Source organism: Abramis brama (genome assembly GCF_963993115.1).
Source record: "Abramis brama genome assembly, chromosome: 3".
Classification (NCBI taxonomy): domain Eukaryota; kingdom Metazoa; phylum Chordata; class Actinopteri; order Cypriniformes; family Leuciscidae; genus Abramis; species Abramis brama.
This window is the reverse complement of record NC_139965.1, coordinates 59,871,730-59,943,818: the sequence shown is the minus strand read 5'-3', so window position 1 is coordinate 59,943,818 and position 72,089 is coordinate 59,871,730. Positions and strand designations below refer to the sequence as shown.

The following is a 72,089-nucleotide window of genomic DNA, read 5'->3' as shown; positions in this document are numbered from 1 at the left end:
ATTCACCTGTATCTCATCATCTTGTTTAGTTCACCCCATATAAGCCTGGTTCACCCCTTCACTCACTGTGAAGTTTTGTATGTTGTTGCACTGCACTTCTGAGCGTTTTCCCTGGTTTTATTGTCTCTTGGGTTTTTTGGATTTCTTGCCTGTCCCGTGGATTACTCTTGTGCCTCTGACCCCTGCCTGTTTTGTTTTGTTTGTTTGTTTGTTTGTTTGTTTGGACTGTCTTCCTGTGCTTGACCCTCTGCTTGTTGGATTACGATTCTGGATAACACCTTTAATAAAAGCTGTATTTGGATCCTCTACCCTCGTGTCTCAGAGCGGTTCGTAACAGAAAATTTCGCCACACCGAGATCCAGCAGCCATGCCAACCATGTGTCCAGACGTCCAAATCATGCGTCTCCATTAGGAGAATCGGTCCATCGAAGACTACGTCGCAGATTTTATTGAACTGGCACATCTCACGCTAATGAGCACTGAGTACTTAATGATCTTTTTCCGCGGAGGATTATCTGAACCGCTCCGGTCATTGATGCCCGACCATGATCCTCACGGGACATTAGAACAATAAGATCTGGCCCTGTTGTTGAGCAGGTTCATCGTTTATTGTGGGCATGGAGGAGAAGGAGCTCCGTGAACCAGCAGTATCCCCTCAGCCTGATCTTCACGTCACGCCAACCATAAAGCCTGCCACCGGATCGGTCTATGGGCATCCAGGACTTATTTCCAACGTGACAGATCCACCGCTGATGTCAGCACGTACTGCCAAGAGGGCCGCCTGAACAGAGTCTCGTTCCACCGAGACCACCGTCCCAGGGTCTCGTCTTGCCGCGACCACCGTTCCAGGGCCATATCCTAAGATGGCCACCGTTCCTGAATCTCTTCACGTCAGCCCTGCCGAGCCAGAGCTTCACGTCAGTCCTGCTGAGCCAGAGGTTCACGTCACGTCTGCCGATCCAAAGACTGTTCACGTAACGTCTGCCGATCCAGAGACTGTTCACGTCACATCTGCCGATCCAGAGACTGTTCACGTCACTTCTGCCGATCCAGAGACTGTTCACGTCACGTCTGCCGATCCAGAGACTGTTCACGTCACGTCTGCCGATCCAGAGACTGTTCACGTCACTTCTGCCGATCCAGAGACTGTTCATGTCACGTCTGCCGATCCAGAGACTGTTCACGTCACGACCGCCGAGCCAGTGTCTCCAGACAATATGGCCGCTGCCGAGCCAGTGTCTCCGGACAAGATGGCCGCCGCCGCCGCCGAACCAGTGTCTCCGGACAAGATGGCTGCCGCCGAGCCAGTGTCTCCGGACAAGATGGCCGCCGCCGAGCCAGTGTCTCAGGACAAGATGGTCGCCGAGCCAGTGTCTCAGGACAAGATGGTCTCCGCCGAGCCAGTGTCTCTGGACAAGATGGCCGCTGCCACGTCGCCTGAGCCCTCAACAGAGATGGCCACCGACACGCCTGAACCTGAGCCATCAGCAGAGATAGCCGCTGCCACGGTGTCTGTTCCTGTTCCTGAGCTGGTGTCTGTTCCTGTTCCTGAGCTGGTGTCTGTCCCTGCTCCTGAGTCGGTGTCTGTCCCTGCTCCTGAGAGCCACCAGAGGGCACTCCACACCAGACTCTCACGTTCACTCACAGACTACATCTCCCATCATTCTTTGCCTGGACTCATCAGCACTCATTATCACATTCACCTGTATCTCATCTTCTTGTTTAGTTCACCCCATATAAGCCTGGTTCACCCCTTCACTCACTGCAAAGTTTTGTATGTTGTTGCACTGCACTTCTGAGCATTTTCCCTGGTTTTCTTGTCTCTTGGGTTTTTTGGATTTCTTGCCTGTCCCGTGGATTACAAGAAATCCTGACCCCTGCCTGTTTTGTTTTGTTTGTTTGTTTGGACTGTCTTCCTGTGCTTGACCCTCTGCTTGTTGGATTACGATTCTGGATAACCCCTTTAATAAATAGCTGCATTTGGATCCTCTACCCTCGTGTCTCAGAGCGGTTCGTAACACTAGGTCAAGAAAATATGATCATATAACACCAATGTTATTATCTCTACACTGGTTACCTATTAAGTTTCAAATCAATTACAAAGTATTGATACTGACCTATAAGGCCCTAAACGGTTTAGCTCCTGTGTATTTAACTAATTTTCTATCGCCTTACAATCCATCACGCTCTTTAAGGTCACAAAACTCTGGTCTTTTGGTAGTACCTTGAATATCTAAGTCCACTAAAGGAGAGCGTTTTCACATTTGGCTCCTAAACTCTGGAATAGCCTTCCTGATTATGTTCGGGGCTCAGACTTGCTCTCCCAGTTTAAATCTAAATTTAAAGACGCATCTCTTTAGCCTAGCATTCACGCTTTTCTAATTTCTAATTGCTTCTCTGTTTTATCTTGGGATGCCCATCCTAAGGTAACTAGAGAGTATGTCAGGTCCAGTTTGGATCCAGCCCATTATGAAGACTTAAGATGCCCAACACCTATGAAGACTTCAGATGACGCAAACTCTGAATCAACATGCACCAATGCTATTTTTTTCTAAATGTCATAATCATCTGTTTACAAACAAGTATGTATTACTTCAATGAGCTCATTGTATCTGCATTAAATTATTACATTGTTTAATACATTTTTAGGTAACTGTGACTTTGTATGTATGTACATTTCTGAAATACATAACTCAGACAGTCACCTCTGATAACAGATCACTCTACTCTAAATTGTTAAAAGGTGCCTGAGAGGGATTTACTCATGATGGTCAAAGGAACACTGTGGTGACTAGTACGGCAATAGTCTGGTGGGTTTAGTTAATTCACGATATTGTAGTGGGGAAACCCAGAGGGTCAAATTTGTGAGCAAGTTGTGAGTGCTCACCTTTTTCAATTGAGGTGAAAATTGATCGAGACGTCTAGAGTTATTTAGGTGTGCCGAGGGAAAAAACACAGAAAAGACAGACCATCATGGGAAAATCTCAGAGTATCCACTGTACGTCCGACTGACTGCACTGTATTCTTCCTTTTGATTCTAAACTGAACTCAAATGGCACTGAGAATTGGGTAAGAGAGAAACATAAACCACTTAATTGGGGAAATTGAAAGATGCAAAATAAGATTCACCGGTGTTTTGCCAGATGAGAAGTTTATTCTATGTATCATCTTTTTACTTACTTTAATTCAATGTATTCTAATTCATTCCTTTTATAACTGTTTTAATTTCCCTTGCTTTTATTTTGTGCTTATGTTCTATGCAAAACACTTTGAATTGCCATAGTGTGAAATTTTAATTCATTTCTTTGTAAAGCATTTTGAATAACTGTTTTAATTTTCCTTGTTTTTATTTTGTGATTATTTGTATTCCTTTCTATGTAAAGCACTTTAAATTGCCATAGTGTATGAAATGTGCTATGTAAAAAAACTTGTCTTGCCTGACAAGTTACAAGTTTCAAGTAAAACCAGTTACGCAGCATCCGCGTTTAGACCAATCAGCGCGCGCGCACGCGGTCAGCCGTGACACAGAGGCTGTGTCCAAATTCAGGGTCTGCATCCTCCTTAGGATCCTTCCTACCCGGTTGAAGGAGGAGGGATCCTCCGACGACCGCAAAACCCGGAAATTGGTGTTTGTGAATTTGGACAGCCTACCCTTCTTTCAGTTCCCTCCCTTACCCGTTGCTCATATCCTGTCGCCTAGCAACCGGAGCTTTATAAACACTTCTGTCTGCTCTTTCGTCCCTAGAAGCGTTAAAAACAGCTTCAATCACTAACAAATTAGCTGTGTGTAATAATTACTATAAGGGGATATTCACACAGGCAGTAAGGAAGAAGCTAGTTTACGAAAGTAATGTTTTTTTTTTACATAAACGTACAAATGTAAAAAAAAATGCTTAACGCGAAAACAAAATGCCTGACTAGACAACCACTGAAAAAATATATTTATAAATATATATAAATTTATAAATATATTTTTTTGAAAAGACAGTTTTAAAAAAACTTACATCGAAAAGCATACTCCTCTCCCACTCCGCTACCATGGCTACCACTCGCTTCGTCCGCCATTACGCTCTGCCGAAAAGAATTATGGGATAGGTAGGACGGGAAAGGATCCACCACACCCATCCTTCCAATTCGGGGAAAAGGAGGACGTATTTGTGGGCCGCATTTGAAGGATCCTACGAATTTGGACAGCCTTCGTCGCGGCGCTGTGACGTAACATCCTTCAAATGAGTACTCCGAAGGATGTAGACCCTGAATTTGGACACAGCAAGAGAGACACAATCTACAGTATATCAGAGGTGTTAACAACTTTGCATAAATCACAGTAAGTGTTTAATCACTGTTTTGGGCAGTAGTTGCATGTATTTACTCGCGCACGCGATCTGCCCTGCGGTTTCAGAGCTGACAGACAGCAAAGACCAGGGGCCTGATGTATAAACGTTGCGTACGCACAAAATGGGCATAGAAATATGCGTACGCATTTTTCCACGCACATATCGGGATTTATAAAAAATAAACTAGGCGTAGATAAGTGCGCACCGTAAGGATGCTCTTGACCGTGCGTACGCACTCTTTTAGAAGAGAATGTGTTTTGGCGACACCAACTGGCCCAAATAGCAATAACTATTTAAAATGAAAAACTTCTAAATTATCCTATTACATCACCCAATAAATCAAATTGCATCAACCCGAATTATCATTATGATATGATTATGATGGAGTTTGATGGATTCATTGATTTTAATAAAATTTGGACTCTATTTCATTATAGCTCTGCACTGGTGTCTTGCAGAAGATCACTTTTAGACAGAAAATCTAAAGAAATACAAGATAATACAAATATAATTTCGCTCACCAACCTGTCACTTGAAGCAAATATCCATCCCTTCTTAAATGTCCGCGCCAGCGAGCGTGTTGGGCCGTTTAGTGAAACTGATGCAAATAACAGTTTAAATAAATAAAATACTTCTGATATAAACTATGTTTTACTTATGATATAAACATTTAGATTAAATATGCCATTCAAATTAATAGAGAACACTTAAACATGAAATCATTACTGAGAAGTTACAACATTTTTTATATTCAAATTCAATCAATAGAAATATTTGTTGTGGATGCGATGTTTTTGAACACGTTTCCTGTAGCGTGCTGTGTTTAAATGTTTTAACCACAGAGATAATTGCTTATCATGATAATACCAGATTGTCTGAGAAAATAGTTTCGTGCAAATAATGCCCAAGGCCTATCTGTTTCCATTAAAAATATAAATCAATTAAAAATACTATTCGGCCAGTGGAAAAGATTAAATGTATTTTACACTATTTGATTTATGTATTCAAAAACAAGACAAGGATAGGCAAATACATGACTTTTATTAATGTAATGTGTCTTGTACCGTTAAACGTTATCACGTGGATGAATAATCATATGCAAATGATATGCAGATGAGGATATGCATAGTAAAACTAGGCGTTGTAAGCTCCATATATGGTTATTTCAGGGTGGAGACGCATGTGCGCACAATCTTCCGCTGACTGGGATTTATAAAGTGAATTCTGCGCAGGTTCTGGCGTACGGACGGTTTTATAAATCTGAAAACTTTTGTGCGTACGCAAATTCTGCCTTATGTGCGTACGCACACTTTAAGGATGAAATCTACGCAAAGTTTTATACATGAGGCCCCAGGGGCCTCATTTATAAAACTTTGCGTAGGATTTGCGTCAGAAGTGGCGTACGGATGAAACATAGGACGTGCGTACGCACAGAAATATTCGGATTTATAAAACCGTGCGCACGCACATTCTACGCAGTTCCCTTTCAAGGGAACTCCCGTTGCGTCGAGAATGACGCTATGGGGAACGCTTTGCGTGATGACGTCTTGAAGCACATGTAAAATCAGTCCAATGGTGTAGCGGGACGTCAGAGGCGGGTGACGTCACGTACCAGGAAGCTATAAAAGCCGGCCCGAAACAGAAAACGAAAGCTTTCTGAGTCTTCAGTAGCGCTCTGTGTTGAAATCTGTCTGTCCTATTTGGTGTTGTCTGTATATATATATATTATATTCAGTATGGCGAGCAAGCAGCAGTTTAGAGTGTGTGTCCATCCCTGCCCGCGTTATTTAACGGGAGGTGACACACACACTCTTTGTGTTGTTTGTTTGGGAGAGGAGCATGCCCAGTCAGCACTCGAGGGTGGTGACTGTGAGCATTGCTGTGCGCTTCCATTGCGTACGCTCCGATCCCGCTTGGCTCGGTTCAATCCCGACCACGTTCCCCAGGGCTTTGGTCCCGCCGCTGCCGAGGCTCGGCGTCGATCTCAGACCTGGGGTTCGCAGATGGATCTATCAGTGGATGTTGAGACGGGCTCTGCCTTATCTCAGCCTCCTTCTGATAGATCCAGTGCCTCTCATCAGGGTGTGGAAGCACGCGTTGCGGTTACTTCCCCCCCGATAGAGGCACCAATACTGCAACTATCCAGCTCTGAGGAGTTGGATGTTGTAAGTATTGATGCTGAGTCTGAGGATTCGCCACCTCAGTCTCATGCTTTTGAAGAACTGCTCGATGTGATCACGAGAGCAGTTGACAGATTGTCTATTGAGTGGCCAGAGGATAGGCAGGACGTTCGTTCAAAAAGCAAACTCGACGAACGCTTCCTGCCATCTCGTGCTCAGCCCCAGCGTAGGAGCCTGCCGTTTTTCCCCGATCTCCACACCGAGGTGTCGAGATCGTGGGGGAGACCAGTCTCTTACAGAGTTTACACACCACACACCTCTCTATATTCCACCATTTCACAATATAAAGAGCATGGTTATGGGGAGATGCCGAAGGTGGAAGAGACGCTCGCGGGCTATCTCTCTCCAGCAACAGCATCTTCCCTGAAGGCTCCTACACTTCCCTCAAAGCCAGTAAAGTTGACATCTACCCTGATTAATAAGTCGTATGCAGCCGCTGGTCAAGCTGCAGCGTGTCTGCATACGATGTCCATTTTACAAGCCTATCAGGCAGAATTATTGGGGGATTTAGAGGAGGGCGGGGGAATCGGTCCCGACACTGTGGCTGAACTGCGCAGAGCCACGGATGTTTCTCTCAGAGCCACCAAGGAGACCGCTAAATCTATCGGGCGGTCTATGGCAGCCCTGGTGGCTACTGAGAGGCATCTGTGGCTCAACCTGAGCGATATTAAGGACAAAGAAAAGCATGTTCTGTTAGACGCTCCGGTTTCCACTGCCGGGTTATTTGGGGATGCAGTAAATATTGCGGTTGCAAAATCACAAGAAGCCGCTAAACAAGCATCTGCTCTTCAAAAGCTTCTTCCCCGCCGTTCTTTCTATGAGGCTGCTGAGCGGGAGCAGCCTCACTCCTCTAAAAAGGGTGCTGAGCATCGTGCCACTCAGAAGCAGAGCGTGTCCTCCCGTGCTCCCCCACAAAAATCTCGGGGACACGGAGGGCGCGCTCAAACCCAGCAGTCTTCGAGGGGTAGAACGGATCTGCGGACCGTTATTACCGCCAAGAAGGCTGCTGGGAAGAAATCCTGACGTCCGAGGGCTCAGGATTAATGAGGGTAGTCCCCCCCGAAGCAGAGCGGTTAACACCTCTTTTTACGGTGCCCGTCTCTCTTCGGTACCCTCAGGGGACCGTTCTGCCAACCCTGACGCCATCGGTGTTACAGGGCGCAGCGGTCTCCGGCGAGCACATATCTCAAGGACCACCCGGAAACGTAGTGGCCTCGGGATGCCCGCCCCCTCCGAGGAGGGTGTTAGAGCAGTCTGTTCGGTCGCTCCCTGCCGGTGCGCCGTTACAGGGCGTCGAATTGACTGCTCAACAACAACAAAATCCAGAAACCAGTCTCGAGAGGCTGGTACCTCTAGTAGAATCTTTGACAGCGTGGAAGCTACTGTCAAATGTTTCTCGTTGGGTCCTGCAGACCGTAGAAAAAGGGTATCAGATACAATTCAAGAAACGCCCACCTCGGTTTATGGGGGTCCTACCCACAGTGGTGGGCCCCGAGCAGGTTCTGGTTATGGAACAGGAAGTAAACACTCTGTTAGAGAAAGGGGCCATAGAATATGTACCTCCCTCCGACAGGGAAACCGGGTTTTACAGCCGGTACTTCATAGTTCCAAAAAAGGACGGGGGATTGCGTCCCATTTTGGATCTTCGAGTTCTGAACGAGTCAGTCATGCAGCTCAAGTTCAAAATGTTGACATTGAGACAGATCGTGCCACAGATCAGGTCCGAGGACTGGTTTGTCACGATAGATCTCAAGGACGCATATTTCCATATTTCCATCCGTCCGTGTCATTGGAAGTTCCTGAGGTTTGCTTTCGGGGGCAAAGCATACCAATATCGTGTTCTTCCATTCGGCCTAGCTTTATCACCCCGCACTTTCACGAAATGTATGGATGCAGCTCTGGCGCCTCTGCGCCTTCAGGGGATTCGCATCATGAACTACATCGACGATTGGTTGATTTTAGCTCAGTCGCATCAGTTGGCGGTTCAACATCGAGATGTTGTTCTCGCCCACATGAAAGAGCTGGGGTTACGGCTGAACGCCAAGAAGAGTGTGCTTTCTCCACTCCAGAGAACCACTTTCCTAGGCGTGGTTTGGGACTCAGTGTCGATGCAGGCGCGCCTGTCACCGCCACGTATAGAGTCCATCCTTGCAGCTGTGAAAAGTGTAAAGCTAGGCCAGCTACTCACTGTCAAACAGTTCCAGAGACTGTTGGGTCTCATGGCAGCAGCTTCCAACGTGATACCTTTTGGACTGCTGCACATGAGGCCCCTGCAGTGGTGGCTCAGGACCAGGGGGTTTTCCCCGAGGGGCAACCCATTTCGCACAATCAAGGTCACGCGGCGATGCCTACGTGCCTTGGTTATGTGGAAGAAACCTTGGTTCCTGTCCCAGGGCCCAGTGTTGGGAGCTTCTTGTCGTCGCAGACTGCTAACGACGGATGCTTCCCTCACGGGTTGGGGAGCGATCCTGGAGGGTCGCTCAGCTCAAGGTCTGTGGGAAGACCATCATCGTTCCTGGCATATCAATCGCCTAGAGATGTTAGCTGTCTTCCGGGCTCTGAGGAGCTTTGTCACAGACCTCAGGGGACACCATGTGTTAGTGCATACGGACAGCACGTCGGTAGTCGCCTACATCAACCACCAAGGGGGTTTGCGCTCGCGCCCATTATCAAATCTGGCACGCCATATCCTCTTGTGGTCCCAGGGGAAGTTGCTGTCACTCAGAGCAGCCTACATCCCCGGGGTTCAGAATATAGGAGCAGACACTCTGTCGAGGCAGGGGCCGAGGCCCGGGGAATGGAGGCTCCACCCCGAGGTGGTGGAGCTGATATGGAGGGAGTACGGCCAAGCACAAGTGGATTTGTTTGCGTCTCGAGAGACGTCTCACTGTCCACTTTGGTTCTCCCTCACGCATCCAGCTCCTCTGGGACTGGATGCTATGGTTCAGACGTGGCCGAGGCTACGTCTGTACGCCTTTCCCCCAGTTGCTCTGCTCCCGGGAGTTCTGGAGAGAGTTCGCAGGGACCGGGTTTGCCTGCTTCTAATAGCCCCGCGTTGGCCGGGCAGAGTATGGTTTCCCGATCTGGTCTCCCTCCTCGACGGGCATCCTCTGGAGTTACCCGTCAGGAGAGACCTTCTGTCCCAGGCAGGGGGCTCAATATTTCACCCCCGCCCAGAACTGTGGAACCTGTGGGCTTGGCCTCTGAGGGGGCCCAGCTCATAGAGTCAGGTCTCTCAACTGAGGTTGTTGAGACCATTCTACAGTCCAGAGCTCCCTCCACGAGGAAACTTTATGCCCTGAAGTGGAGAGTATTCACTTCTTGGTGTAGTGACCGTCGGTTGGACCCAGTCCACTGCCCAATTGGTACAGTGCTGGAGTTCCTGCAGGACCGGTTCACTGCAGGTCTGACCCCGTCCACTTTAAAGGTCTATGTGGCGGCCATAGGTGCTTACCACATTCCTTTGGGTGGAATGTCTGTGGGGAAGGACCCTCTGGTATCTCGTTTCCTTCGTGGCACTTGGAGGCTGAGGCCTGCAGTCCGCTCTAGGGTGCCGCCATGGGACTTGTCCATTGCTCTACAAGGCCTGTCCCTGGCCCCCTTTGAGCCCATTGAGGAGGTTTCGGAAAAGTTTCTGACTTTGAAAGCTATTTTCCTTCTTGCCATTTCTTCTCTTAAGAGAATTGGGGATATTCAAGCATTGTCGGTTGCTCCGTCCTGCTTAGAGTTTGCTCCGGGTATGGTGAAAGCTTTTCTCCATCCCAGACCGGGTTATGTCCCCAAGGTCCCCACTAATGTGGCCAGACCTATTATTCTGCAGGCCTTCTGTCCTCCTCCCTTCCAGAATGCGGACCAGGAGGCTAATAATTTGCTTTGCCCAGTTCGGGCGTTAGACGCCTACGTCCACAGAGCTGCCCTGTGGCGCAGAAGTGATCAGTTGTTTGTTTGCTTTGGCTCCCCTTACAAGGGAGGGCCGGTGTCTAAGCAAAGAATGAGCAAGTGGGTGGTCGAGGCTATCTCACTTGCTTATGAGGCGGCTGGGCAGCCTTCTCCTTTGGCTGTCCGGTCGCACTCTACAAGGAGTATGGCGGCCTCTAAGGCCCTTATTTCAGGAGTTTCACTACAGGATGTCTGTGATGCGGCAGGCTGGTCCTCACCGCACACTTTCGTCAGGTTTTACTCTTTGGATCTAGACTCTGCTCCAGGGTCTCATGTTTTGTCATCCTAGTGCTGCTCTATTAGATTACACACAGGACAGACATTCGTAGCTATGGAGGCGTTGGTATAGACGTTCCCCATAGCGTCATTCTCGACGCAACGGGAGTTCCCTTGAAAGGGAACGCCTCGGTTACGACTGTAACCTCGGTTCCCTGAAGAGGGAACGAGCGTTGCGTCGCCTTGCCATATCTCCTTCATGCCTGTCAGCTCGACTTCAGACTTTTACGAAGCTTTCGTTTTCTGTTTCGGGCCGGCTTTTATAGCTTCCTGGTACGTGACGTCACCCGCCTCTGACGTCCCGCTACACCATTGGACTGATTTTACATGTGCTTCAAGACGTCATCACGCAAAGCGTTCCCCATAGCGTCATTCTCGACGCAAAGCTCGTTCCCTCTTCAGGGAACCGAGGTTACAGTCGTAACCGAGGCGTTTTCCCTTAATAACTCACAATCAATTCTAAATGTAGCGCAGCTTTTGCGGCTTCATGTCACGCCCATAGTTGCCCATAAATAGACAGTGAAACGCCCACAAGTTAATATTCATCGATTGCGAAATCATGGCAAACACAGAGGAAAACCAAGAAACGTAACTTCACTCACGCGCAAGCGTGAAGCGCATGATCAGCCATTGTGCGTCATTACGCATTGTGATGGCATCATGGCATTTTATTACCATCCATTTGATTGCATCTGACAAGCTACAGATGTGTTATGAGGATGAATTGCATAACATGCTAATATTATTGCAGAACATATTTATATCTTTTTGCAAATATGTGTTAATTTGCATTTCTGTTGTAATCTTCGTTTGATTTTGTTTGTTTTACACTGCAGATCGATCAAACGGGTGTTTGTGTAGGCTGTTAATTGTAAGACTTGCTTTGTGAAGTCTTCATGTTATTTATGAGAGGCAGTATTGCCATTTCTTTTACACAACGATCTACAGTTTCACACACTTTCACGTGTTTCTTCCATCTGCCGACGGTGTCGCCATTTCTCATTTCACCCGTTTTTGTGCGTACGCCTGGGTCAGAGCTTGCGTGAAGGACCGCACATTTTCCCGTCAAGTTTGCTTTTTATAAATACCAATTATTGCGTAGAGAGCGGCGTACGCCGCCTTTTGTGCGTACGCAACGTTTATAAATGAGGCCCCAGGGGCACGTTCAAGTTCAAAACGGTGCGCAACGTTTTGCTACGGTTTCCGGGTTGAACGTCATGTTTCCTGGAAACGGCGTGCATATGGAGCTCATAATATGACAAAACGATTTGAATTTGAATTGTGTAAATTTGAATTATTTGCAAGTGTAATCTCCCAAAATACACGTAGGCATATAGGCTAAATCAGCGTCTTCACAGCAAGGTAAATGTTTGGAATAACAAGTAGGACTGTGTGCGGCACAGCTTGCCCTTTATATTGTACAACAGACCAATTAAATTAGGCAGAATAACTTTTTATATGTTTGGTTGATTGTGTTTCATTTTGATAATGAACAGTCTGCGATATGAAGCAACGCCAGAACTGATACTATGTTGTGTGAGAGCGCGATGCGCGAGCGCCATCTCTTGGATTTGTTCCACTGCTGTTATTTATAGTCATACAGATAATATGACATCATTCGAAACAGTAAAATGTATATTTTTATTTGTGTACATTCAAAATGACTACAAAATATCATGTCGTTGAAAAATAAATAAAACAACATGATGAGCTGCTTTAGCGCGTCTCGGTCTCTTTAGATCTTTCTGGCGCTCACCAAAAATGAACCAAAATACAGAGAATAGCCTTCTTGGCGCGCCTACTTTTGAAAGTCAACATTTAGATTATTTAACGTGTTTCATGATAAAACGTGACTTAGCCTATACAGTCCGGAAAATAGGCTATAGGTTATAGCAAATTCAGACCAACTGCTGGTCTACACAGAGAAAAAGCCCTTTCTAAGCTCTTCTGTTGTACCGAGCCATTCGTTAGTCTAGTTGTTTGATGAGAAAATTAAATGTAGCCTATAGTTGCAATACACGCCTTAAGTTTTGTAAGCTCCGTGCAACTGCTGCAGCGGTCTATTATTTCTAGAATATTAGAAATCTAATACTCAAGCTGTTTTCTCATTTTTCTACTCTTAATATTAAATAAAAAACGACTGAACGAAAGATACACGGATTCTCTTGAACCACCACCGCGTTTGCGGCAGAAAACTACTGCAGTGCAGCCAAAATGCTCTGTTCCACTTATCTGAGATCCTTTACTCTTCCCTGTGGATGACCTGTGACCTACTTTCTGTAAGATCTGAATTTTTGAACTTGAATTTTTGAACTTGAATTTTAGAAAACTGAATTTGAAGTTCCGAATTTCTTCATCTTGAAAACTTGAATCTGTATTTTTTTAAACTGAATATTTGCAGTATACGAATTCAGAACAAAAAAAACTAGCTGTTTGAAAATACATGTCTATAAAATTCAGCCATAAAAACATTTCAATTTGTTAAATTTCAAATGTTCAATATTCATTTAAAAAAAAATCAAATTCAGAACTATTTAAACTACCACCTAAAATTCAATTTTGTTAGATTACACTTGCAAATAATTCAAATTTACACAATTCAAATTCAAATCGTTTTGTCATATTATGAGCTCCATACGTGCACCGGTGTGCAACGGGGTTTGAGATACGTTTTCTCTTGTTTGTTGGGTGTGTCAGAACTGCAGTCCAATCAGCAGCAACATGTATATAAAGCACGCGGTATTAAAGTGAACAATGGGTTCAAGGAAAGTAATTTACAAATGTGTTCGATGCAGCTCGGTATACGCAACAACTGAGGATATTAGATGACATGTTTGTTGTAAGTTTTATTGTAAAAATATAGGATATCAACATAATGATGTAGCCTAGTTGTTTATATTTTTAGCTTCATTGCAAGTGTATGACATTTGGTATAGAAATAAACAATGGTAATTAAGTGCTTTTCCTAAAAATGAGAAAGAAAATACAGGGTATTAAAACAGTATGAACTAGAAATAAAGTCAGTATGTGAGGTTAAATAGATGTGTTTTAGTCTGAATTAGGTAAGATGTGTGCTTCCATTTCAGTTTCAGCAATCCCTTCACTCGATTGGGATGTTCTCTTTTGTTCTGGGCGGCAAGTGCAGTAACTGTAACATCGGGTATATATTGTAGTATTAAACACATATCTATACCGACTTCATCAGGCTCCGAAAATTCTTCACAAAGAACGCTAGTGTCCCAATGTGAAGGCTGCATCCTTCGAAGGACTGAAGACTTCAAGGATGCAGCCTATGCGTCCTCCGAAGGACGCACCATGTAGCCTCCGTAGGATTTCCTAATTGTGCCGCCAGGTGTTCCCGATTACCGCTCCAGGCGCCAAGCAACGGTGCGAGAGTATGCTGCCATCCTGACAATTCATTTGATATGCTATGGAGCCAGAATTGGCTATTGTCATTTTTATGTTTTATATTTTACTGGAGGACATGGTATTAAGGATGTTTCAGGTCATACTTTCGGCTTAGCCGAAGATTCAAATGTTCATTTATATCTTACCTTGATGCGATTTTGTAGGCTAGTGTATTCTTTTTATTATGCACATAAATGGTAAATATATTTACACAGGTTTTTAACCCCATTTGAATATAAAACCCAGTTGAATATAAAAAGTCCAGTGCGAATGTCAGTCACTGTTGCTAGGCGACAAGAACAATCCTCCATAGGCTAGACCGGTCCGAGCGCTTCAGATGCGCCCTTTGAAATGGGACGCAGCTGTAGTTAGCAACAATTTGTTAATATTGTGACAATAGGCCTACATTTTGTTACTTTAAAGCTGCCGTCGGCAAATTTTTTTTGATCATATTCAGTGAAATCGACACTATAATCCGACAGAACAACATAAATAAGGTGGTTTTAGAAAAAACCCGAGCTTCTAACTCCACCTGGAGCGTGTTATTTGTTTTGCAAAAATCCACCGCTCCCGGATCATCGGGTCCAATCAGCGCAGGGGGGTGTGAGATCTGACTGTCAATCACAGGTCGTGCACACACCACAGATCCCCCTCCCTCGCGCACGTTACAATATCACATGCACACGACACGCCTGAAGTTCGCCTGAAGATTGCACGAAGCGTGATGGCGGAGAGAAAATCTACTAACAAGCTTCCAATTCCTCGGTTATTGCTATCTATGGATAGACTAGCCAGGGCAGCCTACCTCCGAGTCCATGGTGTTGATTGATGCTGAAGAGACGGACGCGTTCACAGAAAATCAGGTACACACGCACTGACGAGCACGACCTCGATGGGAGGGTGCTCGCTGGTAGTGGGGGAGGGGCAGGAGAGTCAAAATTTTGGCTAAGTCGACCCAATCTGCCAGACTTGCCGACTGCAGCTTTAATTTTCAAAATAACCAGTGTTGGTATGTAAGGAACTACATACTTAGTTAATACTCGAAGTAATTTTCCCACACGGGACAGCAACACTACAAAATTGTTATTTTACAATATGATGCATTGTTTTACATTAAACTACACAAAAGTATATAGTTTAAATGTATCAACCTTGAAAATATTCAGAAGTAAAATGCAACATGCAGTAATAGAAATGCAAAACATCATAAAAACCCTGACAAGGTTTTTTTTTCCCTGCAGAATTCCTTTACTTTTACTCTTGATACCTTAAGTACATTACAGTATGCAAGATAATGAAAAATAAAAAATAAAAAAATTGCTTAGCTAAGGTTTAAAATATATGACTAGTTTTTCGCCAATGCGATATTAGTGGTTATTAAAAGTACTTTAGTGTAATAAAGTATCTCAATTTTTATTCCATGAGTCAGCCCTGCAAACCTGTTGGTAGACAACTTAGTGGATAGTGAAAATATGCAGTCAAACACTCTGGAGAGCATCCCAGATCATGTCCCACCAGCAGGAGGCCTTACCAGGGTCTCTATTGTGGAGCACATCCCGGTCCAGCAGCTCACCAGGGTCTCCCACTCAGCTGAATAAAAGTCTACATAATTTTTCTTATTTTATGTACTGTAAATTTAAATGTTTATGTTGATTTTGATATGTTTAACGTATGTTGTAAATAGTTGGGAAAAAAAAAAAAGGTATAAAAGAATTTGTTTCATGTAGAAATTATGACTGTCATTACAAAAATAAACAATGTCCAGAGCAATGAATTCTCTTTTATTTACTTCAAATGGGTCCTACTGTATAAACTGTTTTTTTGTTTGGTTACCCATATTGTTCAAAATATATTTTGTGTTCACTGTTCAGTAGAAGAAAGAAACTCATACAGGTTTGAAACAACTTGAGGGTGAGTAGCAGATGAATGATGACAGATTTTTTTTTTTTTTTTTTTGGTGAACTATCCCTTTAACTATAAATCAAAGTCGTCAACTCGTGTGTTGTCAATAAACTCAGAATTTGTCTTCTCACTGAAGATCACCATTATTATTATTAATTAATGTCTTGTTTTTCGAGTAGATATCTGAATATATATATATATATATATATATATATACAGTGAGGAAAATAAGTATTTGAACACCCTGCTATTTTGCAAGTTCTCCCACTTGGAAATCATGGAGGGGTCTGAAATTGTCATCGTAGGTGCATGTCCACTGTGAGAGACATAATCTAAAAAAAAAAAATCCAGAAATCACAATGTATGATTTTTTAACTATTTATTTGTATGATACAGCTGCAAATAAGTATTTGAACACCTGTCTATCAGCTAGAATTCTGACCCTCAAAGACCTGTTAGTCTGCCTTTAAAATGTCCACCTCCACTCCATTTATTATCCTAAATTAGATGCACCTGTTTGAGGTCGTTAGCTGCATAAAGACACCTGTCCACCCCATACAATCAGTAAGAATCCAACTACTAACATGGCCAAGACCAAAGAGCTGTCCAAAGACACTAGAGACAAAATTGTACACCTCCACAAGGCTGGAAAGGGCTACGGGGAAATTGCCAAGCAGCTTGGTGAAAAAAGGTCCACTGTTGGAGCAATCATTAGAAAATGGAAGAAGCTAAACATGACTGTCAATCTCCCTCGGACTGGGGCTCCATGCAAGATCTCACCTCGTGGGGTCTCAATGATCCTAAGAAAGGTGAGAAATAAGCCCAGAACTACACGGGAGGAGCTGGTCAATGACCTGAAAAGAGCTGGGACCACCGTTTCCAAGGTTACTGTTGGTAATACACTAAGATGTCATGGTTTGAAATCATGCATGGCACGGAAGGTTCCCCTGCTTAAACCAGCACATGTCAAGGCCCGTCTTAAGTTTGCCAATGACCATTTGGATGATCCAGAGGAGTCATGGGAGAAAGTCATGTGGTCAGATGAGACCAAAATAGAACTTTTTGGTCATAATTCCACTAAACGTGTTTGGAGGAAGAAGAATGATGAGTACCATCCCAAGAACACCATCCCTACTGTGAAGCATGGGGGTGGTAGCATCATGCTTTGGGGGTGTTTTTCTGCACATGGGACAGGGCGACTGCACTGTATTAAGGAGAGGATGACCGGGGCCATGTATTGCGAGATTTTGGGGAACAACCTCCTTCCCTCAGTTAGAGCATTGAAGATGGGTCGAGGCTGGGTCTTCCAACATGACAATGACCCGAAGCACACAGCCAGGATAACCAAGGAGTGGCTCTGTAAGAAGCATATCAAGGTTCTGGCGTGGCCTAGCCAGTCTCCAGACCTAAACCCAATAGAGAATCTTTGGAGGGAGCTCAAACTCCGTGTTTCTCAGCGACAGCCCAGAAACCTGACTGATCTAGAGAAGATCTGTGTGGAGGAGTGGGCCAAAATCCCTCCTGCAGTGTGTGCAAACCTGGTGAAAAACTACAGGAAACGTTTGACCTCTGTAATTGCAAACAAAGGCTACTGTACCAAATATTAACATTGATTTTCTCAGGTGTTCAAATACTTATTTGCAGCTGTATCATACAAATAAATAGTTAAAAAATCATACATTGTGATTTCTGGATTTTTTTTTTTTTTTGATTATGTCTCTCACAGTGGACATGCACCTACGATGACAATTTCAGACCCCTCCATGATTTCTAAGTGGGAGAACTTGCAAAATAGCAGGGTGTTCAAATATTTATTTTCCTCACTGTATATATATATATATATATATATATATATATATATATATATATATATATATATATATATATATATATATATATAAACTGTTCTCTCTCGTTTTAGGTGCAAAAAAAACAACAAAGAACAATACATTTAAGAGGAAAAGGTAAATATTTTGAAATATGTGAAATATATCAGATATTTTTGCCATTTATTGTCCTTGTTTCTTTCCCATTTTAGCAGTTGTCCTTGCCTGTATTCACCCTCTAAAAGTCTATTATTATCATGCACAGTTTTTCTTTACAAGTAAATGTACCTTGTTTCAAGGATATTTTATAGTAAAAACAAGACAAAGATACAGATTTTTATTGAAAAAAAAAAAATCTGAATTGCAGATCTTGCATTTTCACCAGAATACTGGTGCTTTTCACTATTCTCATAGTGTAAGATTGCAGAAAAATATATATGTTTGTAATGAACATTGATGGTGCAACAGATTTTGTGTGAAAATAAATTATAAAAGTGGTTTATTTTGTTTAAAAATCGTATAAATGTATAAGGGTAGCGAGGACAGCCTTTTACCCATTTTCACCTGTATTATTCTTTATTGCACGGCTATTGCATTGACAGCTGTGTAAGACAAATATGAAATGTTTCTCAGGAATGGCAGGCAGTGAAGAGACTGAAACCTAAAGATGCTCTTCCCTTTTTGTCGGTCATCATGTGACGCTTGTTGTTCCCCTTTGTGGGACTGATTTCAGATGCATTTACACTTGAGGATCAATTTACAGTGAGCCAATGTGCCACAACCCGTCCCTGGCGTCGATCTTTTCAGCTCTGTCTGATCTTCAGCTCATTTGCATTGAAATAACTTCCCCTTGACAAACCAGTGTGTTGTTTTAGTATTACATCTAAATCTTATGTTCACTCTGGAATATATTTGACAGCTCCTAATGGAACTTTCTTGCTTTAATCAGCTGAAACTCATAATGCGAGACGGTTCCTTCCAGCAGTTTAAATATCAATATATCCACAATTAAAATGCAGCAGAGCCACTAAAAGCAAAAATGTCTTGCCTCGGATTTTTGAGACAAATGGACTTCAACATTGCATGATTATTATATGTAGCCCTGCCCTGCAAATAAAGGCTTTATAAAAAGATACAAATCTATCTAGTGCCTGGATGTGGAATTTGATCTCTTCTATGTCATAGGATCCACCAACTATTGTTTGCGTTTTGTTCCCCTTCTGGAGCGCCCAGGGTTTTTTTCTTTGTTTGTTTTTTTGAGTACCATGCGCTCTTGAATTATATATATTTTATATATTTTTTTCTATTGCATGCTTATTTCAGGCCAAAAAGGGTTTGTTTGTCCAGCAGAAACAAAAACTGTACAAAAGAATTATATATAAATGTATTTTTAATCAAATAAATGCTGGCTTGGTGAGCATTAGAGACTTATTTTAAAAACATTAAAAACTGTACCGGTTTCTGTGTGTATATGTTTATGTTTATTTAACACTGCTAAGTGTTAGTTTTATATTTCACACAGAGCTGCAAGTAAGAAAACAATTAAAAGGTGCATGACTCCCTGAAGAAGCAAAAGTACCAGAGCTGCATTCCATTGACTCGCATATTTAACTAGATTGTGTTGTGGCAAAAATTCATTAAACAATCATCAACTGCGTAAGAGACACTCTGAAATTCAAATGATCATTAAAAAGTATTTTATTCTTGCAAGAAGTCCCAGTTGCCACACAGAAGTCACCAGTACAGTCTGTGAAACAAGTGCGACGACGAGAGGGAGGGCAGATGAGTCTATACTGCTTTCAAGGTCTTCTGCTTACAGGCCCTTATCTAAACAAGGAGAGGCTTCCCTGCTAGTTTTCTGATACTGCTAAGTTTGTTCTTACAAACTCACAAGTTCTAAATTGGGCGACCTCTGACCCTAGAAGTCAGAGGTCTCTTCTCATTCTGCCGCCTCCTGACGTCCCACCTGTTACCCAGCATTAAGAGAAACACATACACGTCAGTTTTACCACGTAGACCACGTATAGAAGGTCATTTCAATGTTTTACTGAAAGTCAATGAAAATTTTCCATAACAATTGTCACCAAGATGTCTGTTCATTTGACCAATCAGTCAAACCCTTTCCTTAACCTCACAGGTTATACATTCACAGAGCCTGAAACCTGAGACGGGATCGGACACTTCTTCGCACGCGTGCGTTGGAAGGATTATAAGAGCAGCTCATTTACAAGCCCAAGACCTTTCTCTCTTCATCCTGGTGCAGAACTGAGGATTGCATGCAACGAGAAATGGGTGAGAAATCTGCACTCATATGCATTTTATTTTAGATTAGTCAGTTAGTGTTTGACCATAACTAATTCATTGTACCATTTTTGCATCATATCTGTTAAAGGTTATAGTTCACACAAAAATTCTCTCAAATAAACTTGTATGACTTTCTTCTACACGAAAGAAGACTTTTTGATGAATGCTGGAAAACAAACAGTTTTGGTGACCACTGACTTCAATTGTATTGGCAAAAAAAACATTAATTTCTTAAAATGTTTAACAAAACAAAGAAAATCACACAGGTTTGGATAGTGAGAGAAGTAACTAGGTCAGTGATAATCTCAAGTACAAGGCAAATCCCAAGTAATTAGAAAGAAAAAAATATCAAAGGAAAGTCTTTGCTTGTTAATTCCCCCCCAAGTTTTCAACATTCTTTGGCTACGTTTGGAATGAAATATTAATATCTATATTGTGCACCAATCTAAATACTGTATGACCTAAAGTCGATTTAAAAATACTATGCATTTGCCAGAATATTTTGTGTAGGATACAATGGGGCTAAAGGCACACCTTAGGAAAAATGTGCTTTTCAATATTCCCATAGTGTGTGATTGGAGAAAACAAATATATGTTTGCATTGAACATTGGTGGAGCTACAGATTTTGTGTGAAAATAAATCATAAAAGTGGTTTATTTTGTTTAAAAATCATATAAATGTATAATGGTAGTGAGTAGGTCCTTTTACCCCACAGACACACGGAGTAAAAAACACAGTATCGATACACATTCTTTAGATAAAATAATATGCTTTTAATAATTTCTAAATTAATACTTGTTCAAAACAATCACTTTAGCAAAGTTTTTACTATTTTGTTTATTCTGATAAATAAAATAATTCATTTTTGTTCAATAAATATACCTTCATTAAAATATGTTAATATAAAAATATCTTTTAAAAATACAGAAATAAAATTATTTTAAAAAGTAAAGAGCATTGAAGGAGATCCCATAATAATTTAATATTATTAATTAATTAATTAAATATATTTTCATCATATGATATGATTCATGTAGATTTTATTTTTTAAATATGATGGTTTGATTATAAATATGGTGATTATCTCTAAGCTGAAAACTCAACTTAATATATGATATTTCCCATCTGAATCTGCACTCATGTCAACAAATGGAAAAGTTAGCCAGATATTTATTAACTTGTTATTTATTGTGCCTTTTACCCCAAATACCACGCTTTTACATATTCCTCTGTTATTGAAAAACTGCTTTAGCTACTTTGAACAAAACTGAAAATCATTAAGACCTTTATCTCAAAATATATTCTTAATTTTCAATAATAATTCTCATTTGCTACTTGAATCTACAACATTTTAAAACACATCAAATATTACATCAAGTAGCGCAGAATCAACTTTGCTGCCATCAAGAATCAGCCAAAAATCCACGTGAATCTTAAAAAGCTGTTTTGGAAAGTGCCCCGGCAAGTTTTTGTGGTTTAGAGGAAAATAAAATCAAAGGCACCTTTAGCCCTGTTTTGTCTGTCTGGTCAGTGAAAACTTTTATCTCGGTTTTGCGCTGCCTGGGTCCGGGAGTTAGTTGCTATGCTAAAATCTATCAGATCTCTTTTCAGGACATCTTTATTCCTCAGTTTGAAATCGATTGTTATTGCTGTTACTGTTTTTTACTCTTGTGGAAAATCGTGTAAATCTCCACTGCCATCCTGTGGGTAAATGACCTTAAAGGAGTAGTTCACTTTAAAGTGAAAATTAGCCCATGATTTACTCACCCTCAAGTCATCATAGGTGTATATGACTTTCTTCTTTCAGACGAATGCAATCAGAGTTATATTCTAAAATCTCCTGGCCCTTCCAAGCTTTATAATGGCAGTGGATTGCAACCAACAGATTGAAGGTCATAAAAGTGCATCATTTCCATCATAAAAGTGCATCATTTCCATCATAAAAGTGCATCTATCCATCATAAAAGTGCATCATTCCATCATAAAGTGTATCTATCCATCATAAAGTGCATCTATCCATCATAAAAGTGCATCATTTCCATCATAAAAGTGCATCATTTCCATCATAAAAGTGCATCATTTCCATCATAAAAGTGCATCTATCCATCATAAAGTGCATCATTTCCATCATAAAGTGCATCTATCCATCATAAAAGTGCATCATTTCCATCATAAAAGTGCATCATTTCCATCATAAAAGTGCATCATTTCCATCATGAAAGTGCATCATTCCATCATAAAGTGTATCTATCCATCATAAAGTGCATCTATCCATCATAAAAGTGCATCATTTCCATCATAAAAGTGCATCATTTCCATCATAAAAGTGCATCTATCCATCATAAAGTGCATCATTTCCATCATAAAAGTGCATCATTTCCATCATAAAAGTGCATCATTTCCATCATAAAAGTGCATAATTTCCATCATAAAAGTGCATCTATCCATCATAAAAGTGCATCATTTCCATCATAAAAGTGCATCATTTCCATCATAAAAGTGCATCTATCCATCATAAAGTGCATCATTTCCATCATAAAAGTGCATCTATCCATCATAAAAGTGCATCTATTCATCATAAAAGTGCATCATTTCCATCATAAAAGTGCATCTATCCATCATAAAGTGCATCTATCCATCATTAAAGTGCATAATTTCCATCATAAAAATGCATCATTTCCATCATAAAAGTGCATCTGTCCATCATAAAAGTGCATCATTTCCATCATAAAAGTGCATAATTTCCATCATAAAGTGCATCTATCCATCATAAAAGTGCATCATTTCCATCATAAAAGTGCATCTATCATCATAAAAGTGCATCATTTCCATCATAAAAGTGCATCATTTCCATCATAAAAGTGCATCATTTCCATCATGAAAGTGCATCTATCCATCATAAAGTGCATCATTTCCATCATAAAGTGCATCTATCCATCATTAAAGTGCATAATTTCCATCATAAAAATGCATCATTTCCATCATAAAAGTGCATCTGTCCATCATAAAAGTGCATCATTTCCATCATAAAAGTGCATAATTTCCATCATAAAGTGCATCTATCCATCATAAAAGTGCATCATTTCCATCATAAAAGTGCATCTATCATCATAAAAGTGCATCATTTCCATCATAAAAGTGCATCTATCATCATAAAAGTGCATCATTTCCATCATAAAAGTGCATCATTTCCATCATAAAAGTGCATCATTTCCATCATGAAAGTGCATCATTCCATCATAAAGTGTATCTATCCATCATAAAGTGCATCTATCCATCATAAAAGTGCATCATTTCCATCATAAAAGTGCATCATTTCCATCATAAAAGTGCATCATTTCCATCATAAAGTGTATCTATCCATCATAAAGTGCATCTATCCATCATAAAAGTGCATCATTTCCATCATAAAAGTGCATAATTTCCATCATAAAAGTGCATCATTTCCATCATAAAAGTGCATAATTTCCATCATAAAGTGCATCTATCCATCATAAAAGTGCATAATTTCCATCATAAAAGTGCATCTATCCATCATAAAAGTGCATAATTTCCATCATAAAAGTGCATCATTTCCATCATAAAAGTGCATCTATCCATCATAAAGTGCATCATTTCCATCATAAAAGTGCATCTATCCATCATAAAAGTGCATCTATTCATCATAAAAGTGCATCATTTCCATCATAAAAGTGCATCTATCCATCATAAAGTGCATCTATCCATCATTAAAGTGCATCATTTCCATCATAAAAATGCATCATTTCCATCATAAAAGTGCATCTGTCCATCATAAAAGTGCATCATTTCCATCATAAAAGTGCATAATTTCCATCATAAAGTGCATCTATCCATCATAAAAGTGCATCATTTCCATCATAAAAGTGCATCTATCATCATAAAAGTGCATCATTTCCATTATAAAAGTGCATCTATCCATCATAAAAGTGCATCATTTCCATCATAAAAGTGCATCTATCCATCATAAAGTGCATCTATCCATCATAAAAGTGCATCATTTCCATCATAAAAGTGCATCATTTCCATCATAAAAGTGCATTTATCCATCATAAAGTGCATCTATCCATCATAAAAGTGCATCATTTCCATCATGAAAGTGCATCATTTCCATCATAAAAGTGCTCCACACTGCTCTGGGGGGTTAATAAAGGCCTTCTGAAGCGAAGTGATGAGTTTGTGTAAGAAAAATATTCACATTTAAAACTTTATAAAGTAAAATAACTAGCTTCCGGCCAAACGAACATTCGGATCTGCCTTAAGTGTAAAGCGCAATTTCTGCGAGTAATGCGACGCACTGCTGATATTTACGCTACTTCTGACGTAGTATGTTCGTTTGGCCAGAAACTAGAATTTTACTTTGTAACGTGTTCTATGAATATTTTTCTTACACAAACTCATTGATTTCGCTTCAGAAGGCCTTTATTAACGCCTGGAGCCTGTGGAGCACTTTAATGATGGACAGATGCACTTTAATGATGGACAGATGCACTTTTATGATGAATAGATGCACTTTTATGATGGATAGATGCACTTTTATGATGGATAGATGCACTTTTATGATGATAGATGCACTTTTATGATGGATAGATGCACTTATGATGAATAGATGCACTTTTATGATGGATAGATGCTCTTTTATGATGAATAGATGCACTTATGATGGATAGATGCACTTTTATGATGAATAGATGCGCTTTTATCATGGATAGATGCACTTTTATGATGGATAGATGCACTTTTATGATGATAGATGCACTTATGATGGATAGATGCACTTTTATGATGAATAGATGCGCTTTTATCATGGATAGATGCACTTTTATGATGATAGATGCACTTTTATGATGGATAGATGCACTTATGATGAATAGATGCACTTTTATGATGGATAGATGCTCTTTTATGATGAATAGATGCACTTATGATGGATAGATGCACTTTTATGATGAATAGATGCGCTTTTATCATGGATAGATGCACTTTTATGATGATAGATGCACTTTTATGATGGATAGATGCACTTATGATGAATAGATGCACTTTTATGATGGATAGATGCTCTTTTATGATTAATAGATGCACTTTTATGATGGATAGATGCTCTTTTATGATGAATAGATGAACTTCTTTGCAATTCACTGCCATTATAAAGCTTTGAAGTGTCAGGACATTTTTTTAATACAACTCCAATTGTATTCGTCTGAAAGAAGAATGTCATATACACCTAGGATGACTTGAGGGTGAGTAAATCATGGGCTAATTCTCATTTTAAAGTGAACTACTCCTTTAACTCAATCTCTCTCCCTGTGTGTGTGTGTGTGTGTGTGTGTGTGTGTGTGTGTGTGTGTGTGTGTGTGTGTGTGTGTGTGTGTGTGTGTGTGTGTGTGTGTGTTGATGTAAACAGCACAGAAGACAGCACTGATAGTTTATGCCCACCAGAGTCCTGTCTCATTCAACGCTGCTGCGCGGGACGTCGCTGTCGAGGCTTTGACGAAGCAAGGCTATAAAGTCCTGGTGTCGGATCTCTATGCTATGAGCTTTAAATCCTCAGCTACTGCAGATGATATCAAGGGTAGGAGTTTGCTGTCATGTAACATCCTCAAATATCTACTTCATGTACAAATATAAGGAAGATATAAACTGCATTTATATTAAAAAGCTACAACTAGGTTATAGGTTAAAAAGAAGCATTGAAGTTGCAATTATCAGTGAACATGTAAGGGATAATCAATGGCTAGCTGTATCTTGGTGACACACTCACACACACACACGTCACTCAAGCACGCAGACACACATACACACACGTCACATGCACACACACACTCACACATACGTCACTTGCACACACATTCACACAAACACACACATATCACTCACACACACATTCACATACACACTCACACACACGTCACTCGTGCACACACACACACACACACACACACACACGCACACACACACACACACACACACACACAGATCAGAGATCGAGCTGTGCACTCACAGAAACATCATGAGCCCTGAAACTTGATTTAAACAAATTTTGATCTTACCGCTTTTCTCTGTCTCTGTATTTGATGTAAAGCAGGCCGAATGCTAGATCTAACGAGCCGTAACTGACGGAAATAACGATAATTTTTTACCCCTCTGGTCAAATATTACGCTGCAAATATAAATAACAGCTTTAAGTTGTCAATGCTGGTAAATGACCGTGGTATAAGCAGGATAATCCACGGCTAGCTGTGCAATAAACCATTTCAATGCACTGTATACCAGCTTCCTCTTGCTCTGATTGGTTGTTTACCTGAATGTGCTCCTAAATAAATAAAATTTCATTTAATGCACAGCCAGCCGTGGATTATCCCTAACTTAATTCACACCTTCCAGCCAATCAGAATCGAGTATTCAGACAGACCATGCTATAGACGCATCTTTTTCAGCAACACTTGATCAATTAATACTAACACTTTCTCTTCTATTCTATATCCATTCACACACACACAAAAAAGTACATGTACTGTGTTAGACTAAACTGGGAAGGGTCATAGCACTTGCATATTGTTGTCCTGTTGTTAGTTTAACTGCTCTCATTTGGATAAAAGTGTCTGCTAAATGAATACATTTACATTTACATTTACATTTATGGCGTTGCAAGCGCCAACGCTCTACTGTTTGAGCTACAGGAAAGGAGCATTATATTACTGTAACTATTACAGGCGATCTGAAGAACCCTGAGCACTTTGTGTACAATGAGGAGATGATGGCGGCATGGCAGGACGGGCGATTGAGTGACGACGTTTCAGAAGAACAACACAAGCTGGAGCAAGCAGAGCTGGTGATCTTTCAGGTAATACTGCCATACTCATGTCAAAGTATAGTGTCATACATTTCACCTCCATCTCAGAACAATAACATGATTTGATTATATTCACAGTTCCCTCTCTAATGGTTCAGTGTTCCTGCCATCATGAAGGGCTGGATAGACCGAGTCTTAACTCAAGGGTTCGCCTTCACCCTGCAGAAGATGTACGACAACGGCATTTTTAAGGTCTGAAAAAGGCTTGTTTTGTGCACCTGACACTGTTGATTCCTGTTTTTGTGATTCTAATGGTGATCATATTTAGTTAAAATGTCGTGCACCATTCACACCAGGATAAGAAGGCCATACTTTCATTCACCACTGGGCATGCGACAGAGTCCATGTTTCTGGCCGAAGCCGTTCATGGAGACATCAATGTTCTCCTTTGGCCTTTACAGGTGAGATACATTTCTCATATCATGACTTTTGTTTGACCTTTCAGTTCAGTGTACTAGTTTCACAGCTTAAAACATCCCTCCCAAACAGAGCATTTATTCAAATTAAGCTGCGAAAACAAATCTTTGTGCAAATTTGTCGGCCAACCGTCCTGTAGGGGAGAGCTTTTTGACTCTCTCAGTTTGTGTAAATCAACTTGGGGTTCAGAGTATTTTTATCATTTCCCATATGTCCAGTACAATTATGTGGTTTTGTTTCATTAATACAGCGTAGGGGTGTCGCAATATACCGGTGTTGACGATAATCGTGATATTCAAAGCATGAAATATCGACATCGTGTTAATTTAGAGTGTGACAATATACCGGTATTGGCGATAATAACCACAATGTTTAAAATGAATAGGACTCTTATGATAACATGACACGTAAATACTACAGCGCCAGTACCTGGTTGACCTCTCAAGTGGCAGTATTGCACCCGCGAACACCTGTCAAGAAGACGACGCAGCGCTCGTCCGCGCCCGCGCAGCTAGAGTGAAACACTCTGACAGTGACTCTGTCCACAACCGAAAAAAGTAAGCTCGCCAGTAATAAGAAAAGAGTTCTTCGACTTCATCAAAGAAAACAGCACATTAAAGATGGTCGCACACCGGACGAGAAGCGCAGCGCCACGTATTTAAAATTAGAACACATTCTGTATGAGTGTACACCTTTTACAGTCTATGGTGTACACACACCGGCGGCGCCCAGCAACGGCTCAGGACCTTGTTCAAAATCCTGCCGCGACACAGAGCGCCATTTACATCGTTTTATATTAAATTTACATTATATTTACATTATATTTGTCTCAAATCATCCTAAATGATTTCACCCCTGTGCTGCAATATACATTTAGTTTTACATTTATTTACAGAAATCAGCTGCTTGAATGAAAATTGCTGATGTTATCGGATTTTCAGGTGATATTCTCAATGCATTCAGTTAACGGACGCTCTGAGGTAAAGTGTTCAGATGACAGACTCAGCAACTATTGTATTTAATTGTACAGTATAATCATAACATAGTACAGACATTATCTCAATTCCATAATGTCCTTAAACATAATGACATTGCTGGCCATAAACTGAGAAAGTGCGCGTCCGCTGTGCGATACCTCGAGTTGTCATAGACGCGACGCGGCTATTATTTTACTAGTCATGGAATGGGAAACGTGACATTAACTGTTAACAGGGGGTTTCTGTGTTCATATATTTAATAAAGGGTGATTATTAAAATTAAGAACCCTGTTTTCTTTACTCATCTTATATTTGTATTTGCACTTGATTTTTTTTGTTCAGATCTGTTATCTGCATGACTTTATTGGCAATAGGTTTAAGAGCTTTTCAGTTCTTCAGGAAACCTTCAGACAGTGTTTGGCTTCAGTTTAAAACCAGATAAACTTCACATGCTTGTCTTCCTTCACAAAAATTTGCCATAGATTGAGTACGCAAGAAGTAAAAATGCATGTGCCTTGTGTTTATTAGTATCCTTATGTTTGTTGGGTAAAAAAGAAAAACTATATAAACAAAGTAAAAATTAATTTGACCCCCCGCCCCATAGATTCTATAGATATCGCGATATATCGATATCGTGAAATCTTTTGGCCACAATAACCGTGGTGTGAAAAATCTAACATCGTGACAGCCCTAATACAGCGTATACTTTTTTCTTAATTTACCCTGAAAGAAGGGAAGTGAAATGTGGGATTTAAAATGTTATCTGGTCTGATCAAAAAATATACAAGACAAACTAAAATATTTTCTCAATTAATATACAATTATTAACTTTTTCATATAAAAAAAATGCCATTTATTTAATAATTAAAAATAAACACTTTTTTGGAGTTTGACAACAAACACACCGCAAAACACAGCTATACAGCATAGTTCAAAACATAATAATGATAAATAATTTCTGATCAGTCTTTATTCACCTTTTTCTCATGGTTTCTCAATAGAATTCATAAAAGTATAGAATATAATAGCGTAGTTTTAACAGGGGCTCATTGTAACGCAGTGTGACAAGATGCCCCGCCTGCACAACTGTGGCGAGTGTCTTCTCCTGGTTAGATCAGCATTAAAGAACTGTTAAATAACAGATATAAAATAATATCAGATTTGTCTAATTTTAAACAAACACAAAAAACAGAGATGATAACTTTACATAAGTAAGAATTTTACTTTTGCTATAAATTTAATCTTTAGTGATATCTTCCAAAGATTTCTGAATTTTGGTGTAATTTTGTCCTTTATATAGTGTTGATATGGCAGCTAGTAAATAGACTAGGTTTCGTCATGATAGCATGTGTGGAAGTATAAAACCAGTGTGTTACAACTGCGTGCGTTAGTTTGTGCCCCGCTCACCCCTATAATATGGGGTAATCCTGGATCAGTGTTGCATTGTGTATTAAATCCATATGGAATGTGTTTTGTCATATATTTTAGACACCCAAAAACCTGCCCTTTAAAGGCCCCCTGAAATCAAAATATAAGTTTTTTAGCTTTTAGTATGAATATGTTAGCCTTAAGGTTATGAATAAGCTGGTGTGTTCCAAAACAATGACAAAATTCGCTTTTAGGAGATATAAGCATTCAAAACGCTAAAATGGATCAGGGATTTTTATGACATCACCGCGGACTTCAGCTTCTCATCACATCTTCTGTCCAATCAAATGCTCTGTAGAATCTAAAGCTCCGCCCCCTATGCTATAAATACCACCTGACCAAAGCGAGCGCTGACGTGTCACGGAGCAATATGTGTTGGAGTGAACGCTCGAGTTTTATTCTGTTTTCCGTTGGTTGAGAATGAAATGGATAGAATTTATTCACACCTCTATTATTGAATCCAACGTATCATCAGCGCTCGGATTCGCTTTGCTGTCAAGTACGACTTGCAGTCTGTGAGGTAAACTAAACGCTATTGGCTAATTTGAAAAGAGGGAGGAGCCATTCAATATGTCCCGCCTTAGCTTCCCGTTTCAGTGGAAATTATGTCAGCGCATCATCATACAAAGCTGCGCGTTCCAAGACACTTCAGTGGGACTTGATACACTTCAAGCAAAATCGAAGAACGAATTGGTGTGACGTCATTTCGAACAAAATCAGGCCAAAATGAAGTTCGTTTCAGGAGTTTGAAACAGCCAAAGCGAATATTCCAGAAAAGTTCACTCTAGCTGGTAAACGCCTCTGAACTGCCATTGGCCTGTGGTGATGATGTAATAGGTGGGTGTGGCTCTGAGGCTCCGCCTTCTTTTATGAGTACAAATGGTTAATTTTTTTCTCTGGTTCATTTCTTCTGTTCAGTCCGTCGAGGTCAGACGCGAGTACAGCATGAACACCCTGGAGAGACGCTTTATAGTAGAAACTGAAGCTGTAATTCTAATTGAAAGAGACACTGACACCGTTTTTCATGTGTAATTACTGTAAAGCTGCTCTTTTAAATCAATCTATTGTATAAAGTGCTTTATATAATTCAGTGTGACATGACTTTACTGGAGAGACGAATTGCATAGCAAACATCCACATATCCATGATCAGATGCTTTCTGAACTGCTGTTTTCTCACCGCTGTCATTTTTGTTGTTTATTTTGTTATTGAGAGGAAAATGTGCAGCACATATTTACATATTCATCTAAACGCCGCTCTCAATGTCAGATGTTCGCTAACAGTAAACCTCTGGTCACGAAAAAGAAGATTATATCAGGGCCTTTAGCTTACGCCACTCTCAGCAAAATATCTACTTGTAAAATTAAAAGGCCACCAGGAAAATGTGACTTTTTCATAGGTGTGGTTTCAGATGTTCATATATATTTTTTGTACATTTAGAATACATTTTAGTACTAGTTATTTAATTCTAATTATAAAACAATTAGGTCCAGTCCTTGATTCTCATATAAGAAACAATACTAAAATTCAGAGTCAGTTCATTCGCATTCGGAGATCGACTATTTTTGACTGTCAAAATGCCGGCGGACACACAGATACAGCGAGTTGTTCAAAATCTTTCTTTTTAGTAAACTCTGTGTACACAAACAATGTTCTCAATGCTGGAGTTCATGTGTAGAGCCCCTGGTGATACTTCCAGCACAGTTTCATGTTGTGTCGAGCCTTCTTAGTGTTTTAAAAATAGCGATTTTGATGTTATCATAGTTGTGTCCCATTCACTCCCATTCAAAAGGCAATTTGACCGAATACGAAAATACGGTCAAACTTAAAAGTGGCGTTTCCATCCTAATTATGCTTTTAAACGAAAGTTTGCCTCGAGTAGATTCACAAAAAGACCCTAGGTTGCATTTTGGCGAGAGTTACCCTTTAAAACTGTGACATGTATTAGGGCTGGGTAAAAAATATTGATTTCTCGATTTTAATCGATTCTCATTTTTACGAACCGATATCGATTCTTAAATCCCAAGAATCGATTAGTCGTCCTGTTCTCAGTTGATGAATAAATGGAACATTGTAGCGCGAATCCCATCCAATAAATCGCAATAATCTTTGTGCTGTGTTATTATTGATAAGAAACAAAGTCTCAGATTTCAATTACGTCCATTTTCTTACGAAATTCAAAAACATAAATACTATGTTGGCGCTGTGGCGTGAGATCGCTCTGGCTCAGCTCAAGAGAAGCACATGATCTTCTCTTCTGGCTTAATAACACCAGTTACAGCGCGAAATAAACATGAATGAGCATCTGAAAGTGTGTTAAAAGACAGAGTACAACTTATCGAAGTCCGTATCATGTGACATGGAATCGCTCAATCAGTGTTTCAACCGTGGAAAGACGTTAGTAAACAATGTCATGTAACGTCACATTTACCTCAGAAAAAACATATCCAGTGACCATAAACTCGTTAGTCAGCTAGAAAAATTAACTCTAGAGAGGAGCAGTTTGCTAAATATATGCACCATATTACATATTCATTATAATTTTTAATGTTCTGGCTAATGTAATAAATCTGGCAGGTTTTTATGACAGCCACCATTTAAATGTTTATATTTCATATAACTTTATTGTTATAAAAATAAATAAGTGTAATTTAAGTGTTTGTATACAAATCAGTTAATTTTTACCTTCAATATTATAGTAGGCTAATGAAGCCTATAGGCTACCACTGACTCATATAGTATAATAGTTAAGAGATTTGTTTTCCTTGAGAAAATTTGCCATGTATTGTACCTGATATCCAAAATAATCAATATTGAATCGGAATCGGAATCGGAAGCTTGTGAATCGAAATCGAATCGAATTGTGAAAATTGTGTCAATACCCAGCCCTAACATGTTGGCGTCAGAGAATTCACTAAAATATAACGTCCACTACAGTGGATGAAAGTCTATTCCTGGGTCCCGGGAGGATGATACGACATCTTTGAGATTATTATTATTATTTTTAACATTGATTAAGAAAAATGTAAATTACAAAGAGTTTTTGTGTTTTCTTGCACACAGAATGGAGTGCTGCGCTTCTGTGGGTTTCAGGTCCTCGCTCCTCAGCTCTTCTGGTGTCCGGCGCACTCGCCAGCGAGCGTGAGAAGTCAAATGTTGGAAGCGTGGCGGGAACGGCTTCACGGCGTGTTTGCCGAAAAGCCCCTGTCCTTCGCTCCCACCGAATACTTCGACCTCAGTTTCCAAGGAGGATTTCGTCTTCGGCCGGAGGTCAGAGAGAAGTGTGTGTCTCTCACTCATGGCATCACCACAGCTCTCCCTCCAGACAACCAGACCAAAGCTAAAGAAAGCTGAAGGATCCAGCCAAACAACGCTAGTTACTCGTTCAAAGAATCGTTAGCAGAATAAAGGAAGTTTTAAGAGAAATGTGCTTGAGATTATAATATCAGTCATTTATGCTAAACAAAGCTAGTTACTCTGGAAACACTTTACAATAAGGTTCATTAGTTAACATTAGTTAATGTAGCCTATAAACTAACAAGAACTAACAATGAGCAATACATTTGTTATTGTATTTATTAATTTTTGTTAATTTTAGTTAATAAAAATACAGCCGTTCATTGTTTGTTCATGTTAGTTCAAAGTGCATTAACTAATGTTAACAAATACAACTTTTGATTTTAATAACTTAATAAATGCTGAAGAAGTATTGTTTTTTCTTAGTTCATGTTAACTAATGAACCTTATTGTAAAGTGTTACCGTTACTCTTTCAAAGGATCGTTAGCAGAATGAGGGAGTTTTAAGAGAAATGTGCTTGAGATGAGATTATAATATCAGCCTGTCATTTATGCCTTATATAGCCAACATTATACCAGCAATAAGCAACTGAATAATGTGACTAATCAATAATTCTTATGTTTACTGATATCTATTGTTATTTTAGTATTTATACTCATCTTGGTGTCTTAATGAAGTAACTTGTCAAATATAGATTATATATATATATGACTATTTTTGATTTTTTAGATATATATTTTTTTAAATATAGATATTTTATTTTTAATTAAAAATCTGGGCATTTTAATGTGTTAACGCATCTGTTGTGTTATGATAAGCTCATAATCATGTTGTTTTACATTTTGAGATTTTGACTACAAATACAAAAAAATAAATAAATATAAGAAAGTACTATTTTGTTTTGGATGTTTTTTTCCCCACAGAATCTCAAGATTTTTTATTTATTCTTTGTATAATGTATTATTTTAAAATAATTGATGTAACATTATGTTGGGTACATAGCCTAAATGAACAATAAAAAAAGGTCAACTTTAAAAAATATTACATTTTACATTTTAACTGAAAGGTTGAATTGTGTTCATAATAACAATGCTGTTTTTGATTTCTTTGTGTTTCATTATTAAAGTTAGGTAGTATTTCACGCTTCACAAAAAAAAAAATCACTGTCATTAAATCAGCTGGTTTCCACTGTGACAACATGCCCCACTAGAGCCAGTTTGTTTATTAGCTGTTTTTTGCTTGGTCAATAACGGTGGAAATGTTCAACAGCTTTTTGTATGTATGTGTCTTTAAACTGACTTTAAAAACTAAATCTACTTTTTTTTCTTTTCTTTTTTCTTTTATTGAAACAAATGACTCAAAAACCTTGATTCCAGCATACCAGTATACATCAACAATGCTTCACAAATATCACATCTTTAAACAAATTAACAAGTCATAAACATATATATATATATATATATATATATATATATATATATATATATATATATATATATTTCCTCCTTTTTCCTATTGAGACATTCAAGATTCATAGAATTTAGTAAACATAGTGGGGACGTTATAATATAAAGAATTTCTCCATAAAGTTTAACAAAATTTCATTATTTTTATTTTTAATTAACTTTAACAACTTCTTTAGCGATTCCATCTCGATTAAGAATAAATTACATTTAGGTATGCATTTTGCAAATTTTTGTTTATGGATGTAATATTTACCATGCAAGATGTAGAAGTTCATCACATATTTAGACATGTTGCTTCTGTGTGTGAAAGAACATCTTTTAGAGATAATTTATAATTCACCTTTCTTGGGGCAAAGAGAAAAGAACTAACTTCAGACCAAAATTTTAAAGATAAATCACAGTTGTAAACTAAATCTACTTTGAGATACATTTATTGACAATTTGCCACATTGTGGTGACTTTTTTCTTTTTTTGAAGGTTCAATGGGACCTTTTTTTATTGAATACAAAATCTGAATACTTACCAATACTACAAAATGGCATAAACAGTCAATATAAAGAGAAGAAAAAAAAAGGCTAAATAAAATAAAATAAAAAAATAAACATAATAATACATCAAATTAAATCATAATAATTCGAATACAAAATACAGATTCGATTATAAAATACAAACACATTACACGGTTTTCTTGGATTCTGGCATCTGAGAAGCATTTTATTTCATTTCTGACTATAATAAACAAAGGAGGAGATTTAAAGAATCTACATTTATGTATAAAGCATTTTGCCAATAATATAATGTTATTAATCAGATCAAATAAAACAACAATCTTTGGTGCCCCGGTGTGGTGACAGATCGAGTCTCCCCTACGCGCTGACGTCACAGGCTCACGCACACTGACCGCGACGCGAACACGTCATTCGGATGCGCCAGCGCGTCATTTGCTGCAACGCAATCCCAGCCATCCCACCCCAAACTCCCAGTATTCCCGGCGTCCTGTACCGTTATTCCTCCATATCTGAACTGAAGTTGAAGCGCTGATATTATGGGTGGAAGTCCAACATGAACTGAACTTTATTTATTTGCCTGTAAAGAAGCGCTGCGCGGTACGTGTTGCGTCTATTTATATACAAACTGCTTTATTTGTTTTTATAAAAATGTCTCATTCGCTGTGGATAAACAGTGTTATTGTCAGAGCTGTTGATGTCATGCACTGACAAAGCTGTAGCCATCGATGTTTTCATTTTAAAATTAGCCAGAAACAGGAATCTCTATCACAAGGTTATACTTTTATTATTGTTGTTTTATTCCCATCATGCACTAAACGAGACCTTTTACAACACAGCATTTCCCTAGATAACGGAAACGGTGCTAATGGAAAAAATGTAATAAATAAATAAATAAAAAAATCAGAATTTTAAAATGCATAAAGTTCCCATTATAATTTATTTTAATTATCCAATAACAAGACAGTATCCCAACAGTATATCTGAGAAAGATCAGACTTTTATTTAGGGAAAAAAATAATTTATCTGGGATTTGAGTATTTGTTTTAGCTCCAATCTTTCACTTTCATTCAGGGTTTTTTTCCTCAACGTTTTAAACTGATCAGTTTTCATTGAACATTTTGAATGTACTGTACAATATACTTTAAATGGCGCTGCTGTTTTTTAAAAGCACATTTTTTCATGATTATGAGGTTAAAAAAACTGCATGTATAATTATAAAGTTTCTGAAGTTTCTAATAAGCAATTGTTATTATCTATGAGTTAAATAACAGGGACAATACAACTTTATTATTATTAAGTTATTATTATTAACATTTTTAAGTTATTATGAATTATTGTACAATTATTACAATGAGTTATTATGATACTGGTATTAACTCAATTAGTTTTAATACAGGTCACCAACAATCACATTGTGAAAAATAGTTAATAGAACAAAATAAAAAAAAAAGTAACATTTAATTGTATTAAATATCTAATTGTATTTAACACTTTTATTTCCACAAACGGTAAACTGTACTGTTTCCTGTAATTACAACTTAATACTTTATTTTAGTGTCATTATTACACGTTACATTACTGTAGTAATAACTAGCCTATAAATTATACATAATTACATGATAAACACACCCTAATCCGAACCCTAACACTATATTATGTGCATGTCGTTCATTAATATTACTCATTAAGTGTAACCAAATTTTTTTTAACATATTATTCATGTTTGTGCTTTTGGATATTGATCTTTACTATCCCTAATTAGGCTTCTTATTTAGCATTTTAGGCTCATTTTGAGCACAAAGCATGTGCTTTCTGCATATGTAATTGTTTAGTTGTTTATTTTGATTTATTGTATTGGGTTGTACGTTCCCCCACTAGGTTTAATTAAGATGTGTAGCTGAAATCAAACTACACTTTGATTGACTATCTCAATCATTTTGACATTGATGAGGCAGAACAGCCTAAAAAAGTTGTAACGTTTTTTTGTCATCCTAAAAATAAACAGATCAGCATCAAGAATATCAAATATTCAGTTCAGTTCAGATTTATTTGTATAGCACTTTTCACAAAACACATGGTTTCAAAGCAGCTATACAGAAAATGCATGTTTCTACATTACAATTCAGAGTAATTTGTTATCAGATGTGACTGTGTCCAAGTAATGTCCAGAAATGTACAGTTCGAAGATAATATAAATCATGAGGTTTGCTAACATCGTGTAGGGGAGAGCGGGCACAAACTAACACTTTTTGACTTTCTTAGTTTGTGTAAATTCCCTTAGGGTTCAGAGTATTTATTTCCCCCCACATTAATTTCACACATGTCTAGTAAAATCATGTGGTTTTGATCAAAACAGTGTATACTTTTTTCTTGATTTACCCCGAAAGAGTGGAGGTGAAATGTGACAACATGCCCCATAGGTGGGTTAAATTATAACATGATCATATGACAAATTAAAATGGTATCTGATCTAATAAAAAAATACACAAGAAAAACTAAAATATTTTCTCAATAAAATACAATTATTAACTTTTTCATATAAAATAATGCCATTTTTTTAACAATTAAAAATAAAGTCATTTGGAGTTTGACAACAAACACACCGCAAAACACAGCTATACAGCAAAGTTCAAAACAATAATGATAAATCATTTCTCAACATTGACTCTCAGTCTTTATTCACCTTTTTCTCATGGTTTCTCAATAGAATTCATAAAAGTATAGAATATAATACAATATTATAGTTCTAACAGGGGCTCATTGTAACGCAGTGTGAAACCCGGCGAGTGTCTTCTGCTGGTTAGATCAGCATTAACAAACTGTTAAATTACAGATATAAAATAATATCAGATTTCTAATATCTAATTTTAAATAAACACAAAAAACAGAGATGAAAAATAAAGAAAGTAAGAAATTTACTTTTGCTATGGTTAAATAAATGTTCAGTGATATCTTCCAAATATTTTTTAATTTTGGCGCATTTTTTTCTCTATATAGTGTTGATATGGTAACTAGTAAATACACTAAGTTTCGTTATGAAGTTTTAAAACGTTTGTGTTACAACTAGTCAGCGTTAGTTTGTGCCCCGCTCACCCCTATTAACTTAGGCAGAAACAATAGACCCTTCGCAGTAAAGTGAATGAACACACACCTTTGGATTACATAATCAGAGCGTATTTGTTTTCGATTTGAATTGATTCGTTTAAAAGTAGACATTTCAAGCTTTCTATAGCCCTGTTTCTCATGTCTGTCAGGCAAGTATCCTATAAGCTGAGTTTCGGTTCATTTGTGACGCGCTCCAGTTCTTCTTGCAGTCGAGGACGGAGCAACTTTCTGGTCTTAAAGGTGCAGTGTGTGATTTTTAGCGCCATCTAGTGGTGAGGTTGCGAAGTGCAACCAACAGAAGTTACGGTGGCCGACAGGAAGTGATGTCGTTGTCTGAGACAGCAGTGAGTAGCCAGTTAAGCAATGAGGTTTCTTTACCAAGATAAATTAAGAAATAATGTTTACTTAATTATTCAGTAAAACGATATGTTATTGCAAATATTATTGTTACTTGTTCATCATTGTTTTATTCGCTGACTTTAGCTAGCTTCTTTGCACGAAGAACAACATAGTGACGAAACACGCTCTGTAGTAGTTTGTCCGTTTAGGGCTTGTCGGCGCAAAATGTATATTATATTGGATTTCCTTCAATAGATCCTCCTAAATATTACACAATGCACCTTTAAGTTTATTCCGTGCACTGTCAAGTGCTTCATCGGATTTGTCGTGTTGGCGGTCTTGGCAGCAATTATCTTGTCGCAAATATTGCATCGCGCGCTGTTGGCATCGAGCCTGGTGAAATGTAGCCACACTTTTGATCTTTTCCATCTATGGGGTTTGGGACGCTTACACTATACAGCCTCACGTGTGTGACACGTTTCTGGGTGTAAAATAGTGTTTTTCCTCGATGCCTCGCCACAGCCAATCACGCTGCATGCTCATTGGCTCACTGACATTGACGAGAACTTGTCAGGGTGCCTAAAAACTTGATACCCTACTCTTAACGGTAAAAATCCAGAATGCCGTTGCTTGTGTGAACGACATGTTTGTGTATTACCAGTCATTCTGGTCATTTTATGGTAATTGCTGTGTGAAAGGGGCTAATGATCACATTAAAGTGGTGATCATAATGATAACAATACATACAAAATTTGGCAGTTTTGTATATTGGGGGTGAGGCTTTGTTTTAACTCATGCTTGGGTCAAATATGGACAATTGCTTTACATTTTAAACCTAATGGTTGGGTTTGTCCAAATTTGACCCAAACATGGGTTAAAACAACCCAGCATTTTCTGGATTCCTGCCTTGATACTGTTGAATCAGGAAATGGAGGTAAGTTTTTCTCTTCATTCTGGTCATTTTATGGTAATTGCTGTGTGAAAGGGGCTAATGATCTCATTAAAGTGGTGATCATAATGATTACAATGTCTGCACTCTAAAAAATGCTGGGTTGTTTCAAATCATGTTTGGGTCAAATATGGACAATTGGACTATTTTTAAACCCACTGGTTGGGTTTGTACAAATTTGACCCAAACATTTTTTAGATTGCAGCCTTGAAACTGTTGAATCAGAAAGTGGAGGTATGTTTTTCTCTTCATTCTGGTCATTTTATGGTAATTGCTGTGTTAACTCTGCTAGTGATCTCAGTGGTGATCATAATGATAACAATACATAGAAAATTTGGCAGTTGTGTATATTGGGGGTGGGGCTTGTCCCGCTCAATGCTGGGTTGTTTCAACTCATGCTTGGGTCAAATATGGACAATTGCTTTACATTTTTAAACCCAATGGTTGGGTTTGTCCATATTTGACCCAAACATGGGTTGAAACAACCCATTGTTTTTTTATATTGCAGTCTTGATGCTGTTAAATCAGAAAATGGAGGTATGTTTTCTTCTTCAGGTGTGCAGCATTGCTGGACGGAGGCGTGGATGTAGCGATGGTGCTGGATCTGGGTGAGAACTGCATGGAGCAGGCTAATGGAGGAGGAGGGCTCGCAAACAATGCCTCAGAGATGTTAGAACCAGAGCCCAGCACGGAGAAACCCAAACCAGTCCGAGCCAGGACCGGCAGCATCACCCAAAGAGACAAATCGGCCCACAATGGGCCACACACGCAGCCTTGTACCTCTTGGGACGGCGGCTCCCAGGTTCAGCGAAGGCTCCAGAAGACAGACGGTGGAAATAAAGGAGAAACTGGGGAACCTTCCAAACAGCCACCGTGTCGAAGGCCTCTTAGCCTGGAAATAAAACCACAGCGAATTAGAGCAGCGCAGCCAGTTAGGAAGGTGATTCAACCACCGTGGCGAAGCGGTGGCCCTTCTCCACCCACGCGAAGCCTGACAAGTCTTAGTTTAGGGCCGGGAAACTGGCTTCGACGGAGTGAGAGCACATGTACGGTGAGCTCCACGATGCCTTTGCGTTCTGGCAGGGGTCAAATGAGACCTGCGACCTCTTTGCCACATATTGCCAGGGGTATAGGACCCCTTCCTTCGCCTTCAACACCTCGTGGGCCGTGCCTCCTTGTGGCTCTTCGTCCCACAAACCTGGAACAGGAGCGTCAGACCTTTTTTCAGTCTGACTATCAGTATGAGCCTCAGTTTGAATATGCCCCTCCAGAGCCCATCAGTGTTTTGGAGAAGTACAGAGAGGGCTCTGGTCTCTTTCTGTCCCAGGTATATATTTTAAGTCTAAATAACACTAATTGGTATCTGTTCCAAAAACTAGTGAGCCGCCTTACTGTCAACTGCCTCCGTAAGCAATTGACCCTTCGCTAAGCCCCGCCCTCCTTAGTTACTGTTGCTACGCCTGACAAGCTTTCGCGCCTGGCACGTCTATTACAGTATGAATGCACCGGTGTCAGACATTCCCAAGGAGATAATTAATAATTTTGGGCGAACAGGTGAAATATCTGAGAGAGCAAGACAAAAGGGACTGCAGTATGCGTGTGAGGGATATATCCACAACATAATATGCAACCGATTAGAGAATAATTTAATCAAAATTGAAGCTAAAGCCTATAGGTCTCAAGCGCAAGCGCTCATACGCTGACCATTCAAATGGTCACACACAAATTGAGGAACAGCTATGTTCATGCACAGCAGGGGAAGTGAAATTTGAAAATAATCTAATAATTATAAATTAAACAGCTTATCCATAAGTATTGTGGAATAAACACAGGACATTAGCCTGACCACCTTGCAATGATAACATTCTCCCGCTTATATCTCCACGTCGTGGAGCAAACATAGGTGTTTTTGTTAATCCTGCGTCCCACACTGCTTGATCCACGCCAGGCATTTCTCCCCTTGGGTTTTAAGTTTCGGGAAGGGAAAAAATTCCACCCCCCCCCATCCAAACTTTTAGGATACCGGGTATCAGATTTGCACAATTCATACGCACAGCGCTTCGCCATGTTTCCCTCGCTCGAAAGCTTGCCAGACCTCCCGCACCTAGTTACGGTTGCTAAGTCACGATAGGTCTGTGGCGGTTTTCGGACGTGGCTTAGCGAAGGGTCAATTGCCTTCTAATGCGCCATTCATTTCAATAGGAATCCATGTGTGTTTGGGAGTTTTGCGTGAAGATGAATATGTTCCCAGATTTCACTCAAGTTGGTCACACGAGTTTCATGTTTCACTAGATTCACTACACAACTTGTCGGACTGTGGACAATGGAATTATTTCAGTTTACAATACACTCTAAAAAAAAAAGGTGGATTAAAGATAAACCAATTTGGTTCATTTTGGTTACGCAGCCCTGGGTCAAAAAGGGAACCCCAAAATAGGTTGAAAATTAACTCTTTCCCCGCCAGCGGCAGCATTTTTGATCATTTTCACAAAAGTTTCATGGCCGCCAGAATATTTTGTGGTATGAATATCTGAACATGCATATATCAGAAGATAGAATAGATTCTCTACTTTTATTCTAGCTTCATGCATTCTTTTTTTATCAACATTTGAATGCAAGTTTCATGAAAAAAGTTCAGATTCAGAACGATAATCAAAACACAGATGCAGTGGATCCCAAAGCTCCTGTAGCTCGTCCTGGGTCGACATTTCATTCAGTAACATTAGGCAGTTTTGATTTATATGCTGTTTAATTTTGGTGATCTGCTTTCATATTGCTTCAAATGCACTAGACTAGCCCACAATGCATTGCCTGCAACAGTACAAAACCATAATGCATAAATAATACAGTAGTTTAGTGGTGAAAATAGGCTGTAAATTTGCGTACCGTTCAAAAAATTATTTTTTCTCAAAATTGAATTTACCGTTCAAAAGAATGCGTTTCTTCTTCTAAGCACAATTATGCCTTAAAATGTTGCATATGTTGGCAGCTTGCTAGGTTTTGGAACGCAGCCATAATGCTGGTTGAGTCTTTAAACTATTGCCATTGGTCTTACCTCATGCCTTTTTCTAGGCAGTTGGGATTATGGAGTGTGTGTTGAGGAAGTATGAGACCTATGAAAACTTCGAAGAGGTCACAGGGGGAAACTTGCTACCGAAGAGTCAAGTGTGGGCCGCCACACGCAAGTACCTACAGAAGGAGGGCTGTGTCGGTGAGGTGTGTGGATATCATTTGAGAATACGTGCTTGTGTATTAGCGTCCTGCCAAATAACAGTAATAGTAATGTCAGATTCTGTCCACAGGTGGTTGTAAGTCTCTCCGATGAGCTTCTGTCCCAGGCGGTAATGATGGTGGAGAGTTGTCGACCAACACTAACTATTAACTTGTCAGGAGCACGCCAGCACTGGCTTGAGGGCATGCTTAGACATGAGATTGGTATGAACTTTAACCTAAACTGACTGTGAAAGTCATGTACTAACCAGTCTGACTGTGACGAACAACAGGACATGTTGTCAGTCATTTCATTTTAGGTAGTCCCGACCACATCGGCTATGTTTACATTAGGGCTGCACAATATATCGAAATGATCAAAATATCACAAATGCATATCGCAACGGCTTACAATAACTGGGGTCATGAGCAAAAGACAGAGAAAATCACTCGCTGCTCTCGGCTTAATAACTTTTGTAGCTTTAATAAGAATCAGTATATATTTAATTCATACAGTGAAAACTAAGCAGTGTTTTATTTTTACATTTGATTATTCAGTTTGTGTTGTAAAATAACCCTAATGTAGGATAACCTGAACCCTGTGGTTTACACTGATGTTAAAATAACACTTCTTATGCGACAGTAAAACACTGATGTTCACTGTCAGAAGTTGTATGGATGTTTTCTTGTCACAAAAAGAATGTGAAACACATATGTAGGTTATATAACTTTAAATATATTTTAAAGATAATGTAAGTTTATTTTACACACTTCAAGCATTATCGTATCGCATTTTTTAATGAGTTATCGCATATCGCATTTTCTTTAATATCGTGCAGCCCTAGTTTACATGCATCCAAATAATCCGTTAGAAATTGGATTGACGGCTCAATTGGACTGAAAAACCTTCATGTAAACACCTTAATCGATCAGATTGAGCTCGATCCGAACGACATCTCGATCGGATTAAAAGGGGGTGGTTTATTCCTTTTCTAATCCAATCGAGAGAACATGTAAACACTTGATCGGATTGAAAACCGAAACTGAAAGGACTGCGCATGTGCAATGACGTTAAACTAGCGTAATGACGTATGATGCGCGGAACGAGCCGTTCTTCCTGTTGAATAAAGTGTCGTATTAATTAGTATCCCGTCATTCGGGAAAATTCTCATTTCCCTCAGAGACTGTGAAGTGGAGCAGGACAACGTCCCACCAGTCCTTGTTTCGGATTCTCATCCACAGACGACTGGTTTTGGGCATTTTTACTGCGTGATAAATATAAGCAGCGGCACAACGGTTCATATGCGCATTGTCTCCAAATGGATAAATATCAAGTCTGCTGTTTAAAACAAATAAAGAACCAATGTAGGAGAATAGTTATTATGCACAAACAGCAGGAAACTCTGTATATTCGTGCAGTGTGCGCATGTCAAAAAAACATATTCCGATTTGAATCTTGTGACATATAAACGCGCACATCAACCCGATCATGTTTAGCGTTCATGTAAACACTACACTATAATTAAGAGCTGCAGTGATGGTGTATATTTGTGTCGGCCATCACAGAATTTAGCATCATCTTGGTTCCCTTGACAAAATCCTAATTGGGTTTTTCGACTGGCTTTTGGATTATTGCAACAGAAAAAAAAAATCCCATCAAAAAGATTCTTACATGTTTTGTAAACAACAGGCTATAAACAAATTACACCGCGGTCGCATACCTTTAAAGCAACACTAAAGATGATTTTTTTCCTAACGGTAATGTTTCCAAAATGGGTTCATCAAGTCGTAACAGGGTGAAAGGCACTTCTGCATTCGCTTTGCGGCCCTATATCTGCTATAACCGCACTATGTAAGTTTTTGCCAGATCGGGTCGCGTTTCTGTAGTTCGAATGAGACATAAGAAAACTACAAATTTGACTTGCTTTACGGCCAGCGTTACAATAGTCATTATTTAGTTTTTCTTCGTTTATGATGTCGCAATACATCATACTTTCATAAAATCATGTAACATACATGTCTGTGGACATCGTTCATTCTAAAGGATAAACAGTGAGCGTGCGATGGTAGGCTAAATTATTTACGACAGCGGTACTTGACAATTCTGCTTCCAACCTGTAGGGGAACGAAGAGGAAAAGTTCTTTGGTCTTGCTTTAACTAGGGATGCTTACGATTAATCGGCGATTGATTCATAATTTAATTGATCAGCTTTAATAAGAATTAATCTATATGAGATGTATGCAAATAAATATGTCTGCATGAAAGAATGAATAATGTTGTATGCAAGTTGTCATAAAGAATGCATATATCATTAATTAAAAATAAGATAACAAAATAATAAATAAAACATGTTTTTTTTCTTTATGGGAAGTGGCTTTATTTAATTTTAAGATAAATAATGACGTGTTATATGTCACAGGAGTTAGGCTACAATTTAACCGAACTCGTTTGATTTTAGTCGACTAAAACTAAAGCAATTCAGATTACTAAAATATGACGAAAACTAAATCAAAATTTGCTGTCAAAATGAACCAGAAGTGCTAAAACTCAACTCATTTCCAGGTTTTGACCAACAAAAATTCTCCATAACAGCAGCAATATATAGTATATGAAATATCAGTTCTAATCGGCTTCATTTTGTCACATTGCGCAGCATTTTAGCCTTCGGTTTAGACGGACAACGCTTGTTTCTGTTGGGTCACAGCTGGTTTGGACTGACTAAAACACTTTATTTTGTTGTTGTTTTGTAATATTGTATTGACATTCTTCTAGTAGGATCTAGTTGGTAATTGATCATTTTTCAGTGTTAATCATATGTGACCCTGGATCACAAAACCAGTCACATGTCGCACGGGTATATTTGTGGCAATAGCCAACAATACATTGAATGGGTCAAAATTATCGATTTTTCTTTTATGCCAAAAATCATTACGATATTAAAGTAAAGATCATGTTCCATGAAGATATTTTGTAAATTTCCTACTGTAAATATATAAAACATTTATTTTTGTGAGTGAATGCAGCACAATCGCCAACATAAATGAACAACTTTAAAGGAGATTTTCTCAATGTTTTGATTTTTTTGCACCCTCAGATTCCAGATTTTCAAATAGTCATATCTCTGACAAATATTGTCCTAACAAACCACACATCAATGGAAAGATTATTTATTCAGCTTTCAGATGATGTATAAATCTCAATTTAAAAAAATGTACCCATGTGACTGGTTTTGTGGTCCAGCGATTGTATGCCTCTCCTTCGCAGGCACACATTACTTGCGGGGTGTGAATAACAGCTTGCAGCCGTGGGCCACTTCTGTCGGGAGAAAGCAGTTTGGACTGAAACCAGCGAATCCCACCGAAGAGGGTCTCGCGAGTCTCCACAGTGTGTTGCTACGGAAACAGCCCTTCTTGTGGCGCGCCGCGCTGCTGTACTACACTGTACATCACGCCACTAGCATGAGCTTCAGCCAACTGTTCAGACACATCGCTCGCTTCGTCCAAGATCCCGCTGTTCGCTGGGAATACTGCCTGCGCGCCAAACGAGGACAGACTGATACCTCAAAACCAGGTGAGATGATCGCCAAGAATAGAACTGAGCAGAGATGTGTGAAATGCAAGATTATTGCTCGAGAAAGCAAACATTATGATCTACTATTTAAACTTTGTATTACTATTCTGAGTCTACTGTCTATCCATCCATCTATCGGTCTGTCTATAGGTCTATCTATCTATCTATCTATTGATCTATCTATCAGTCTGTCTGTCTAACTATCTATCTATCTATCTATCTATCTATCTATCTATCTATCTATTGATCTATCTATCTATCTATCTATCTATCTATCTATCTATCTATCTATTGATCTATCTATCTATCAGTCTATCTATCTATCTATCTATCTATTGATCTATCTATCTATCAGTCTATCTATCTATCTATCTATCTATCAGTCTATCTATCTATCTATCGGTCTGTCTTTCTGACTGTGCCAATCTATCTGTCTATCTATCTATTGATCTATCTATCTATCAGTCTGTCTGTCTGTCTATAGGTCTATCTGTCTATCTATCTATCTATCCATCTATCTATCTATCAGTCTCTATCCATTGGCGTCGGAAGAAAAAAAAAAGTAGGTGGGTCCTCCCCCAGAAAAATGTTACTGGAGTAAATACCATTTCATTCTGGTGCCTTTTAATTAAGTAAACTAAACTCCACTTAACGTCGGGTGGTTCTTTGCCTCCACGTCGTGCATTAAATTCACAGCTATCCGTGGATTATCCCGCTAATACGGTAATTTGCCAGCAATGACAACTTAAAGCTGTTATTGATGTTTGCAACGCAATATTTGAATGGAAAGGTACAACGGGCGGTTACTTTCGTCAGTTGCGGCTCGTTGAGAAAAATAATGTAGCGATTCAGCGGAAATGGAGTTTAATTTATTAATTTTAATTCCTCAAGTGGAATGGATTTGACTGACGGCGCTCTGAAAAGCGAACAGACAAATGCGCTGAATTAGAGACGGTAAAAGTGAGTGGGTATAATATCATTGATCTTAAAAAGTGGGTGGGTCCTGTCCCACCCATATACAATGGTTCCGACGCCCATGTCTCTATCTATCAGTCTGTCTATTTATCTATAGGTCTGTCTATCTATCTATTGATATGTAGATAGACATCTAACATGCTAGTAACATCCTAAACCGTTATCAACATGTTAAAAACATGGTAGCAATGTAATAAACCATGCACATTTTTTTTGTGTGTGTGTGTCAAACTTTACTCTCTGGTTTCATATTGCCTCTCTATATTTGTAACTAATATGTTTTTGCATATGTGTGTGTACAGGTTGCTTTAGTAAAGATCAGGTCTACCTTGATGGAATTTTAAGGATTTTACGCCACAGGAGGAACATTGATTTTAAGATATTAACCGCTCTTGGAAAGGCAGGTCCTATAAATGCTAACTGTTTAAATGCAATATTCCAACTATCCCTTTAAGAATGTGTACTCATACCACTTTCTGTAATTCCTGTTTTTAGGTTTCCTATGAAGATGTGGAGAGACTTCGGCATTTGGCCGTACTAAAGAGAACCAGGATTCCTCACTTCATGCAGGATGAAGAGCGCTATCTTCAACACCTCGACCACATTGTCACAGTGAATGAACTGAGTGACGCGGAGCTTCAAGAGCTCATTCCATGAAGATCTTGATCGGACACCATTTACAAACCACCAAACCATTTTTTCAGGTTTTCCCAGGCCAAAAAAAAAAAAAAGTGTCTGCAAAACTGGGATTTTTAAAACGTACAATTGATATAATCTTGGATGGTTTATCATGAAAACGTAATTCATGATGATCATCCATAAAAAAGTATTACATACAGCATGGTTGTGTCCAATGATTGATGTAGTAATTTGCTACATCAAATGCCATATTACTCAGCAAGTCTGTTTACAAATACAATGATTGTCTGTTTTGTAAAAACAACATGAATCTCAGGCATGAAAGACATGTTTGGATTCTTGCAAACCGACGGTATGTTCGGAATAGCGTACTACCATACTCACTATTTTTGTAGTATACTGTGCACTAGATCTGCATGATTCTGGATAAATTGATATTCACAATTATTTGTTTAAAATAGAGATTACGATTCTCCCACGATTCTGAATAGACAACTATAAAAAACTACGTAATTTACTAGAATGCAGTTAATTATAAATACATTTTTTAATTTTTAATCAGGTTGAGTGAATGAGTCAATGACTCACTCACTTGTTTCATTTCTGGATGATTCAGTGTTTTTGAACGAATCTCTTGAATGAATGATTCAATGACAAACGCATTTTTTAACAGTCACTTGTCGCCACCTACTGGTGTAACGATGTAACGAAACAATTTTTATTTGAAGCGTCAAGTTACTGATTTTGATCGCTACCATCAGCATCAGTGTTTATATCCGACCTATAAACATTTATCTGTGATCATTTTAATTATTGTAAAACAGGAATAATGATACTGTGCGGATACCGTCAAAGGTTTAATAGACATAGCCGAATCAGGTGTTTGAATCGAGATCTTTTAACGATTAATCGTGCAGCTCTACTGTGCACAGTATGCAAATTTTCTGAATGCATGGAATACTGTACATGAAGGATGAAGTACATTATGCTAAAATGTGCAGTATACAGTCAGTACTGTAACGCAATGGGCTTGACTTGACCCGGTTTTCAGTGTTATGACGGAACCGTCGTTTCTTTCTTGATTCATTAGTTGATCAGACTGAACAGAATAGGATAATGCAACTGCTAAAAGTCCTAATTATTTCAATGGGATGTTATGTGCCGATTTAAAAACATACAATGCAGAGATCATCGGACGCAACATCTATTGCATTGCATATTGTTTTAATATACACTAGTATTCCACTCCGAACTCCGTCATACTCGTGAGAAGCTGAAAGATGGTCATGTAGCATTTTAATGGCATTTATAATGTAATGGGCATATTCCATCATGCTAGCTAGTGTTTATATTACACACAAGGCGGAACTATATCAGCACTTAATCATATAATCCACCCTGACAGTATTTATATAGGAATTCACTCGTGAACCTATGAGCACTTCATTGAGGTTCTTCTACTAGTGAATTCCTTTTTAGTTTCTCTATTATTTATGTATTTATTATTTGCTTCTTGTATTCACGTTAAGCACTGAATGTCTGTGGTATTAGCTTTACATGCATAGCAAATGCATTTTTTCAACTTAGTAGGCCTATAGACCTTATGCGCCAGAGAAACAAGATTTTTAGAATTTTGTCTTTGAACTTACGTTTTTGTGGAAATATTTCTCTGGCATCGCCGTTGAAGAGTAATTAGCTGGTGAAGTGGATTTACTTATTGTAGAGTTAAGGAAAGTTATCATGGGTATTGTAATGTTTGAAGCAGATGTCACGAATGTCAATAGAGAGGGAAGATTTAAAAAAAACGAGCGGTTCATTCATAAATTTTGTAAGATCTTACCTTCACGCTGTGGAATTACAAACTGGAAGACAACGAGCGCAGCGCTGAAAAAGGGGCGGAGCTTCATAAGGTCACCAGTTCCACAATCTCTTATGAATAAACAGGAATGGCCTCTTTTGTCACTTTTTTGTTTCTAATCAGGCCTTATGAAGTGCTACTATTGTATCTACAGATAATCAGTGTTCTTCTGAGAGCACCCTTGGTGGTCTTCATTACCCGTGCTAATGTGACGTGACACCTTCGTAGGTAACCTCAGCCTTTCGTACCTGTGTAACGCAGTCCAGCTGGCCAGCTTCCTCACTGTGCATGTTAAGATTGTGACGGACTCAGGAAGAAAAGTAGGAGGTCATGTGGATGTGCCTTATTTGGGTTCAAAACTCATGTGTCGTGTCATGTTATATGCTTGAAATTACATATCCATTTGTATTTATTATCATTGTCAGTACTGCACGAATATTGCACATTTCACAATAAGTTGCTGTTATCTTATTAAAATTATACACTGAAGACCCTAGAATCATTGAGTGCTGAATTTTAAGTACAACATATTCAGTTTTTCACTATATTAAAGATAAGCCCTTTTACAAAGTCTTGATTTAGTTTTTGAGCTCTACTGGAATAGGTATTCATGCTTGAATGTTAAAAAATATATATTTTATATATTTGACATTGTTCAGCTCTTCCCAGTAATGCTCCGGGATGCATTTCCCGTATGACGACGTAACTCGCTGCTGAATTACCATCGTACGATGCGTCATTGAAGAAATCAGCTCGATAGTCACGACTGTTTCCCAAAATCCTAGTCGTAAATTTGTCATTCAACCACGTTGGTTAATGTTGTCACGCAGGTGGTGGAGTAATTTCTGTAAGTCCCCCTGTAGTCAATTTTATCTCTTAAATCTCAAAAAAATTCTTCATGCCTTAAAATAGCTCGAATGTAACTACACCCTTGCCTCATTTAGTATACACTGTTCTATGAATATGCAAATGGGCCCCGCCTCCACTCACTCACTCAGCTCAGAGATCCACTCGTTGACGATCACACGTTGATCTGATTGGTTACAAGGTAGTTTGTGATGTTTGAGAATTAATGCATCTGAGGACTATTTCTCACTTTTTTTTCCAGTCACTTTATTTCCAGATTCAATAATATGCTTGTACTAGAGCATGTACGTATTCTTCAAAAACTGTGCTTTAAATCTCTTGACAAACTAAAATACATAAATTACATTTATATGTATTCGAAATAAATTATATATATTTTAATGAATGTCCACATGTCATGCAAACAACAAACTCTGCTTCTAACCACAGGTCGAGAGCTTTCGTTCCAATCACACAACTTGGCGATGTTGTTTGTGAATGTTCGTTGGAACAATTTTTTCAGGAAACATTGACTCGTTTTAAAAATGCTGATAATGATGGAACTTGCGACCATAGTTGGCTAACAATGCTTTCGGGAAACACACCCCTGTTTAGTTCCTCTATCAAGCCCCTCCTTCTGAAAAGCACACTGTGCTCTGATTGGTCGGCTGGATCAGTGTGTTGTGATTGGTCGAGCGCTTTGAGTGTGTTTGGGAATTGTCCCGCCCCTCACCATAACCACCAGTTTCAACACACTACTAACTTAACCAGGCCCCGCCCCTTTATTCTGCGTATTAAATATTTAAATGAGGAATATTGTGACGTGTTTGTTTCCGGAAGAAAACTCAAGACTACAATAGATGCGTTTCAGGGAGTTCAGAAACACTGACACTGAAATAGAGAATAACTGCCTTTCACGTTATCATTCACAGCTGATGATGACAAAGTTATGATGGTGGGTAAAATAAAAAACAGGTCAGACTGATTAAAAACAGTTTCATTTAATATATCTTATTTTCAATAAATTGCAGTAAAGCCTCCATACCCGACAATACTATAGTTTATAATCTGAGCTCATATCAGCAGGGCAAGTCATTGAACAACACAATCTTCCAGAACATAATGCAACCAGGATCGGGAGCCTTCATCAATCATCTACAGCCTGAGAATCATGGGGAAAGAGCAGGCATTCTTTCCCTCTCATAACATTATAGCTTAATTCAGTGTTGTTCCAAAAAAGAAATGGAGATGTCCAACTCAAAAGGGGGGGAAAATAGGGAAAAAACAAAAACACCAGTTTGGTACCTAGTTAACGATGGCAAGCAGCACTAATACAAAGTGAATGTAGGAGAAGGACTAGAGCCCATTGTGTTCATTCTGTACAAGTCTTGTGTTGCTTAATAACTTCTTGCTCCAGTAAACTGAAGCTTCACACCTGAAAGGCAGCATGTCTCTGCACGACATGTTGAGGTAAAAAGGTTTTCCTAGAAGAAAGATTCTAAATTAATGAATGATATCAGTAAAAAAAACAAAAAAAAAACATTTTAGATAAGATGTAGGGGTGTGCGATATTTATAGTGTACGATAATATCATGTTTTAACGATGAGTGATCTGATATTATCGACACTTCACAAAAACACACCTGGCGTATGCGTACACTACGTGATTTAGTCTATTAAAATGCATTTTTAATTCCCTCAATATTCAAGATAAGGATTTTAGATTTAAATAATTTAATACAGTCAATCAGTATAACACGAAGATCACAAATGTGATATTGGTTTTATACAACATTTCAATAACCAATAATTTAAAATTAAGCGACTTACTTTTTAGACACAACATTGCCTGTTTTTTTCTCCATTTTGCCAACGAAAATAGTTCCAAACAAAACCACAGGACTGATTTGCATCTCTGAGCAACACACGGCTGTTTCATTACTGAATGAACGAATCGTTTGAATGAATGATTCAATGACTCACTACAATGCTTCGTTCCTGAACGAATCAGAAGCTTGAATGAATCTCAAAAGACAATGCCACCTACTGGCAGTTTTAATTTCACATTTAAAGTATATTTCATTTCAAAATATCAATATTCAATATTTAAAATGTTTAAAACATCCAAACATTATTTATGCATGTGTAAATTAATTAATGTCCCTCTGATCTGTATTAAACTGTATGTAAATGCATCTAAATGCCACTTCAGATGCACATTCTGTGTTTCCTCTGTATTACAAAGATACATTTTGTTGATACTGATTTCATTTGATTGTAACAGCTCAATGGTGTCTTATTATTCTAATTTAATTTATTGATTAAATGTAAGAATTTGACACAAAAGATGATGCATCCATTTAATTAGGTTATAAATGGCTTTCTAAAGGTAAAAATCAATTTAAACCTATCGGAAAAGATGATTTCTGTCACTGCTATGAACTGACCACCACACAGAATATGGAGTCAGATTTCCACAGCAGTCCTAAACCTGCCAAGGTACCAACACAATAAACACACTCAGCAATATATCGTCCAATTATTAAGAAAATCTCTGAATATTTCGAGATATCATTTTGTCTCAATATCGCACACCCCTAACTGGATGTTACATCATTCTTACCTGCTTTTAGCCCATCATGTTGTGGTCGAGCTGCTTATTGCCAGAGCGCCTTCTGAGTTTGACAGAGGCTGTCCCTTCAGCACAGGATCTACAGAAGAACGTCAACATCTTTAGGAGACTACAACACTGAAACTAGGGATATATAGGTGATATACAGCGGTTGGACAATGAAAATGAAACACTGTTGGAGGTTTCATGAGATCCCTATTTTGCTTGGTCGTGTCAATGCCGAGGATTACTGAACCGTTCTGGAGAACCATGTGCAGCTTACGGTTCAAACATTGTACCCTGAAGGGAGTGTCGTGTACCAGCATGATAATGCACCAATACACAGCAAGACATGTATCAGAATGGTTTGATGAACATGAAAGTGAAGTTGAACATCTCCCATGGACTTGCACAGTCACCAGATCTGAATATTATTGAGCCGCTTTGGGGGATTTTGGAGGAGTGAGTCAGAAAACGTTCCCCCATCAGCATTACGTAATGACTTGGCTGCTGTTCTGGAAGAAGAACGGCTCAAAATCCTTCTGGCCACTGTTGAAGGACTTGTATCTGTCATTCCCAAGATGAAATGATGCTGTAAAAGGAGGCCCTACAACATACTAATAAATCATTGTGGTCTAAATCCAGATGTTTCACTTTCATTGTCCAACCCTTATATGCTGGTAGCATGTTAAAAAATGGTCTCAATATGATTAATATGACTAATAAATGCAGAAAAAACAATTTCCTAGTGGTTTTCAATGTGTGTTTTCACTTGATCCAGGATTATATACACTGACCGGCCAAAACAAAAGTGTCTGTTTGGATTTAAATAATGCTTAAGAGTCTATGATTGGATTATTATTGCAGTGATTATGTTTCTATATGTTTGGCAGCAGTTCTTCTAACCCTAATTGATGAAGTGTGTAGCTTTTCATTTCTTAAACAACCATGTATGAAGAACATCACAACCATATTCCAGGATGATAATGTCAAGATTCATCAGGCTCAAACTGTGAAAGAATGGTTGTGAGGAGCATGAAGAGTCATTTCCACACATGAATCGGCTCCTTAAATTCATTGAGAGTCTTTGGGATGTTCTGGAGGAGACTTTACAGAGTGCTGGACTCTTGCATTGACAATACAAGATCTTGAACAAAAATGTATGCACCTCTTGATGGGAAAAACATCACAGCATTTATTTCCATCAACAGGTGCATCTATATAAACACATATTAACTTCATAAATCATAGTGAAGAAAGTAAGTTGGCTCACAAAAGTAGGGGTGCTCCATGGCTTCTTGGGCAGTCAATCTCTGTTGATGATCATAACGCAGGAGTTTATCCAGCAAATCCAGAGCTTCTGGGCTCACCAAGTGCTGATTCTCGGGCTGAACAAAGTTCTCCCAGCGCTTGCGTGTCTGCCTGAAAATGTAGACGATTACAAAATTAAAACAGTCTAGCAATTAAAAGTCAATATAGAAAATATATAGCTGTGTGTATATCAATCTGCCATTGGGGATGACATCTGAAAATATTTGGCCAAATAAATGCATGGATGTGCGAAATCACGGACCAAAACGGTGACGCTTCGACAGCGTACGGGTCAAAACTAGCACACAAACATGGATAAGCTACAACTTATAACCATGTCAGCTCTATGGACACTAGGGCTCAGCTTGTCGTTTATAATCGATCTTCATTTTGATGAAGCTTGGAAGCTTGTTTCCGTCACAGAATAAAACTTATTAAAAGATAATTGAGAGTTTTTATCTCACAATTGCGAGTTAACATCTCAGAATTGCATGATATAAAGTCGCAACTGCAAGAAAAAGAAGTCAGAATTGTGAGTTTATTTCTCAGAATCGTGAGGTATAAACTCAATTGCGAGTTATAAAGTCCAATTTTCCTCAGAATTGCGAGTTCATCTCTCACAATTCTGACTTTATAACACGCAATTGCGACTTTACATCACGCAATTCTGAGATGTAAACGCGCAATTGTGAGATAAAAACTCTCAATTATCTTTTAATAGGTTTTATTCTGTATCGGAAACAAGCTTCATCAAAATGAAGATCGATTATAAATGAGAAACTGAGCCTTAGTGTCCATAGAGCTGAGAATTGAATTGCGAGATAAAAAGTCACGATTACCTTTTTTATTTTTTTTATTCTGTAGCGGAAACAAGCTTCCATAGTTTTCAGCTAATGTGTGAACAAACCTTTAAATTAAACATTATGTGTTGCTCTTAATCAAAATCTAGACTGGAGCTTTTGTGTGTAAACAGATTTTTTTCTGTTTAGTTCAGCCATCCGACTGATTACTGATCATAGCAGCTAAATGAGTGGTTATGACAGAAATCTAAATTTCTATATGTGCATCACTAACTCAAAATGTGGCCAATCTAGATAACTAACAGACTCACTGTCCAAGCAGATCTTTGAAGCGCGTGTCCAGCTCGATGCGATACTTGTTCAGGTAGCTGAACAGCTCTTCTGTTCCCAGAACCTTGGCAATTCTGACCAACTGCAGCAAAGATTATTCTGTTAGCATATTGTATATTTTAAGACTACATACTGCAATAGTATTCACAGAAGAATGATAAGTCATACCTGGTCATAGTTGTCTTGACCATGGAAAAATGGCTCTTTCTGGAAGATCATACTGGCTAACATACAGCCCAAGCTCCACATGTCCAGACTGTAGTCATACATCTGCAAATCATGGAGATTTAACTGCAACGTCTGATGGTAATGTGGGAATATATTGCATGTTGCACTTTCTCCCATTCATAGTATGAGTGAGGAGAATATGAGTGCACCATCTTTGTAATTCTTAAAGCCCCCCTGTGGTGAAAATCAAGTTTTTAATGTTGTTTATATGTCTATGTGGTGTTTTTAATATGCTTTAAGACAAACCATGTGTAAATTCATAAGTCGACACCATTGCTGAGTATTTTCTCCTTAAAACTGCAGTGAACCAAAGACAGTCTCAAAAACGCGCTTTGAAATCGCTGGTGTTTCTGACGTCACAAACTACCTTGTAACCAATCAGATCAACGTGTGATCGTCAACCAGTGGATCTCTGAGCTGAGTGAGTGAGTGAGTGAGTGGAGGTGGGGCTCATTTGCATATTCATAGAACCATGCATACTAAATGAGGCAAGGGTGTCAAGTTACATTCAAGCTATTTTAAGGTATGACGATTGTTTTCAAGGAAAAAAACGTCTAAATATGTCATTTTGGTGATCAAAGATGAGTTTTAAGCAAGCGGCAACCTCCCTGTCTCTCTTTTGAAACCAACACGGAAGTGAATTAAAGGTGCAATGTGTGATATTTCTGAGGATCTATTGACAGAAATGCAATATAAGATCCATAACTATGTTTTCAGTGGTGTATAAAGACCTTACTTAATGAACCGTTATGTTTGTATTACCTTAGCATGAGTCCTTTATATCTACATAACCGCGGGCACCCCCTTCTATGAAGGTCGACATATCGTGACGTCATGTTTCTACCGTAGCCGACAGCGAACAAACAGCGCTACAGAGCGCGTTTCGTCACTAACTTGAATGAGAAGCAGCAGAAAAAGACGCAGCAGAATACTCAGGTTGTCCCTGACTCTGCAAACGTGGAGAAAAACATGCTGTCTGAACGACGCCTCGGACATCGTAACGTTAGCTATTTCCCCTTACCTAGCTGCTTTGATGCTCTTATCCATAGCTCTTATCTTATACTAACTAGCATGGAAACAGGCTATGGTAAAGTCAGTGAATAAAAGACTAACACAATGATGAACAAGTAAAAATAATCGCAATAACGTGGTTTTACTGAATAATTAAGTAAATATAATTTAATATAAAATATAATATAATATAAAGAAACCTCATTGCTTGACTTGCTACTCTCTGCTGACTCAGACGACGACATCTTCCGATCCTACGTCGGCCACCCTAGCTTCTCATTCGAGTTTGCAATTTGAAGGATTGGCCTTGAGTGACTGACTGTTTGCAATTCGCAAATCTCACCACTAGATGCCGCTAAAAATCACACACTGCACCTTTAAACGGCAATTCATCAACTGGCCACTTGAGGCTGGCTGCAAAAGTGAGTCAAATCTGTATCTCCCCCATGTTAAAATGCCCAACTTTACAGCAGAAAAAAACAAAAAACAATTAACAGCCTGGTGCAAAAAGTGGCTTTGGTCTCTACAGCTAATTTTGCACTTCATGAGAACTGTGAGGGGGTGAATTTTTTTATAACTCATCCGTTTACATTATATTAAGCCTTAAATTTCTGCATAATTAAGGGTGTCTACTTTTGAGTGACAGGTGGATTCCCACTGCTGTGGTCATTAGTCATCATTAGCCGTTTGTCTGCTGTTTGTTAGCCGTCACCTTACCTCATCTAATCGTCTGACTGTAAAAATAAATAAATTCGGGAGTGACGCGCTGCCAAGATGGCGACGGTCGGCCACGCCCACTTTAGGCTTCAAAAACGGTCTTCAGAAACCTACGGGTGACGTCACGGACACTACGTCCATATTTTTTTACAGTCTATGGTTTTAAGGGATAGAATTATTGACTACAGGGGGACTTTAAGTATTTGATATAGCGAAACACACAACATACCTGATAGTCAACCAGCAGCTCTGGTCCCTTATATGATCTTGAGGCGACCCTAACGTTATAATCCTGTGCAGGGTGGTAGAACTCAGCAAGACCCCAATCTATAAGCCGCAACTACACCACGTACAAATAAAAAGACACAACAGGTCACCAACACTGATCAACACATTCAAAAGCAAATCCACAATGCTGGTCTCTGACTTCACCTTTCTCATTTGGTGGTCTATCATGACATTGTGGGGTTTGACATCCCGATGCATGATGCCCATGCTATGAGAGTAGTCCAGTGCCTGCAAAGAGACAAAGCACACGCGTAACACACTCTCCTGTTGAAAACACATGAAAGAGTAATCTTATTTCAGCATGCTCACCTTGAGAAGTTCATACAAGTAAAACCGGATATCAAAGTCTGTTAGTCTCTGATAGAGATCCTAAAAAAGCAGAACAAGATCATGTGAGACATTAAATGGCCCATTTAGACGGATGGATAAATTTATCGACAGAAAACGAATCATTGTTACATAGCTCAACTCAGTCAGTCTTATTATTGGAATTTCTTGTTTTATTGGTTTACCACGAGTAACATGTCTGTACCCAAAAACACAATTTTGTCGCTAACAAGATAATCAGAAAGAGCTTTATTTGTAGTAACAGTAATACAGCATTTTCTTCACCATACAAGGTTTTAAAATGAGTTGCATGCCATTGAGCAACACGAGTCATCCAGCTTTTATTAATATGATATTCTGATATCAATCTAGCTTACTGCGATGTTCAACAAGTGCCTCATAGCAGCCACTGAACGAACGCACAGAGTAACATTAGCATAACTTTCAAGCACACACTCAACTCAAAAGTATTTTTAGTATGATTGTTTTGATCAAGCTGCGTTTCCCCACAGTTTTAAATCGTCAAATTTGCTAAAGCAGAAGACGACTAAAGCTAATCAGGCACACAAAGTCTGTTGGCCTGAACTTTTGTTTCGTAAATTTGTTCAGGCTTGGCATTTATAATAAATATTGTTTATATATTTTTCCTTAACACTGCAATTTTATCCCGGTGCTACTTATTTTCCAGAAAATACGGTAATTAAACTACACAAATTTATAATTACTATATATTTATAAATAACTATCAAACTTACTATTTTATTTGTTTACCCACATGTCATGTGACCTTTAACTGACATCAGAGAACAGTGAATGTGTTGTTAAATTCTTGCAATATTAACTTAAAAGTCTCAGTGAGAACATCAAGCAACTATTTCAGGTCAAAGTGGCTCAGCTGACCAATTTTTGTTGTTAAAAATCCTCAGTTTAACAAGTTTGATAGTTTTAGTAATTGAAAGTGGTACCTTGAAATCCGTGTTATTGATGTACTCAAACACAAGGGCTGGCGTTCTAGACTGTGGAATACCAAAACAGAAAGAAAAAAAATAAAGAAAAATAAAAAAAATAAATCACTTAAACAGGATAAAAAAAATGTATAACCAATGCAAATTTAAGCTGGAACGCATAGACTCAAAAATAGACACCGCCTGTTGGTTTCCTTGATTAAGCACTTTGACATGAATCAACACTAATATTATGATTGGACTGCCGATTCTGGAATGGATCATACAACAGTTGCATCCCACACACTATACATTATGCACTATGTACCTCTATCGTCTAGTATGAGCTTATTTTCTTTTTGGAATTTTCAACGTTAACACACGACTCACAGTTTATACTACAAAATGACATAGTATAGAGCAAAAATAATACTCCTAATGTGTTAAAAAGAGCTGAGAATACTCAACTCTTACTGGTACATAAAAGCCTTATGAATTTGCCCAAATATTTAACCCTCTGGTGCTGTTCGTTGTATGTTTTGGGTTTTTAGAATTGTTTTACTTCATCGGAAAGGTACAAAACTTTTTGGCACTTGCTATGTGAAAAAAATCATGGACATGATTCGAAAAGGTTAAAAGGTCCTGAAAAAAACAGTCACGTTGTATTGTTTGTGGTCGGCCGCATTGGAAATGAATGGAAAACAAATTTCGTCTAGTGGAAACATTTGGTACTGCGCACAAAAAAAAATCTTACTGAAAGCTCATTTTTTGAGATAACCTCAAATTTGGACTTGTTTAGATTTATTCCTTTGATTTACGACAGTTTAAGTTGCTCAAAAGTAGTTAACAGGTCATAAATGGATCATGCATTTTCCGTAAATATAATTTAGTACCATAAAATCCCCTAAAAATACAAAATGTCAAATGAAAAACATTATCGCACTACAAATATAGTACATTAATTTCATTGAAATCGTCATTTTTGACCGCCACACGAGCAAGAACAGAGGGTTAATAAAACGCTTTGTGAATCGCGTCACAAAATTTGATTGTATTGAAATTTCTAGACACAGTTTCTGTGTGGGCCTGCTGATAATATTATATATATTTATTAAAATGATTCAAAAACAGTATACAGTTGGGACTAATTTAGCAAAAACAGAACTCTGTAGAAAAGAGTTGCATATACAGAAATAGCCAAATTTACCACAGGGTCCTTCACTGTGTCTACAAGACGAATGATGTTGGTTCCTCCTCGTAAGTTCTCCAGAATTTTTATCTCACGCTTAATCTTCTTCTTCTTAACAGGCTGCAAACGTAAAGAATACAAATTTAAGGGTTAGCACACACAAAAATAACAATTCCCAAAAATTTATTTTGCTCATCTATGAAACAAATGAAGATATTTTTAATAATTCTCTCATCATTTTTGTCCATCCACTGAAATTCTATGTATTCAACATTTTCAATCTAATCAAAAGCCAATCCTTTTCTACCGTTCTGATCCGGCTCAGCCCGTACGGATATGGTTTCATTTCCCACTGTGGGGCTGATCGTTTTAAATGAAGAATAGACTTAATATAGTATTTTATTCACATATTCAAATACATAAAGCACATAAATAGTGTAAACTCAGCTATGCATGTTTGCCCCACAAAAACAAACGTTAAAGGTTTTTGTTTGCCAAGCAAACACATTTGACTTTGTTTATATTTGAAGTGCTTTATGCATGTGTGTTAATTACACAATTCCAATAGATGGAGAAAAATAGATGTTGTTTGGAACAACTTGAGGATGAGTATATAATGTATAATGATGTTCAGACCGTCACATGATGAGAGAGCAGGCGTTCTTACCTTCAGTATTTTAACAACTACTCTGTCGTTGCTGTTGATGTTGATGGCCTCGAACACTTCACTGTATTTGCCTCTTCCGAGCTTCCGTACAAGCTGGTAGTCATCCTGATTGCTGAATCAGAGTAAGCAACATATCAATAAAACTGTGCAAATGACTTACACAAGCATGAAAACATTTTAAACAAGCACTGTGGGGTAACACCATGACGTACCACATTCATGGCAAGCCATTTTACTTTGAATCATTCCCAGGATTAATATGAACAATTCAATTTTCACTTGCTAAAATGTTAATTCTTGATATTTTAGGAATGGGATTCTTACTAGTAAGAATAGCCATTTTGATATCAAGAATTCAATTTCAACTCATAAAAACTATAATTCTTGAAATCTGTAATTGTATTTTCACTAGTTAAATGTCACCATAGGCTGCCATTCAAATTCAATTGTTGATATCAAGAATTGATTTAATTCTTACTAGTTCAAATTCCAGTTTCACAAATCAGAAATACAATTCTTACAGGTAAAAATAATTTTTGATATAAACAATTACTTTGTTGTTAATAGTAAAAATATAAACTCCTAATATCAAGAACTAAATTTTCAGTTGAAATGTTAATTCTTTTGATATCTGTAAATGTATTTCAACATGTTACAATAGTTATTTCTGATATCAATAATTAGGAGGGTAATTTGACTAGTGACAAATGAAACTATTGATATAAAAAATTAAACTTTTTCCTTGTAGCAATTCAATTGTTAATAAGAACAGACATTTTCACTAGTAGCCACGTAATTATTGATATCTAAAGATTTCTACTAGTAAGAATTATATTTCTGAAATGTGAAATCGGAATTTCAACTAGTAAGAAATCAAATTTTGATATCAACAATTGAATTTGAATAGCAGCCTATGGTGACATTTCACTAGTGAAAATACAATTATAGATATCAAGAATTATTGTTTTTACTAGAAATGTAATTCTTGATATCAAGAATACTGACTAAATACATTCAAGTGACAGCCCTGGCTGTGGTAATAAAACCATGAACTGCATGTACTATGGTACACGAACATGGTAGTCAATCAAGTACCATGCAACAGTAACACCACAGTACTTTTCTAGGGATGCACTGATATTAAAATTTTGGCCGATACCGATAACGGATAATTCTTTAGATCTAACAAACGATATATAGGCGGATAAATCTAAATCCAAATTTTGATTTAATTTTAGAGAGCCTGATTACAAAAACAAAAGTCTCACCATTAAAAGCCATGTCACAAGCACACAATTATAATGTTCTCATCATAGTTTTTATGTAACCGATATGACAGACTTGCGCTGCACATGTTGCACTTTGCTGTATTTTCCTTTTTTGAAGTGATTCCAATCATATTTAAAGCAATTCAAAACCATGATGGTGAACAGTGCGCAAATTAAGTGTTTTAGCTTAATTATTTATCGGCTTTAATATATCGGCCAAATTTTATCGGGCCGATAACGATTAACATAATATCGGCCGAAACCGATATATCGTGCATCCCTAACTTTTTCCAAAATTGCATTCACACTATCATCTCTGTACCTCCAGCTAGGCACATGTGCTTCATAGTCCCAGTATTCCTTGCTCTTCACAGTGTTGGCATCAGCATACACCCGTGCTTTACTGCTCACCGGACCGGGCATGGCGGGCTTGGCCAGTCGATACGCCTTCTTCCCTCCACCTACAACTACGAGACTCTCCAAACGACCGCAAGTCGACCGTCTCAGTCGTGAAACACTGCAGAAAGTATTGTGGTACCCTAAAACACTGTAGCAAGCCGCTTCAATGCGATCTCTCGCGAGCAATTGTGATTGACAGCTGCTCAGCGGCGGCGCGCATGACCTCGCGCTGACGCTCGCGCCACTAAAAGCCAAAGCAAAAAGCAGAGAGCGTCCGAAACGGTGCAGAAACCGGTTTGTTTTCTGATGGACCGCCAGTTTATTAAAAAAAACTAAAGTAAGGATTTCATGACCAGCCTAATCAGATGTGTCCGTTTGTAACGTTAAATAAAATTAAAAACAATACCTGTCGAGCCCACCGAATGTAGCTATGCGGTTAAACGGAACATAAACAACGTGAAACAGCCGAATTGATTGATTATCTCGGAGTGCGAATAGCGTTTGATCATCACTGTTTATTATAATAGTCATTACAGCGGTTCAGCAGCTTCACTTTAAACCCGTTCCCTCTGGATAACGGCGCTAAGCTAGCGATATCGATGGATGGCTTTAATTGGCCACTACCACTTCGACACGCGCGTCTCCAGATATCCGATGAATCTTTAAATTGAGAGTTTTAATTCCTCCCAGTGATCTAGCAATTACACCCAGTAAGTGATCGAGGGATCCGCTGACAGGTAGGCGGATATCAGCCCTAGGATAGCGAACACTCCTGGCGAATTTTGCTATCGCTTCTTAGATGGAGTCACCGGAAATACTGTGTGGACTTCCGGTGTCTTTTTCAAAATAAAAGCCCCCGAATTGTTGCTGTGTCGCTTTACACTAAACAACAGCAACCGAATGTTTAAAATGTGGAATTCTGAACAGCAGTTTTGCTTTAACAATTATATTTTAACAATTATTCAAACTTTTATGTTAGACGCAATTAATAACGATTAATCAATTTGACAGCACACACCAAATGCCACATTACACCAGTTATACTATATAACTGCATGTCGTATACGGATACCTTTTACATATTAGATTATATATTACATATTACATACTAGAAAGTTTCGATTATATTTTGGGAGTTACAAAACGTGTACATCATATTGGTGTAACAATAACAAATGTTAATGTACCATGTAATTTTTTCAGTAAAAACAAAAAACAAACATGAGTATATTAAAAATTAATCTGAATTATTATTCCCACTATATAGCTCACTTTTAAATCAACGTCACATGGCCTGTAGTTATTTCACCATTTGGTTCACAAATAATTACAACGGGTTATCTATGTTTACAAACATTTAATTTGTAAATGCCTTGTAGTTATGACATGCCACACCTTTGTGATAATGGAGGGGAAACAACACATTATGGCATATTTACAACTCGAGTCTCTTCACTACCTTATCTAAAAACACAGACGTTTAAAGGGACATACAGGAGGTGCTAGATGGTGGAAAAAACTGTTTTTGCTCAAATACAAAAAAAGAAATAACTTATTCGATTCAACATCAAGAATATTGCTTCACAAGCAACGACAACATTCAGTCTCTGCATTTAATGCACATGAAAATAAGAGTACACATATCTGTAACAGAACAAACAATACTGACACATAAGCCATTAACGTTAATAAGGCTTTCAGAGGCATCGAAAGGGGAAAATAAATGTTTGCAATGTTTACATTCAAGCTGTTAGGATCATACAACGTATCATTATTAATATGGATTTAATTACTATTTAGACACTGCATCGTAGGAGGTTTTTACTACTTGACTACTACTTAATACTGTGTTGGATACTTTTAAACATATTACCTGTATTTGTACACTTGAATTTGTTTCAAATGATTCATTACAAAAGCTGCTGATTGCCTGCATTATAATTTTGCATCCAAATCTGCATTTTTCTTTGTGGTTTAATTAAAAAACAAACAAACCGGTTCTATTGTCAACGGATCCAATTAGGCAAGCACAAAATAAAATGCTAACTGATTTATGAAATATTGTTTCTAAAGCAGAAAGCAAACAAAGAATCTGTGGCAGAGAAACTGTACAAGTTGTACGTGGCAAAAGAATAATCCACTAAAACAAACAACAACGTATCCTCAAAAGAGGAAACAATCACATACGCACAGTCTACAGTATGAAGAAACACAAACAGATACTAAATCCTAGCACTGTACTCGTGTCGAAGCGATACAAAACATCCATGTATATATATATAACTTTACAAATTCTACAGCATTGTTTAGCTAACGCAACACCATCTGTTTGCAATCCGCAAACAAAAATACTTCATTGTTTTTCTCAGTTGCCTGGCAGTTCATAAGTAACTGTAAATCTTTGTACTACTGTAAATGCAACTGCTTGCAAACTTATTAGAGATGATTTAAAATGCACAAGAGAAAAAGAATGGCTAATATGTGTTTTTTTTTTGGGTTTTTTTTTTTTAGCATGACAGATTACAACAAACCGTATAAATTATTTAGGCTAATCATGCATACATATACCCTGTTACATCATGGGTTAGGTGATGGGAGATATACATTACGAATACATACAATCACTACTGTATATTGTCCAGATGGCCACACAGTGTTCAAGTTCATGGAAGCATGATATGGAGAGCACTGGAAGAAAGGCAGTTAATTTGAAAGTTACAAGGCCAAATAATTAGAAAGAAAAAGAAACAATGAAACATCTAAGTTGCGGTCAATCTCATGGCGTACCAATTGAAGTCATTTTGGAAAAGCAGGTCACTGACATTCTCCTCTTGTTTTACTGGATTTTAGATACAAAGCAGAACCTCAAACGACATGATTTCTCTGTTGGAAACACCAGTCTTAAGTATAATGAGTTGCACATGAGACAAAATGTTTCTTTTTTTACAAGCTTATTTATGAGTTGCGCCCATTTACGTGTTCGTTTCTGTTCGTCGGGGCGGTCGGTACATGAGGCAGAGTCTTGTAGAGTAGATGCGATGTTGCCAATCTCTACACAGAGGTACATCAAGACTTTAAAGGGATAGTTCACCCAAAAATGAGAATTAGCCCATGATTTACTCACCCTCAAGTCATCCTAGGTGTATATGACATTCTTCTTTCAGACGAATACAATCGGAGTTATATTATAAAATGTCCTGGCTCTTCCAAGCTTTATAATGGCAGTGAATGGCTGTTTCTGTTTTGAAGTCCATAAAAGTGCATCTATCCATCATAAAAGTGCATCTCTCCATCATAAACTAACACATGGCTCCAGTGGTTAATAAAGGCCTTCTGAAGTGAAACGATGCGTTTGTATAAGCCATGACGCACTACGCTACTTCTGACGTCACAAGTTGTGCATTAGTCATAAGTAGAGACTGCGTATGTTCGTTTGGCCAGAAGCTAGTTATTTTACTTTATAAAGTTTTAAATATGAATATACATTATATATATTTCTTACACAAACACATTGCTACGCTTCAGAAGGCCTTTATAAACCCCCCAGAGCAGTGTGGAGCACTTTAATGATGGATAGATGCACTTTTATCATGGATAGATGCGCTTTTATCATGGATAGATGCGCTTTTATGATGGATAGATGCACTTTTATGATGGATAGATGCACTTTTATCATGGATAGATGCACTTTTATCATGGATAGATGCGCTTTTATGATGGATAGATGCGCTTTTATGATGGATAGATGCGCTTTTATGATGGATAGATGCACTTTTATCATGGATAGATGCACTTTTATCATGGATAGATGCGCTTTTATGATGGATAGATGCGCTTTTATGATGGATAGATGCGCTTTTATGGACTTCCAAGACAGAAACGGCCATTCACTGCCATGACATTTTATAATATAACTCCGATTGTATTCGTCTGAAAGAAAAAAGTCATATACACCTAGGATGACTTGAGGGTGAGTAAATCATGGGCTAATTGTCATTTTTGGGTGAACTATCCCTTTAACAAGCTGACACTTTATATACCAGTCCAACAAGTACTGCAATGGTATACGTAAAACGTACAATATACATGTAAGAAATATCGCTCTATTGCGTGTGTATTTTCGCTCACAGCAGACGGTCACTACTCTATGCATGATGACGCTGGATAACCTCCTCCTTCTGCAGTGTGTTGAACTGTGTGTTCCTGAAGGGCACCAAGCTCTCCGAAACACTCTCCGCACCACACACACTTGAACTGGGCTTCACGCGAGTGAACGATGCCATGCTTCGCCAAGTGCTCGCGCTGTTTAAACCCCTTGTCGCATGTGGGACACTTGAAGGGTTTCTCTCCGGTATGGACTCTCCGATGTCTCTGCAACTCGGACGAGTATTTAAAGCGCCTCTCGCAGTCGGCGCACTTCATGGGTTTCTCGCGAGCCGGGTCGCATCGGTGCTGCACGAAATCAGACGAGGATTGGAAGCGTCTGCCACAGAGCGAACACTTGAGCGGCTTTTCGGTGCAGTGCGAGTTCTGGTGACGTTGTAACGTCGACGACTTTTTATATCCCTTCCCGCACACGTCGCACTTGTAGGGCTTCTCCACGGCGTTGGATCCGGAGTTCGACTCGGTGCACTTGTGCCTCAGAAGCTCTCCAGATTGTCTGAAGCCCTTTTGGCAAGCTGCGCATTTAAACAGACTCTCGATCCCGTGGACATGCTGGTGATACAGCAAATGGGAAGGTTGAAGGAAACCCTTGTCGCACTGGTTGCACTTGAAAGGCCGATCGGCAGGGTTTTTATGCGTACGACGGTGGCGCACAAGCGCATACTGTTGTTTAAAGCTCATCTGACACTCTTCACACTGGAAAGGCCGCTCTTCCGAGTGCGTGCGCTCGTGTTGCCGAAGATCCGACGGGCGTTTGAAGCTTTTCCCGCATGCGGTGCATCGAAACGGTCGTTCTCCGACCGGCTGGCACTGATGGTGCAACAGCTCGGATGACTCCTTGAAATGAAGCTCGCATAGATTACACTTGAAAAGATGCTCGCCGGAGTGAGCGTACATGTGGCGTACGAGATGCTGCCTGTGCTTGAAGGTCTTCTCGCAAACGGCGCATTTATAAGGGCGATCGGCGCTGTGAGTGCGCTGGTGGTGTGCCAGATGAGAAGCTTGACTGAACGTCTTATCACAGGTGTCACACTTGTAGGGTTTCTCCCCCGTGTGCACTCTTTCGTGACGCGAGAGTTCGGAAAGATGACGAAACGCCTTATTGCACACGGAGCATTTATAAGGACGATCCGAGTCTTGAAAAGCGGTCGTTGACGAGGAACCCATGGCTGCTCCGTCGCTGGATGTCTCCGCAGTTGAAGGTTGCTGAGGGTTAGACGAGGAATCTGGCCGATATGTTTTTTCACAGATCGAGCACTTCATTGGATTGTTTCCGGTGCTGTGTTCGTTATGATGTTGCGCCAGGGAAGTGAGAAGCGAGAATCCCATTTTGCACACACCGCACACAAACGGCTTCTGCTCGACCTGGACACACTGATGCTCTAGGAGATCCGTGGCTTGATTGAAGATCTTCATGCACTGTGTGCATTGGAAAGAACGGTCCTGGTTAACCATGCATTGGTGCTCGTGAGGATTGGCCAAGTGTGAAATATCATGGCCACATGCTCCACATTTGTGGCCACCTTCACTGCCCACCTGTAGTTGAGGTGGCGGATGCTGTTGTGCATGTTGGCCGTGTTGAGACTGTTGTAACGCAGGATCCGCTTGTAGGACTATCCCATAAGCGGCCGTGCCCAATGCATTCTCAGCCCCTTGTAGAAGAGGATGCCCGACGGGAGGAGGGGCCACTGCATGTTGCTGTTGCCATGCTTCGGTCATTCTTCCACTGTACATGTATGAATTCTGCTTTCAGGAATCAGCACTTGCACCAAAATGCACCCAAAACGTTCCAACAGGTGATGGTCAGTTCTTTGGAAAAGTCATGTATGAGGAGTTTTGGGTGACATCATTGTGTCACGGTTCGATAAGGTGAATTCTTTTCAATGTTAAATACCAATCCGAGGGGAACGTCTGAAATTTTTCTCCTGCAAACTACACAGAATTGTCTCCAATTGCATACCTGTAATGAGAGAGAAAAAAACAGTGCGTCAGTACATAAAGCAGCTCATTCATGCAAGAATTACTCAAGACTCCCGCATTTTTTGGAAAAATTAATTTCAATGCATTTTCCAATTACTGGATAAGAATTTTATAAATCCTAACATGAGTACGATCACATTGCATCAGTGGTTATCAACCAGGGGGCCTCGGCACAAGGTGAATTTGAAATAAAATCTTTAAAAATAATGATTAAATTAAATTGTTCCGAACCTGTATGAGTTTCTTTCTTCTGTTGAACACAAAAGATGATATATTAAAGAATGTTGGTAACCAGACAGTTATGGGCCTTGTTGACTTCTAATATTTTTCACAAAAATAACAGAGTCAAGGAGGCCCATTAACTTTTTGGTTTCTGACATTCTTCAAAATATCTTCTTTTATGTTCAACAGAAATTAATACGGGTTTGGAACAACATGAGGACAAGTAAATGATGACAAATTATAATTTTTGGGAGAACCATCCCTTTAAATTGGCTAAAACCGTGCACATTCATTTATTGCATGGATAAAAACATAACGCGTTTAAAATGCAGAAACACAGTTCAGTTGCATGATAAAATTTGCACTCTTTTATGCAGTTGAACTAAATGTACGAAGCAAACTTTGCTGAAAAAAAATCCACAACTTAACACTGAAATAGCTGGTCGTTGTGTTAATTACTAGGCTATATTAGTATGTGTGTGTGTGTATATATATATATATATATATATATATTAGTGGCTGTCAAATTCGATTAATCTTATCTAAGAAAAAAGTTTTTGCTTATATATTTGTGTATATGTTATTATATTTATATACATTACACTCCCCCCTTTTTATCATTCTAAGCTCAATAAAAACTCCTTATACACTTTCCATTACTTTTTACGTTTGTATTAATTTCTCTGATCTTTCCAGGTTTTCCATGACTCTAAATAAAAAGCCCTTAATACTGTTAAAGACTTTACTAGGCGCCCTTACTAGTATTTACTACACCAACCACATGCATATACAGTACATATATATCCTATATCACACCAATCACAAGAATAGCACTGATGTGATCCAATCTGTAATTGACTTCAAATAGAAAACCAGGATTCCCATTACAACATGCTCACACACTCTTAACAACAAAAATCAATATATTGTTTTAAATGCATTGTTAATACAACACAAATAATCATGCCATGAAATACACACAATGTAAATATGAAGTTTAAATACACGAATTGTAAAGCCGACTGCCTGCTGGCCTGAAGAAGAAAAAAAAAATGGGAGAAATCCGGAATTCCCTTTGATCGTTTTAATTCTTCGGCCAGTGCAGAATATAAGCCATGCTTTGGATATCAGAGATCCATATGCAAAGCCATACCGTAAGACATGTCGTTAAACCACCTCGCTTTTTAATCGCAGTTTGTGTTAAAGAAAACTTCAGCTAGCTTTTGCTCAATGCAGCCAGAGCTAGCCAGCGATGCTAATGCTCTCCTCTATCAATCTGACCTTCTGCAATCGCCACATTTACTGAGAATCACAAACACCACATGCAATAAAGACGTAATCTACAACTATTCATAACGCATCTGCAGATCTGCATGCAAATGATACGCAAAGCCCCATGCAAGTGTGTGTTTACCAGCACGCTAAACTGTAGCTATTGCGTTAAAAGAGGCTCAGCCGCACCTCGCGGGCTTTAACCTACTTTGCGTCGCGTTTTCCCCTTCGATACCTTGTTATCCCGAAGATCCACACTTGCAATAAATATATGCAGGACGTTTTAAGGCAGGGAGGAAAAATTCGGGCGCTTCCCTGCCAGTGGGATCACGCAGAAGGCCCAAATAAACGTGACGCATCGGACCTCTACGACCAGCCCCTCGATGAAGAGATGGGCGGAATCAACGCGATGGAAAATCACTGATTTTATACCAGCTCGTTCTGTCTGACCTTGTAAAGTAGCCTTATAATGTTAAAATAACCAAATGATCATGAAGTAAGTGTGTCTCCTCACCATGGCGTTGCAACGTGCAGATATTACGGACTGGTTTAGAGTAAATAGCGCGTGCAATTTAGATATAGTGTATTCTGAAATACATATTTTGTCAATATTTTTGTTCGCCTCCAGTTGTACTTGTACATATATTAGCGTTACATGTGTGTAGATCATCTATCTATCTATCTATCTATCTATCTATCTATCTATCTATCTATCTATCTATCTATCTATCTATCTATCTATTAAGGGTGAAACAATAGCCTATATCGTGTCACAATATATCGCAATACAAAAATGCAACAATATTTATCGTGGATAGTGACAATATGTATTGTGGATAGTTCACCCAAAATAAAAATTACTGTGTGTGAATTATTTTATTTTTTATTTTTAGTGTCAGTACTACATTAAACTACTATAATGTTGAATATAATGTAGCCTATAATAATGCAATGGGGGAATATTTGTGGGTCCTGATAATGCCAAATGTCTTGTTACCAGTAAAAAGTGTCCGACATTATATTAAATATATCTAGTCAGTGAAAGAGTGCAAGCATGTTCGTGTAAAATAATTCTGTATTTTCAGCTTCAGAATCATGAATATTGTTATTCTGGTGTCTCTATTGTCCTGTGCTTTGGGTTTCCAGCACCAAGTCCAAGCCTATTCATTTACACACCAATGTAATACCAAATTTAGCATTTTAATTAACAGTAATTTTTTTGTTAATCTTTTACCATGTGTCTTGGAGTATCGCAATAATATCGTATCGTGAGTTTGGTATCGTGATATGTATCGAAACGTGACGAGGGTATCGTTACACCCCTATCTATCTATCTATCTATCTATCTATCTATCTATCTATCTATCTATCTATCTAAAGTAACGTTCCCATAATATTTGCAAAAGGACAAATTCACAACATTCACATAACCAAGAAAAAAAATGTTTTCAAAACTGGACGTTTTGAGAACATTCAGAAATAACGTTTTCATAACTTAACGAGAACATTAGCTAAACAAAGAACGTATTTTTGTAAGCGAGGTGAATTTGAGTCCTTTTAAATACAGTCAGTCCACTTGGTGACCATATTGGTAATTCCCCTGAGGAAGCTTCATCTTGAAGGTGGTGTTTTAGCATAATGTAATCAAGCCAAAGGCTAATCATATCAATTACCGTTATGTGACCGACATCATAGAGAGCGATACATAAAACTCTTACCATTCTGAT

The 72,089-nt window shown here is 38.7% G+C and overlaps 4 protein-coding genes across 6 annotated transcripts; 2 read left to right on the top strand and 2 right to left on the bottom strand.

The window, feature by feature from the left end:
• Positions 1–20,156: 20,156 nt before the first annotated feature.
• nqo1 (NAD(P)H dehydrogenase, quinone 1) lies at positions 20,157–33,306 on the top strand (the record flags this gene model as incomplete). Its single annotated transcript, XM_084109667.1, is given in 7 exon segments — positions 20,157–20,160; positions 25,599–25,766; positions 26,908–27,038; positions 27,126–27,134; positions 27,138–27,239; positions 27,344–27,448; positions 32,933–33,306. Coding segments are annotated over 7 exon segments (810 nt in total). The 3' UTR covers positions 33,224–33,306.
• Positions 33,307–37,163: 3,857 nt separating this feature from the next.
• csnk2a2a (casein kinase 2, alpha prime polypeptide a) lies at positions 37,164–63,545 on the bottom strand. Of its 2 annotated transcripts, none has more exons than XM_084108117.1 (12): positions 62,648–63,545; positions 61,058–61,169; positions 60,409–60,510; positions 59,223–59,273; positions 58,240–58,299; positions 58,075–58,158; positions 57,872–57,982; positions 55,855–55,956; positions 55,668–55,768; positions 54,519–54,667; positions 53,258–53,345; positions 37,164–40,427 (listed from the first exon to the last, which is right to left on the bottom strand). In XM_084108117.1, exons 1-11 carry the CDS (start codon positions 62,746–62,748, stop codon positions 53,272–53,274), a joined length of 1,047 nt encoding a protein of 348 aa, XP_083964243.1. In that variant the 5' UTR covers positions 62,749–63,545; the 3' UTR covers positions 37,164–40,427; positions 53,258–53,271. The 2 variants fall into 2 exon arrangements, with proteins under 2 accessions (XP_083964243.1, XP_083964242.1); XM_084108116.1 differs by lacking the exon at positions 37,164–40,427 and adding an exon at positions 51,616–52,118.
• On the top strand, positions 40,128–50,279 carry kiaa0895l (the record flags this gene model as incomplete). The annotated part of the gene is made up of 6 exons (XM_084108115.1): positions 40,128–40,862; positions 42,608–42,751; positions 42,838–42,970; positions 46,011–46,316; positions 47,594–47,691; positions 47,787–50,279. The coding sequence occupies 6 exons, from the start codon at positions 40,128–40,130 to the stop codon at positions 47,946–47,948; spliced, it is 1,578 nt and encodes a 525-aa protein (XP_083964241.1). The 3' UTR covers positions 47,949–50,279.
• A 774-nt stretch (positions 63,546–64,319) lies between the features above and the next one.
• Positions 64,320–70,736, bottom strand: znf319a (zinc finger protein 319a). Of its 2 annotated transcripts, none has more exons than XM_084110355.1 (2): positions 70,571–70,736; positions 64,320–68,848 (listed from the first exon to the last, which is right to left on the bottom strand). In XM_084110355.1, exon 2 carries the CDS (start codon positions 68,620–68,622, stop codon positions 66,865–66,867), a length of 1,758 nt encoding a protein of 585 aa, XP_083966481.1. In that variant the 5' UTR covers positions 68,623–68,848; positions 70,571–70,736; the 3' UTR covers positions 64,320–66,864. The 2 variants fall into 2 exon arrangements, with proteins under 2 accessions (XP_083966481.1, XP_083966482.1); XM_084110356.1 differs by having other exon boundaries at positions 70,598–70,726.
• Positions 70,737–72,089: the final 1,353 nt, after the last annotated feature.

Bases quoted from the DNA above. Each gene is read 5' to 3' on its own strand.
- csnk2a2a (XM_084108117.1), bottom strand. From the start codon at position 62,748: ATGCCCGGTCCGGTGAGCAGTAAAGCACGGGTGTATGCTGATGCCAAC. The intron at 57,983-58,074 runs GTGAAGTCAGAG...TACGTGGTGTAG, and splicing joins TAGACCACCAAATGAGAAAG to TTGCGGCTTATAGATTGGGG. The intron at 54,668-55,667 runs GTGAGTCTGTTA...CTACATTTTCAG, and splicing joins TTCAAAGATCTGCTTGGACA to GCAGACACGCAAGCGCTGGG.
- znf319a (XM_084110355.1), bottom strand. From the start codon at position 68,622: ATGTACAGTGGAAGAATGACCGAAGCATGGCAACAGCAACATGCAGTG.